Source organism: Anomaloglossus baeobatrachus, chromosome 3 (assembly GCF_048569485.1).
Source record: "Anomaloglossus baeobatrachus isolate aAnoBae1 chromosome 3, aAnoBae1.hap1, whole genome shotgun sequence".
Lineage (NCBI taxonomy): Eukaryota > Metazoa > Chordata > Amphibia > Anura > Aromobatidae > Anomaloglossus > Anomaloglossus baeobatrachus.
In genome coordinates this window covers 514656293-514728381 of record NC_134355.1, presented here as the reverse complement: position 1 = coordinate 514728381, position 72089 = coordinate 514656293, and positions in this window count along the sequence as shown.

Sequence of the window (72089 nt, the reverse complement as noted above, 5' to 3'; positions counted from 1 at the left end):
GAACACTCGTCTCCGCAGCATAAATTGACATGCTGAGGCTCGGGAAGCCACGCTACCGGTCAGTTTATGCTGCGGAGAAAAGAAGCACAGTGGGCATGGGATCTCCAAAAATCCTTCCACTGTGCTTCTACTGCACAACGCAGCGTTATGGACGCAGGGAAAACACTCAGCGCCCATAACGCTGCAAACCCTGATTGTGGACACACAGCCTAAAAAGCGTCAATGGATGAAGGGATGTCAAATATATAGAACGTCCTACCCCCGCCAGCATATTCTAAGCTGGCACCTTTAGTACCTTTCATGTGGCACTAAAGGGTGCCTAGCTTAGTATTTATCCAATAAAAAAAAAAAAAAAAAAAATGAAAAAAATGGCGTGGGGTCCCCCCTATTTTTGATAGCCAGTCAGGGTAAAGCAGACAGCTGTAGCCTGCAAACCACAGCTGGCAGCTTCATCTTGGCTGGTGATCAATTTGGAGGGCTCCCCATGTTTTTTTTTTTATTTATAAATAAAGAATAAAAAAAAAAATAACATGGGGTCCCCCCAAATTAGATCACCAGCCAAGGTGAAGCTGACAGCTGGGGTCTGGTATTCTCAGGGTGGGAAGAGCCATGGTTATTGGACTCTTCCCAGCCTAAAAATAGCAGGCCGCAGCCGCCCCAGAAGTGGCGCATCCATTAGATGCGCCAATCCTGGCGCTTCGCCCCAACTCATCCCGCGCCCTGGTGCGTTGGCTAACGGGGTAATAAATGGGGTTGATACCAGATGTGTAATGTCACCTGGCATCAAGCCCAGCAATTAGTGATGTCACGGCGTCTATCAGACACCCGACATAACTAATTGACAGTAAACAAAAGCAAAAAAAGACAACAAAAAATGTTTTATTAGAAAAAACACTCCCCAAATCATTCCCTTGTTCTCCAATTTAATAAAAAAAAATGGGTCCGCAGAAATCCATATGGATGTCCCACGTCGCCTCTGGACCTTCTAGAATATGGGGGCACGTTCAGGAAACGTATCCCCCATTTTCTAGGAGGGCAGACCCTCCATTTGAGGAGAGTGGGTGCAAAGAATCTGCACCCACCCTCCCTGGGTCACAGCTGCAGAGTGCGAGCAGCCAGCACAGCTCACACTGAACACTGTGCTGGATGTCAGCTGCTCTGCTCATGTGACCGCACTGACCGGCGTCTGCTGTGAAGGAGGAGGGAGCCGCGGGGGATCAGCGCTGCGACCGGACAGGTATGTATGACACCGGGGGGGAATAGGGGGTGAACGGGCAGGGCCTGGGGAACAGTTTTCTGTCGCATGTGTTATTGCACATGCGACAGAAATCATAGGAGCAGGGCGGCCGGTGCGCTACTGTGCGCGCGGCCATGTTGGATTTTCGGGAGGGGGGTCGGGGGTCGGGGCGGGCACTTTGGCGACACCGGGGGCTTTGCCAGGAAGTGAGGTCAACAGGAAGCCTCTTGACCTCACTTCCAGGTAAATGCCTGCGTTCTGGCGTGCCGACAAAGGCCGCGGACCGCAACAAAAAAGCAGGTCCATGCGTTGTGGCTGCGTTCTGACCCCACATCATTGATTTCAATGGGGGAGAGAACGCAGCCACAACGCACAAAAGAAGTGACATGCTGCTTTTCTTTCCGCACCGATTTTTGGCATCCAAAACGCTGCGGAAAGAAACGCAGCATGTGCACTGATTTTTCAGCTTTCCCATACACTTTGCTGGGAAAGCTGAACGCATGCAATTTGCCACTGAAACGCTGCGGTTCAAAACGCAGCGTTTCCGCGGTAAAAAACGCATCGTGTGCACACAGCCTTAAGCTTTGATGATCTTCTTGTGACTGTCACCTTTCTTCTGTAAATAAATTATTTTCTTTCTCTTGTGATATTTCTCTTCCATATGGGGCCATTTCTGACACATGAAATGGGAAGGATCTTTCTTTGTTAAGTGACACCCTTTTATAGTCAACTGTCTGCAGGACACGTGTTTAATGAATAATTAGACTTCTGTGGTTCAATTCTTGATCATTAGAATTTTGCAGTCTAAGCTATAGCTTTACTAAGATTTTAATTGGGGTGTACTTATTTCTTGCAACATGGTCTTGAATAAATTTGTTGGGAAGAATAACTTTTTTGCTTGAGCAAAATATCAAATCTTCTTTGCAGTCAATGGCCAACAGTTGTGAGAGTATTTTGTAGTATGGTATCTCATGTAAAATGTTGGTTCTGAAAGGAAACTAAAGGTTTTTTGAAAAATCTGTTAGAGTGTACTCATTTATTCTCAGCACTCTATATCAGTATGTATCTAATCCTTGTAAAGTTTCATGATTGTGAAATAACTTCAAGCTATTTGCACCCAACCTGTACCAAGTTACCAACTATCTTGAGGGCATCTTGTCATGCATGACCTATTTGAGAGATTTTTCATAGTCTTATTTATACAGTGCTTCACATAAAATCTGTAGTGGTATCCTTTTTGAAGCATATCATTTGGATCATTGAACCTTGACAGTTTCCCTTAGTTCTTCATACCCAACAAGCAATAAACCATTTGTGACAAACATGAAGACACAATGGCTCACACAGTAGAAATACAGTACAATTTAACTGGTTAGTACTGATATTAGTTCTACTACTGTCACATAGATGTTTATGAAGAAAACAGTGCATATTAAATGAAGTATTTCCAGCTTAAAGGAAACCTGTCACCAGGTTTATCACTTATGAGCTGCAGCCACCACCAGTAGGCTCTTCTATACAATATTCTAAAATGCTGTATATATGAGCTTAGGCTGCTCTGTATAATGTAAAAAACACCTTTATTCTAATCACCTAGGGTCAGTCTGGTCCGATGGGTGTTGCTGCTCGAGAGTCCAAATGTCATGCCTGCCAAGTGTGACAAGCTTGGCACGTGCGTTCAGACCTATGGGCATCTGATGCAGAACAAAAAACACCACAAAGGGGACACCAGGGGCACGATAACAATGGAGGGCCCTGAAGCTAGTGAGAGGGGTAGATGGGACACCTCCTATCCTCCCCTGCACCTGTCCCTACTGTCCTTGCCAGTCCCTATACAGTTTCTGCAACTGTGGCCAAGCAGGAACATGAGTAAGGGTTTAGGAATTGCAGCTCTTTAACCTATTGCTGCCTCTTTTTAAAGGGACCAAAATAAATTGGACAAGTACCTAAAAAGCTCTTTAATGGGCTACGTAGGATATTCCCTCCATAATTAATTAAGCTGTTAAAAGGTCTGGAGCTGATTCCGAATGTGGCATTTGCATTTGAATGCAGTTGTTGTAAACCCACATGTAGTCAAAGGAGTTCTTAATGGAGGTGAAACAGAACATCATTGGGCTGAAAAAAAGAAGAAATCCATCACAGAGAGAGCAGAAATGTTAGGGGTGAAAAAAATCAACAATTTGGTATATTCTGAAAAAAATTAGCACAGTGGATTGCATGGGAGCTCAAAGAGGCCTGGATGTCCAGAGAAGACAATAGTGGTGGATGAGGACAGAATCCTTTCATTATTAAAGGAAAGCCCCTTCACAACATCCACCCAAGTGAAGAAACACTCTCCAGGCAGTAGGTGTTTCAGTATCTAAGTCTACCAAAAAGAGGAGACTTATTGAGTGCAAATACAGAGGGTTCATCACAAGGTGCCAGCCATTAATCAGCCTTAAAAATAGAAAGGCCAGATTAGGCTTTGTCAAAAAGCATCTAAAGAAACCAGCCCATATCTGGAAAAGCATTGTATGGGCAGATGAAACTAAGATCAACCTGTACAAGAATGATGGGAAGCAGGAAGTATGGAGAAGGCTTAGAATAGCTCATGATCCAAAGCACACCACATCCTCAGTAAAACATGATGGAGGCAGTGTGATGCCTGATGATCGGGCATGCATGGCTTCCAATTCACTGGGTCACTAGCGTTTATTGATGATGTGACTGAAGACAGAAGCACGCAGATGAATTCTGAAGTGTACAGGGCGATACTTTGTGCTCAGATTCAACCAAATGCAGCAAGATTGATTGGATGGCACATCACAGTATAGCTAGACAGTGACCCAAAATATACTGTGAAAGCAACTTAGGAGTTTTTTAATGCAAAGAAGTAGAATATTCTTCAATTGCCGAGTGAATTACCAGCTCTCAACCCCATCGAGCATGCATTTCATATACTTAACACAAAACTTAAGGCAGAAAGACCCACAAACAACAACTGAAGTTAGCTGCAGTGAAGGCCCGGCAAAGCATCATAAAGGAGGAAACTCAGCGTTTGGGGACACCAATTGCTTCCTGACTTCAGGCATTTATTGCCTGCAAAGGATTCTCTGTGAAGAATTAAAAATGAGCATTTTATTTATGGTAAAGTAAATTTGTCTAATTACTTCTGAGTCTCTGAAATGAGGAGGCTTCGTAGAAAAATGGTTGCAATTCCTAAATGTTTCATAGGATATTTTTGTTCAACAGCTTTAATTGTTCAACAGCTCTAATTAAATTTGAAAGTCTGCACTCCAATTGCATCTCAGTTATTACATTTTAAACCAAAAATAATGGCATACAGAGGTAAAATCACGAAAATTCAGTCACTGTTCAAATATTTCTGCACCTAACTGTATTTCCAGGTTGCGTCGCCCTTGCCTTATACCAGCACATGTCCCATAACATCACCAGTGTCCTGACTAACTCAGTTACTGTAGGTTGCAGCAGCAGTATATGTATGAAAGAACTGTAAAGCAATAAACCCTGCGTATATGCTTCTAATCCAAAGCTATCCTTCCTCCAGCAGCAATCCCTACACTGAATGCAACTAACAGCGGTATTAATAAGAAATAGAATAGATGCAGTATTACGGGTGTGTCATGGGTCCTGTGGTGTCCGGCTATAGAAGGTCACAGTGTTTAGCTTAATAAAACTGCTTCCTAACCTTCTCTTATATCTGCTTGGTGTATTTAGTATCCTATGTATCTCGTCTGCTTGGTTTTCTTCCCTTTTGCAACAATTTGGGTGTGGATCAGTGTTTAAATAACTTGTCGGCTGGATCAGTACCAGTTTTGTCTCTTTTACACCATCTAGTTTTGAGGTGCCTGGATATAATGTTTGGTTTTGTGCCACTTATGTGCCTGTTGTACTGAATTTGAGAGCTGATTCATTGTCTCGCTTCCAGTGTGATAGGTTTCAGGACGTGGCGCCGGATGCGGAGCAGTAGGAAATGAAAGGCCCATTGGTTGTGGGATCTGGTTTCCATTCAGCCCTGAGGTTGGTGAAGAGTTCTGTCTATTCGTGACCTTGGGATAGGTATGTTTCAGCATGGTGTATGTGGCAGGAATTTGAAAATTCGGTTGGGAGGCAAATAGTGGAGGCTGACCTCCCGAAATTGTTGTTGTACATGATTGGTAGAGAATTTTAGAATGATTTATCGTTTGAAGTGGTATCAGGTAAGATAGCAGGTTTGGCATTTTACTTTATATTTTTGGGATGGAAGGATGTCATGAAGGATTTTCTTGTTGACCAAGCATTAAAAGCATTAAAAACATTTGGGAAGAATTATACCGTAAGGGATAGGCAGCACTCAATATCTTTCAAGATTTTGGGTCAGCTACTAAGCTGTGTTGGGTTGGTGTGTAAGCCTGAGTATGAATATCGTTATTTTGGAATGGCTTTTATTATTCCTTTTTTTGGGGGCTCCCTTTGGGTGGGCAAGCTTGTCAGCAAGTATGTTAAGTGTCATAGGGGTTTGTCATTAAATGATGTTGTGCACTGCTATTTGACACATTCAAAGACTGATTCAGCTGGTAAAGGTTGTATGGTGGAATTTGGTGGAGTAAAGGGCATGTTTGAATGTCTTCTGAATTTGGTTTTTGAGTTGAGGGGTTCCACTTTTGGTTCTGCTTCATCGATTTATCAATTAATTGACATTTTTAGGCATTGTTTGGCATGGTGCGGCTTGAGTGGTGCAAATTTTGGATTTCATTCATTTCAGATCTGCACCACAAGGTCGCACTCTAAGGTTTAGGGTTCAAGCCAGTACACAATATTGTTTGGTGGGAGTCTGCCAGATATCATCCTACATTAGGATAAACTTTTTATAAGTGTACTGTTTTTGTTGATTGTTCTCTGTATGATGGGATATATTGTATACCATCTTTTTCTTGTGTTCCAGGAGCCCCTCTTTTGGTTTGGGTAGTAGGTCATTATTGGGTATCAGAAAATTGCTCTGGAACATGCTCATGCCAGAATTGAGCTTTCATATTTTATTGGAAAGGCCCCTGGACATTTTGGTGTTACACAGGGGTTAAAATTAATTCGGTATCAGAGTTTCAAGGGAGCTAATCTGTGATATCAAGTATGATTGCTTTAGGCTCTTGGCTTCCCATGTTGTTTGGTAATTATTTGGTTGGAAATTGTTGCACGCCTCTCATGGAAACATGAGAGGTTGCTCAACTGGATTAATAAAGCATGCAGCAAAGTCAAAAGGGAGGTGTCCTGTTTAATTACACGCAACGAGGGATCTCCTGGTTTGTCACCGTGATTTGGATTTTCCGTTCCGGGAATTTATTAGGTTTGATGGAGTACATTTGAATATGATCAATATTGATACTGTATGTGGGCTTTGTTGCTAATGGAAGGAGTTGATAAAGCTTTGTGTTTTGTGGTAGGACTCACATACATAAGGGGATAACCCTGCTCACTGTGACAGATATGGTGGGAGTTTTTTGAAGAGGTTTGATTGCGCTGAAGGATGACAAAAGCCTAATGCAGAGATGGGTGACTCCCATTTGTTGCAAGGTTGTTTCAAAAGTGTAAGCAAGTCCCTACTGGGCTATGTCTCAGCGGGACATTTTAGTATGGGCAGCATTCAGCTAGTCCCTCCGAGCGAGTATAGTGTGGCTGAGTGTGGGGTGGAGGAGTGGTTTTGCTGCAGTTAAGAAAATGGTTGAAACCTTCAATCCTATCTTCCTTTCTGGTGATCATATTGATAGGTAGTTAATGATGTTTAATATTTTATATGATATTTATTCAATAAATGAGGCTGTTGTGGCCATTATATCCAACATCATGCAGTGTTGAGTTTATATTTATTAGATAAGGGGTTGGGGACAGAATCGGTTGGAGTTTGCATTATAACGGGGCCTTATAGTCACACATTCCAAAGCCATGTCACTGAAACATTAAAGTGCACTAAAATAGCAGCTCGCTGAGTATTACATTTAACCATGCTCTAAATTGATCTCTAATTCTCTAAGCCATGCAATGCAGTATACCTAATGTACTGGCCTTATGACGACAGTCAGTAATTGCATGCTGGAATTATTACTTATTTGTGTAATCTTTTCCATCTCTCTTGTATTGCCATGGTTTTCTGAGATTATTTTTATCTAGTTTCATGACTCAGTATTTGCCAGTAACAGTTGGAATGTATTTATAGCACATTTACTTCCCTATAAATTGAGTAGACTGTGAAAAGATCAAGCTGTGTTTTAGTTTTCGGATGCATGTGTTTGCAATATTTGTACGCACAATTTATTTCCACAGGATGACACATTACAAGAGCAGGCACCCCCATATTCACGCAGTTGTCAGAAGTTTTTGACTTTGCAGTAGCTGAACTTTATCTTCTCAGCTGAACTCTGCTACATTGTGCCTTGTTTAGTTGCAACAAAACAGTAATATTAAATAGAATAAAATTGTATCTAGTACATTACACTAGCAATCAAACAATGGTAAAGTGATTCTTCATGCCCCCTCCCTTTTGTATTCCCATTTGCCTGCTCTCTTTCTAATGTATGTCACTGTTCTTGCCACAATAATGTTACATAGTTACTTAGGTTGAAAAAAGACCTAGGTCCATCTACTTCAACCTTCCTCCACCAATTATATATTATGTCATTAAGTAATTTATAACCAACAATGTTGTGTGTACCGAGGAAATCATCCAGCCCTTTTTTGAAAGCTGTTATAGTAACTGTCATTACTACCTCTTGTGGTAGGGCATTCCACAGTCTGACTGCTCTAACTGTAAAGAACCCTTTCCTATTTAGTTGCCGGAATCGCTTTTCTTCCACTTGCAGTGTATGCCCCCTGGTCCTTAGTATTGTCTTTGGAAGAAATAAGTCATGTGCCAGTCCTTTATATTGACCAGACATGTATTTATACATATAAATGAGATCTCCTCTGAGACGTCTTTTCTAAGCTATACAAATTTAATCTTTTTCACCTCTCATCATGTGGGAAGCCTTCCATTCCTTGTAGTAGTCTAATTACCCAGTTTTGAACTGACTGGTATCTGCAGTCACCGCCGCGCTCCTCTGCAGAGTGTGCATGCCGGGCACACTGGCTGCAGCAGGATTAGGAGGCAGCGCTGTGCTGTGCCGACCCTGTTATGTGCTGCTGAGCCGACCCAGCATGCACACACATCTGAGGAGCGCGGCGGTGCCGGTGCCGGTGACCGCAGATTCCTCCTTCGTGTTGAAATGTTCATTTGAACAGCGCGTCGGGACTGGGCCCCGACGTGCAGCAACGTGATGAGATCAGCACCTTGCTGACGTCATTACAGTGCTGCGGGCGTCGGCACACAGGAGACATCAGGAAGCGGTAAGCGCTCCACGGAGGAGCTGAAGAGACAGATTTAATTAATGGGGATAAGTGGGGAGGGGATGAGTGGGGAGGGGATGAGTAGGGAGATACTGAGAACACATAACGGGGAACATTGCTGTGACAGGCAAAGATGGTTATTGTATTCCAAGGGAGGGGGGAAGACAGGAGTGTGTAGTGATGGGATAGTGTAATTTGTGTGTGTAAGGGGTGATGGGGGGTGCATTTTATTATGTCTGGGGAGGGGGTAATGGAGGGTGTATTGTATTGTGTGTGGGCCGGGGGGAGGAGTAATGGGGGGGTGCATTTTATTGTGTGAGTGTGTGTGTGTGTGTGTAATGGGGATGTATTGTATGTATGTGTGTTTGTGTGTGTGTGTGGGGAGGGGTAATGGAGGTGCATTGTAGTGTGTGTGTGTGTGTGTGTAATGGGGATGCATTGTATTGTATGTGTGTATGTGTGTGTGTAATGGGGATGCATTGTATTGTATGTGTGTGTGTGTGTGTGTGGGGAGGGGTAATGGGGGTGCATTATAGTGTGTGTGTAATGGGGATGCATTGTATTGTATGTGTGTATGTGTGTGTGTAATGGGGATGCATTGTATTGTGTGTATTTGTGTGTGTGTGTATGTGTGTGTGTTTGTGGGGGGAGGGGTAATGGGGGTGCATTGTAGTGTGTGTGTGTGTGGGGGGAGGGGTAATGGGGGTGCATTGTAGTGTGTGTGTGTGTGTGTGTGAGAGAGGCTAATGGGGGTGCATTGTATTTTGTGTGTGTGTGTGGGGGGGGAGGGCTAACGGGGGTGCATTATATTGTGTGTGTGTGTGTAATGGGGGTGCATTGTATGTGTATGTGTGGGGGGAGGGGTAATAGGGTGCATTGTATTCTATGTGTGTGTGAGGGTAATGGGGGTGCATTGTATGTGTGTGTTTGGGGAGGGGTAATGGGGGTGCATTGTATTGTGTGTGTGTGTGTGTGTGTAATTGGGGTGCATTGTATGTGTGTGTGGGAGGGGTAATGGTGGTGCATTGTATTGTGTGTGTGGGTAGGTAATGGGGGTGCATTGTATGTGTGTGTGGGGAGGGGTAATGGGGGTGCATTGTATTGTGTGTGTGAGTAGGTAATGGGGGTGCATTGTATTGTGTGTGTGTGTGTGTGTGTGGGAGGTAATGGGGGTGCATTGTATTGTGTGTGTGTGTGTGTGTGTGGAGAGGGGTAATGGGGGTGCATTGTATTGTGTGTGTGATGGGAGGGGCGCAGAGTCATTAATAATTAGTGTGATATCAGTGATATTAGTCCTAGACCTGTCCGCACAGGTACAGTCCCCTGTAGTGACTGCAGCGCTTGTAGAGTGATTAGGGCACAGGTATGTGGCAGAACAATCCACAAATCAGGGAAGCAAAGAGCAGAAAATACATCAAGGTCTGCTACACACTGCAAAAATGTGTCACATAGTGCCATACAGTACTCAGATAATGCCATACAGTACTCACATAATGCCATACAGTATCACATAGGGCCATACAGTGTCACATAGTGCCATACGGTGTCACATAATGCCATACAGTTCCACATAGCGCCATACAGTGTGACAGAGTGAAACAGTGTCACATAGTGCCATAAAGTGTTACATAGTGCCATATAGTGTGATATAGAGTGATACAGTGTCACATAGTGCCATATAGTGTCAAATAGTGCCATACAGTGTCACATAGTGCCATACAGTGTTACATGATGCCATACAGTGTCACATAGTGCCATACAGTGTCACATAGTGCCATACAGTGCTCACATAATGCCATACAGTACTCACATATACAAGTGCAGAAATATATTACAAATTCACCACGCGAAAAGTGGGCCTGTGTACCCCCAAATACCAGGGCTGAATTTTAGTCCCAGTCCGGCCCTGTATAGAGGGGTAACAATACGTTGGGATCACGGGATATAATCTTTCTTTATATATACCCTAATATCCTGTTTGCTTTCACAGCTGCTGCCTGACATTGAATACTGCTGCTCAGCCTATTTGTAACCAGAATACTCAAGTCCTTCTCCTGTTCTGTAGTCCCAAGTTTACTTCCATTTAATGTATATGCAGCTATAGGATTACTCCGTCCATGTCCATGTTAATGTCACCATAACTTGTGTTTATAAGCAGCAGCCAATCTGAAGAGGTAGAGGAAGAGCAGCAGCTCGAACAAGAGGGTGTATCTCAGACTACTTCAAACTCTTTATAAAAATAGTACCTTATCTATAGTGTGACGCCCTGGGCAAGCCAGGGGTCACAGGTCATGACACCACCACACCCTACACCCCGGATAGGTACACCAAAGCTACACAAAAATCCTTGTTGCCTTCCTCCAGGGGCTGATGTCCACACCAGGGGATGGGCCAGGCTGTTGGCTCCACCCACCGAGGAGTTCACAGCCCTGGAGGCGGGAAAACCAGGCAGATCAGTTTAGGGAGAGGGAGAGTTAAGAGTGAAGTGGTAGAGGAGCAAGAGAGAGGAGAAAAGGTGGAAGAGAAAGTGACCGTTGAGGAAGCCTGAAGTTGATCCGGGTGTGTGCCCCGGACTGAGACAGCAAGGTCGGCAGACGGCGGTGACCGTCTGCAGGAGAGGCTGATTGGAGGTTGCCGAAAGGACCGTGGACGGGTGGTGGCCCGGCGGTACCGGAGCGTTATACGAAGAGAAGCCAGCACCATTGGCAGGGGCCTTTCGGATCCCGGCAAGGCTAGGAGTCGCCGTGAATTTGCCAAATCCGTCAGTGAAGGGGACCTCTGGGTCTCCCAGCAACCAAGTCCCGATTGAAAGCAACAGTCCAACCGTTAGAGAGAGACACCGCCACCGCTAAGGCACCAGTTTCTCAGGGCCAGCGCCTGCGGGCAAAGAGGGGCTCCTCCAGCACATATCCAAGCCGGGGAGCGGGTTACCGGTGGGAACCCATCGCTACCAACATAGACTTAGATGCAGGAAAAGGGACCGTCACCGTCAACTACTGGGGAAAAGCAACAGCAGCCGTCCGTGGGAACCGTCTTTCCAGCCGTGTGTTTTACCGAGAACTGTGTCCCTGTCTCAGGCTGAGTGAGTACCACAGTGCCGTGAGGCACAGCGCTGCCCCCGCGTCCCTGCACCCCACCAAGCCCTGCACCGGCCCCGCCATCCCTCATCCCCCAACTCATCACTGGGCCCCGGGACGACCACCCCCTACCCACGGAGGGGAGAACCACCAACTTTGCTGCTCCCTGTCACCGCTCCCGGGATCCCCATACAGAGCAGCGGTGGTGTCCATACAATCACCACAACCGTGGGTGGCGTCACGGACAATAAACAATCCCAAAAACCAATCCCCTTTCACTCACGGGCGAGGAGCGCCGCTCGAGTCCCCGGGATCCGGCACATCGCTCGAGCCACCGAGCAGAAGCAGGCTGCAGCAGCGGCAGCCGGACCCGAGCAGTGGGAGAGCGCAGCATCCCCTCCTCCGCCCGCGACAATAGTCTCTAGTACTGAGCAAGCGTGCTCGACACTGCTAGTACTTGTGGAGTATCAGGGTTCTTATCACGCTTGGTCCTAGATCGACTATTCTGGTGCTCGAGTGCCATGCTCGAGTCCCTGCCCCATATGTTTTGCAGCTGTTTATCAGCCACTAAACAAGCAGGGTTTGCCTACCGATCACGGTTATGCCGTAACGATGTTGGCTACTAGCATTACTGTGATAGACCAGCCACATAGTGTCATCAGGTCTATATAAAGTCTGGCAACACCATGCTCGGTACACTATACCTTGGAAATAGTGTAGGGAAAGCTGCTCTAGAAGGGTTAGTGCACTACAGTGTTTATTGCCTTACATACCTTGCTGCTGCTATGTTAACCCAAAAGTCCTTTTCAGGGCTAATTCAAATATATTATTTTCATTTAGTGTAGGCAGAGTTTCTAGAGACGGGATAGTGTATTAGAGGCATCCAGGAAGGGCTTATTGCGTTACCTTCCTTGCTGATGCTATGTTAACACAAAAGACCTTTTCAGTGCTAGTTCATATATAGTCTATTCCCTAATAATACCGCTCTTAGTTGCAATTAGTGTAAGTCTATCTGCTGGAAAAGGGATAGGCATCTAGGCAGTGGTTATTGCCTTACAGTCTTTGCTGGAGCTACGCTAGCCAAAAAGTTATTTTCAGGGCTAATTCAAATTTTTTCTATTCTCTAATAATACACCTTTCAGCTGCAATTAGTGTAGGGAGAGCTGCTGGAGGAGGAATAGTTTTGGATTAGAGGTATATAGGCAGGGTTTATTGCTCTACAGTCTTCCTATAGAAGAGGTCTCCAACCTTTCAGACCCTGAAAGCCACAATCTGCTATGAAAGAGTCAAGAGCCATGTTCAGCTGTGAAAGGGGGTTGAGTCTTATCTATATTTTGCCCCACTCACAGTAGTGACACCCTGAGCCCCCATTACCCATATTATGACCGCCAAAGCTTTTCCACTGAAATCACACTAAGGCAGTATGCTAAGCTACAGGATTTTTTATATCTTCATTTCTATGCAGGGCTACACACAAAAGTCACCATCTATAGAGATCTGCTCTTAATAGCTGTACATCTGGTGTAAATATATCAAACTGACAGACAGCCACAAGACATACATCACAGGCCTGCAAGCTATATGTGGCCCTTGAGCTACAGTTTGGGGACCCCTGCTCTAAAGATTTTAAGCAATGACTGCCTGTTTACCCTCTAAATGCTTTGTTCAAGTTCTGACTGATGACCCTCTAAATATTTGCAGTGAGGGAAGCATGGTGACTCTGTTGATATGGCAGTGATGGAGGAGGAGGACAAGAAAAAGAAGAAACTATGAACCATATACCATTTTGTGGCCTGAGAACTTGTCACATGTGGTTGTTTTTGGGAACAGTTGCTTGACTTCTCCCTCTGGCCACCCCACTGCCTCTTCCTGTTTGTTGCAGAGCTGTGGATCCCTCCACCTCTGTGCTGCTGTCTTCGCTCAGCATGGTACCTTTCTAGGTTGAGTGAGTGCCATTACCATCTTAAACCTCTGCACTCTGGTCTTCCGGACTTGTTGTCTTAACAATATAACTTGCTGGCAACTGTGTCTCATCATCATCTACCTCTTGAGACAATAATTTATGTTTTTCTTCTGTCCTTAGCTGCTCAAATATTTGGGCACCACTACACATGATCTCCTTATACCCCTCTTGAAATGTGCAGAGTGGGAGGCCAGAATCAATAAATGGAAATAGTAATAGCTCCCCAGAATGTCACTTGACTCCTGGGACTTGCCTTGGTGGGAGGAAGGAAGATCATCGTCGGGATTGTGTGGTGCAGACTCTTGTCTAGTGAAACTGGACCATGTGGAAGACAGGCTGGTGCTGGGAAACATACTGGAAACATTATCTGCCATCCAACCAACCACCTGTTTGAACTATTCTGGCTTCAAGAGTGGTGTCATGGGCCCCCCTGCAAACTGGGACAGGAAGCTAGGTCTTGTGGATGAGCGTGTTGGTTGTGCTCTCACAGCAGGCCAGTTTCACTTGGTCCAAGGCCTCGGGATCTAGATGCACCATCAGCAACACGTCCACTTCCCCTTCCCTTACCGCACGATTTGCATTTTTAGATTACTTTTATAATATATGCCTCCAAACTTTCCAGCATTAATAGGGAAAATAACATATGTATGCATGAAAAGGAATTTTAAGCGAAGGTGGCCTAGTGGCTATCCAAATTTTATGAGTGAGGGCCGCCTGATAACCCTCTAAAATTTATGTGAGGGCCGCCTGAGGCATCTGAGAAAAGAGATATATTTGGGCTTTCCATTCACTTGATAAGTGCATTCTTATTTGCCAAATCGGAGACTCACAGGCCACAACCTCTGCTCCCCATCTTTTTAACTAGATTACATGGCTAACGTGGGCTCAGATGCCCACACATTGTTGTGCCTGGCTATTTGCCTTTTCAAACATTTCCTTCATCATAATGATGCTCCGGTTACTCCCCTTCTTCTCCGACGTCTTCTCTCAAAATGGCTCCGTCCCATTCACGCTTCTGATGCAAGTTGCACAGTTCTGCCTTAAACAGTATTGGGTTTCTTACAGCCTGTTGTTTCTTCCAGTTCTCCTCCCATTTCTGTCACCTTGCAATTGGTGACTTTCTAACTCCTCTTTGCTCTATGGGGTGGACAACACTTTGAAACATGGGTTGGCATTTCCTGATGTGGTACTCCCTCCTGTAGGCGTTATCTCTCAAGGACTGGACAGATCTCCACACCTTTTTGCTCCATTACCACCCATGATGGATGGGGTCTTCTTTTAGAGATGCAAATTCATCCGCCATTTTAGATTCCATGTTCAGCACCATTTCTGGCAACACAACAGTTGTTATCTTCAGTGTAGCCTGTGCCTTCCCCACATCACTCGGATATTCCAACAGTTAGGCTTGATCCTGCCAACTCCACGGCAGTGATCATGCATTCATCGCTCAAAGTTTTTATAAGAAATAAAAAGCAAATAAAGTGCCAAAAAACAGGGATCACCATAGAAATGTAAACTTTATTGAACAAATACCAACTGAACAAGCACACAAATGTATTAAAAGCATTTAAAATCTAAAATGGAAAGTGATACCACCAAATATCCTCAGTAATAGTAATAGAAATACTACCAAAAGGACAATTGTAATGACAATACTTAGAACAATGCACGAAATAATGCAACAGAATAAAGTGCATAAACAGAATGGAATACAGTAGTTGCACTCAAAACATAGCCAAATGCAATTGTGATACAGCCTTGCACAAACTGCAGTAAGGCAAGGTTATAATAAGGTAATACTGAACAAGTAGCAAACACCATGTATAATGTCTGTACATACCAGATATAAGCAGCCAGGTTGTATGTTGAAGATATTGGTCAAATATAATAAAGTAGTAAACAGCCTACCCCAAAGAAATAATGACACAAAAACCCATAAAGTGAAGCTATTCAGATGAAATAGACAAAATGCGGCTATAGAAAAAACAAAAAGCCAGCACCAAATGTGCACTGCGGCACTAAACATTCCAAACTGTACTTATTTTAAAAATTTTGAGATTTTTGGCAAAAAATTGCAATTTCTTGAGCTGCTTCGCCACGTCACGGCAAATCTCATTTGAAGCAGTCCTACACTAAAATATTTTTATAAAATGTGCCATACGGCCTCACATATGAATAGTAGAACTGCTCTTAGCAGCACTCACCTGGTCTATTTCAATCCCGTACCCATGACTGAGTCATGGCTGTGGGCGGGACAGGTCCAAGCAAATGCTGCATGAAGTAAATAGCCTGTGGACAAAGCCTGATGACTTAATGTGAACAGTCACCAACCGCCAAAATCCAGACAGATGGAATACATCCCAAATTGGGGTGCATAGCAAGGTGGAGGTCAACCACCGACCAATTCAATGAAGAAAAAACAAAAAGCCAGCACCAAATATGCACTGCGGCACTAAACATTCCAAACTGTACTTATTTTAAAAATTTTGAGATTTTTGGCAAAAAATTGCAATTTCTTGAGCTGCTTCGCCACGTCACGGCAAATCTCATTTGAAGCAGTCCTACACTAAAATATTTTTATAAAATGTGCCATACGGCCTCACATATGAATAGTAGAACTGCTCTTAGCAGCACTCACCTGGTCTATTTCAATCCCGTACCCATGACTGAGTCATGGCTGTGGGCGGGACAGGTCCAAGCAAATGCTGCATGAAGTAAATAGCCTGTGGACAAAGCCTGATGACTTAATGTGAACAGTCACCAACCGCCAAAATCCAGACAGATGGAATACATCCCAAATTGGGGTGCATAGCAAGGTGGAGGTCAACCACCGACCAATTCAATGAAGAAAAAACAAAAAGCCAGCACCAAATGTGCACTGCGGCACTAAACATTCCAAACTGTACTTATTTTAAAAATTTTGAGATTTTTGGCAAAAAATTGCAATTTCTTGAGCTGCTTCGCCACGTCACGGCAAATCTCATTTGAAGCAGTCCTACACTAAAATATTTTTATAAAATGTGCCATACGGCCTCACATATGAATAGTAGAACTGCTCTTAGCAGCACTCACCTGGTCTATTTCAATCCCGTACCCATGACTGAGTCATGGCTGTGGGCGGGACAGGTCCAAGCAAATGCTGCATGAAGTAAATAGCCTGTGGACAAAGCCTGATGACTTAATGTGAACAGTCACCAACCGCCAAAATCCAGACAGATGGAATACATCCCAAATTGGGGTGCATAGCAAGGTGGAGGTCAACCACCGACCAATTCAATGAAGAAAAAACAAAAAGCCAGCACCAAATGTGCACTGCGGCACTAAACATTCCAAACTGTACTTATTTTAAAAATTTTGAGATTTTTGGCAAAAAATTGCAATTTCTTGAGCTGCTTCGCCACGTCACGGCAAATCTCATTTGAAGCAGTCCTACACTAAAATATTTTTATAAAATGTGCCATACGGCCTCACATATGAATAGTAGAACTGCTCTTAGCAGCACTCACCTGGTCTATTTCAATCCCGTACCCATGACTGAGTCATGGCTGTGGGCGGGACAGGTCCAAGCAAATGCTGCATGAAGTAAATAGCCTGTGGACAAAGCCTGATGACTTAATGTGAACAGTCACCAACCGCCAAAATCCAGACAGATGGAATACATCCCAAATTGGGGTGCATAGCAAGGTGGAGGTCAACCACCGACCAATTCAATGAAGAAAAAACAAAAAGCCAGCACCAAATGTGCACTGCGGCACTAAACATTCCAAACTGTACTTATTTTAAAAATTTTGAGATTTTTGGCAAAAAATTGCAATTTCTTGAGCTGCTTTGCCACGTCACGGCAAATCTCATTTGAAGCAGTCCTACACTAAAATATTTTTATAAAATGTGCCATACGGCCTCACATATGAATAGTAGAACTGCTCTTAGCAGCACTCACCTGGTCTATTTCAATCCCGTACCCATGACTGAGTCATGGCTGTGGGCGGGACAGGTCCAAGCAAATGCTGCATGAAGTAAATAGCCTGTGGACAAAGCCTGATGACTTAATGTGAACAGTCACCAACCGCCAAAATCCAGACAGATGGAATACATCCCAAATTGGGGTGCATAGCAAGGTGGAGGTCAACCACCGACCAATTCAATGAAGAAAAAACAAAAAGCCAGCACCAAATGTGCACTGCGGCACTAAACATTCCAAACTGTACTTATTTTAAAAATTTTGAGATTTTTGGCAAAAAATTGCAATTTCTTGAGCTGCTTCGCCACGTCACGGCAAATCTCATTTGAAGCAGTCCTACACTAAAATATTTTTATAAAATGTGCCATACGGCCTCACATATGAATAGTAGAACTGCTCTTAGCAGCACTCACCTGGTCTATTTCAATCCCGTACCCATGACTGAGTCATGGCTGTGGGCGGGACAGGTCCAAGCAAATGCTGCATGAAGTAAATAGCCTGTGGACAAAGCCTGATGACTTAATGTGAACAGTCACCAACCGCCAAAATCCAGACAGATGGAATACATCCCAAATTGGGGTGCATAGCAAGGTGGAGGTCAACCACCGACCAATTCAATGAAGAAAAAACAAAAAGCCAGCACCAAATGTGCACTGCGGCACTAAACATTCCAAACTGTACTTATTTTAAAAATTTTGAGATTTTTGGCAAAAAATTGCAATTTCTTGAGCTGCTTCGCCACGTCACGGCAAATCTCATTTGAAGCAGTCCTACACTAAAATATTTTTATAAGATGTGCCATACGGCCTCACATATGAATAGTAGAACTGCTCTTAGCAGCACTCACCTGGTCTATTTCAATCCCGTACCCATGACTGAGTCATGGCTGTGGGCGGGACAGGTCCAAGCAAATGCTGCATGAAGTAAATAGCCTGTGGACAAAGCCTGATGACTTAATGTGAACAGTCACCAACCGCCAAAATCCAGACAGATGGAATACATCCCAAATTGGGGTGCATAGCAAGGTGGAGGTCAACCACCGACCAATTCAATGAAGAAAAAACAAAAAGCCAGCACCAAATGTGCACTGCGGCACTAAACATTCCAAACTGTACTTATTTTAAAAATTTTGAGATTTTTGGCAAAAAATTGCAATTTCTTGAGCTGCTTCGCCACGTCACGGCAAATCTCATTTGAAGCAGTCCTACACTAAAATATTTTTATAAAATGTGCCATACGGCCTCACATATGAATAGTAGAACTGCTCTTAGCAGCACTCACCTGGTCTATTTCAATCCCGTACCCATGACTGAGTCATGGCTGTGGGCGGGACAGGTCCAAGCAAATGCTGCATGAAGTAAATAGCCTGTGGACAAAGCCTGATGACTTAATGTGAACAGTCACCAACCGCCAAAATCCAGACAGATGGAATACATCCCAAATTGGGGTGCATAGCAAGGTGGAGGTCAACCACCGACCAATTCAATGAAGAAAAAACAAAAAGCCAGCACCAAATGTGCACTGCGGCACTAAACATTCCAAACTGTACTTATTTTAAAAATTTTGAGATTTTTGGCAAAAAATTGCAATTTCTTGAGCTGCTTCGCCACGTCACGGCAAATCTCATTTGAAGCAGTCCTACACTAAAATATTTTTATAAAATGTGCCATACGGCCTCACATATGAATAGTAGAACTGCTCTTAGCAGCACTCACCTGGTCTATTTCAATCCCGTACCCATGACTGAGTCATGGCTGTGGGCGGGACAGGTCCAAGCAAATGCTGCATGAAGTAAATAGCCTGTGGACAAAGCCTGATGACTTAATGTGAACAGTCACCAACCGCCAAAATCCAGACAGATGGAATACATCCCAAATTGGGGTGCATAGCAAGGTGGAGGTCAACCACCGACCAATTCAATGAAGAAAAAACAAAAAGCCAGCACCAAATGTGCACTGCGGCACTAAACATTCCAAACTGTACTTATTTTAAAAATTTTGAGATTTTTGGCAAAAAATTGCAATTTCTTGAGCTGCTTCGCCACGTCACGGCAAATCTCATTTGAAGCAGTCCTACACTAAAATATTTTTATAAAATGTGCCATACGGCCTCACATATGAATAGTAGAACTGCTCTTAGCAGCACTCACCTGGTCTATTTCAATCCCGTACCCATGACTGAGTCATGGCTGTGGGCGGGACAGGTCCAAGCAAATGCTGCATGAAGTAAATAGCCTGTGGACAAAGCCTGATGACTTAATGTGAACAGTCACCAACCGCCAAAATCCAGACAGATGGAATACATCCCAAATTGGGGTGCATAGCAAGGTGGAGGTCAACCACCGACCAATTCAATGAAGAAAAAACAAAAAGCCAGCACCAAATGTGCACTGCGGCACTAAACATTCCAAACTGTACTTATTTTAAAAATTTTGAGATTTTTGGCAAAAAATTGCAATTTCTTGAGCTGCTTCGCCACGTCACGGCAAATCTCATTTGAAGCAGTCCTACACTAAAATATTTTTATAAGATGTGCCATACGGCCTCACATATGAATAGTAGAACTGCTCTTAGCAGCACTCACCTGGTCTATTTCAATCCCGTACCCATGACTGAGTCATGGCTGTGGGCGGGACAGGTCCAAGCAAATGCTGCATGAAGTAAATAGCCTGTGGACAAAGCCTGATGACTTAATGTGAACAGTCACCAACCGCCAAAATCCAGACAGATGGAATACATCCCAAATTGGGGTGCATAGCAAGGTGGAGGTCAACCACCGACCAATTCAATGAAGAAAAAACAAAAAGCCAGCACCAAATGTGCACTGCGGCACTAAACATTCCAAACTGTACTTATTTTAAAAATTTTGAGATTTTTGGCAAAAAATTGCAATTTCTTGAGCTGCTTCGCCACGTCACGGCAAATCTCATTTGAAGCAGTCCTACACTAAAATATTTTTATAAAATGTGCCATACGGCCTCACATATGAATAGTAGAACTGCTCTTAGCAGCACTCACCTGGTCTATTTCAATCCCGTACCCATGACTGAGTCATGGCTGTGGGCGGGACAGGTCCAAGCAAATGCTGCATGAAGTAAATAGCCTGTGGACAAAGCCTGATGACTTAATGTGAACAGTCACCAACCGCCAAAATCCAGACAGATGGAATACATCCCAAATTGGGGTGCATAGCAAGGTGGAGGTCAACCACCGACCAATTCAATGAAGAAAAAACAAAAAGCCAGCACCAAATGTGCACTGCGGCACTAAACATTCCAAACTGTACTTATTTTAAAAATTTTGAGATTTTTGGCAAAAAATTGCAATTTCTTGAGCTGCTTCGCCACGTCACGGCAAATCTCATTTGAAGCAGTCCTACACTAAAATATTTTTATAAGATGTGCCATACGGCCTCACATATGAATAGTAGAACTGCTCTTAGCAGCACTCACCTGGTCTATTTCAATCCCGTACCCATGACTGAGTCATGGCTGTGGGCGGGACAGGTCCAAGCAAATGCTGCATGAAGTAAATAGCCTGTGGACAAAGCCTGATGACTTAATGTGAACAGTCACCAACCGCCAAAATCCAGACAGATGGAATACATCCCAAATTGGGGTGCATAGCAAGGTGGAGGTCAACCACCGACCAATTCAATGAAGAAAAAACAAAAAGCCAGCACCAAATGTGCACTGCGGCACTAAACATTCCAAACTGTACTTATTTTAAAAATTTTGAGATTTTTGGCAAAAAATTGCAATTTCTTGAGCTGCTTCGCCACGTCACGGCAAATCTCATTTGAAGCAGTCCTACACTAAAATATTTTTATAAAATGTGCCATACGGCCTCACATATGAATAGTAGAACTGCTCTTAGCAGCACTCACCTGGTCTATTTCAATCCCGTACCCATGACTGAGTCATGGCTGTGGGCGGGACAGGTCCAAGCAAATGCTGCATGAAGTAAATAGCCTGTGGACAAAGCCTGATGACTTAATGTGAACAGTCACCAACCGCCAAAATCCAGACAGATGGAATACATCCCAAATTGGGGTGCATAGCAAGGTGGAGGTCAACCACCGACCAATTCAATGAAGAAAAAACAAAAAGCCAGCACCAAATGTGCACTGCGGCACTAAACATTCCAAACTGTACTTATTTTAAAAATTTTGAGATTTTTGGCAAAAAATTGCAATTTCTTGAGCTGCTTCGCCACGTCACGGCAAATCTCATTTGAAGCAGTCCTACACTAAAATATTTTTATAAGATGTGCCATACGGCCTCACATATGAATAGTAGAACTGCTCTTAGCAGCACTCACCTGGTCTATTTCAATCCCGTACCCATGACTGAGTCATGGCTGTGGGCGGGACAGGTCCAAGCAAATGCTGCATGAAGTAAATAGCCTGTGGACAAAGCCTGATGACTTAATGTGAACAGTCACCAACCGCCAAAATCCAGACAGATGGAATACATCCCAAATTGGGGTGCATAGCAAGGTGGAGGTCAACCACCGACCAATTCAATGAAGAAAAAACAAAAAGCCAGCACCAAATGTGCACTGCGGCACTAAACATTCCAAACTGTACTTATTTTAAAAATTTTGAGATTTTTGGCAAAAAATTGCAATTTCTTGAGCTGCTTCGCCACGTCACGGCAAATCTCATTTGAAGCAGTCCTACACTAAAATATTTTTATAAAATGTGCCATACGGCCTCACATATGAATAGTAGAACTGCTCTTAGCAGCACTCACCTGGTCTATTTCAATCCCGTACCCATGACTGAGTCATGGCTGTGGGCGGGACAGGTCCAAGCAAATGCTGCATGAAGTAAATAGCCTGTGGACAAAGCCTGATGACTTAATGTGAACAGTCACCAACCGCCAAAATCCAGACAGATGGAATACATCCCAAATTGGGGTGCATAGCAAGGTGGAGGTCAACCACCGACCAATTCAATGAAGAAAAAACAAAAAGCCAGCACCAAATGTGCACTGCGGCACTAAACATTCCAAACTGTACTTATTTTAAAAATTTTGAGATTTTTGGCAAAAAATTGCAATTTCTTGAGCTGCTTCGCCACGTCACGGCAAATCTCATTTGAAGCAGTCCTACACTAAAATATTTTTATAAGATGTGCCATACGGCCTCACATATGAATAGTAGAACTGCTCTTAGCAGCACTCACCTGGTCTATTTCAATCCCGTACCCATGACTGAGTCATGGCTGTGGGCGGGACAGGTCCAAGCAAATGCTGCATGAAGTAAATAGCCTGTGGACAAAGCCTGATGACTTAATGTGAACAGTCACCAACCGCCAAAATCCAGACAGATGGAATACATCCCAAATTGGGGTGCATAGCAAGGTGGAGGTCAACCACCGACCAATTCAATGAAGAAAAAACAAAAAGCCAGCACCAAATGTGCACTGCGGCACTAAACATTCCAAACTGTACTTATTTTAAAAATTTTGAGATTTTTGGCAAAAAATTGCAATTTCTTGAGCTGCTTCGCCACGTCACGGCAAATCTCATTTGAAGCAGTCCTACACTAAAATATTTTTATAAAATGTGCCATACGGCCTCACATATGAATAGTAGAACTGCTCTTAGCAGCACTCACCTGGTCTATTTCAATCCCGTACCCATGACTGAGTCATGGCTGTGGGCGGGACAGGTCCAAGCAAATGCTGCATGAAGTAAATAGCCTGTGGACAAAGCCTGATGACTTAATGTGAACAGTCACCAACCGCCAAAATCCAGACAGATGGAATACATCCCAAATTGGGGTGCATAGCAAGGTGGAGGTCAACCACCGACCAATTCAATGAAGAAAAAACAAAAAGCCAGCACCAAATGTGCACTGCGGCACTAAACATTCCAAACTGTACTTATTTTAAAAATTTTGAGATTTTTGGCAAAAAATTGCAATTTCTTGAGCTGCTTCGCCACGTCACGGCAAATCTCATTTGAAGCAGTCCTACACTAAAATATTTTTATAAGATGTGCCATACGGCCTCACATATGAATAGTAGAACTGCTCTTAGCAGCACTCACCTGGTCTATTTCAATCCCGTACCCATGACTGAGTCATGGCTGTGGGCGGGACAGGTCCAAGCAAATGCTGCATGAAGTAAATAGCCTGTGGACAAAGCCTGATGACTTAATGTGAACAGTCACCAACCGCCAAAATCCAGACAGATGGAATACATCCCAAATTGGGGTGCATAGCAAGGTGGAGGTCAACCACCGACCAATTCAATGAAGAAAAAACAAAAAGCCAGCACCAAATGTGCACTGCGGCACTAAACATTCCAAACTGTACTTATTTTAAAAATTTTGAGATTTTTGGCAAAAAATTGCAATTTCTTGAGCTGCTTCGCCACGTCACGGCAAATCTCATTTGAAGCAGTCCTACACTAAAATATTTTTATAAAATGTGCCATACGGCCTCACATATGAATAGTAGAACTGCTCTTAGCAGCACTCACCTGGTCTATTTCAATCCCGTACCCATGACTGAGTCATGGCTGTGGGCGGGACAGGTCCAAGCAAATGCTGCATGAAGTAAATAGCCTGTGGACAAAGCCTGATGACTTAATGTGAACAGTCACCAACCGCCAAAATCCAGACAGATGGAATACATCCCAAATTGGGGTGCATAGCAAGGTGGAGGTCAACCACCGACCAATTCAATGAAGAAAAAACAAAAAGCCAGCACCAAATGTGCACTGCGGCACTAAACATTCCAAACTGTACTTATTTTAAAAATTTTGAGATTTTTGGCAAAAAATTGCAATTTCTTGAGCTGCTTCGCCACGTCACGGCAAATCTCATTTGAAGCAGTCCTACACTAAAATATTTTTATAAAATGTGCCATACGGCCTCACATATGAATAGTAGAACTGCTCTTAGCAGCACTCACCTGGTCTATTTCAATCCCGTACCCATGACTGAGTCATGGCTGTGGGCGGGACAGGTCCAAGCAAATGCTGCATGAAGTAAATAGCCTGTGGACAAAGCCTGATGACTTAATGTGAACAGTCACCAACCGCCAAAATCCAGACAGATGGAATACATCCCAAATTGGGGTGCATAGCAAGGTGGAGGTCAACCACCGACCAATTCAATGAAGAAAAAACAAAAAGCCAGCACCAAATGTGCACTGCGGCACTAAACATTCCAAACTGTACTTATTTTAAAAATTTTGAGATTTTTGGCAAAAAATTGCAATTTCTTGAGCTGCTTCGCCACGTCACGGCAAATCTCATTTGAAGCAGTCCTACACTAAAATATTTTTATAAAATGTGCCATACGGCCTCACATATGAATAGTAGAACTGCTCTTAGCAGCACTCACCTGGTCTATTTCAATCCCGTACCCATGACTGAGTCATGGCTGTGGGCGGGACAGGTCCAAGCAAATGCTGCATGAAGTAAATAGCCTGTGGACAAAGCCTGATGACTTAATGTGAACAGTCACCAACCGCCAAAATCCAGACAGATGGAATACATCCCAAATTGGGGTGCATAGCAAGGTGGAGGTCAACCACCGACCAATTCAATGAAGAAAAAACAAAAAGCCAGCACCAAATGTGCACTGCGGCACTAAACATTCCAAACTGTACTTATTTTAAAAATTTTGAGATTTTTGGCAAAAAATTGCAATTTCTTGAGCTGCTTCGCCACGTCACGGCAAATCTCATTTGAAGCAGTCCTACACTAAAATATTTTTATAAAATGTGCCATACGGCCTCACATATGAATAGTAGAACTGCTCTTAGCAGCACTCACCTGGTCTATTTCAATCCCGTACCCATGACTGAGTCATGGCTGTGGGCGGGACAGGTCCAAGCAAATGCTGCATGAAGTAAATAGCCTGTGGACAAAGCCTGATGACTTAATGTGAACAGTCACCAACCGCCAAAATCCAGACAGATGGAATACATCCCAAATTGGGGTGCATAGCAAGGTGGAGGTCAACCACCGACCAATTCAATGAAGAAAAAACAAAAAGCCAGCACCAAATGTGCACTGCGGCACTAAACATTCCAAACTGTACTTATTTTAAAAATTTTGAGATTTTTGGCAAAAAATTGCAATTTCTTGAGCTGCTTCGCCACGTCACGGCAAATCTCATTTGAAGCAGTCCTACACTAAAATATTTTTATAAAATGTGCCATACGGCCTCACATATGAATAGTAGAACTGCTCTTAGCAGCACTCACCTGGTCTATTTCAATCCCGTACCCATGACTGAGTCATGGCTGTGGGCGGGACAGGTCCAAGCAAATGCTGCATGAAGTAAATAGCCTGTGGACAAAGCCCGATGACTTAATGTGAACAGTCACCAACCGCCAAAATCCAGACAGATGGAATACATCCCAAATTGGGGTGCATAGCAAGGTGGAGGTCAACCACCGACCAATTCAATGAAGAAAAAACAAAAAGCCAGCACCAAATGTGCACTGCGGCACTAAACATTCCAAACTGTACTTATTTTAAAAATTTTGAGATTTTTGGCAAAAAATTGCAATTTCTTGAGCTGCTTCGCCACGTCACGGCAAATCTCATTTGAAGCAGTCCTACACTAAAATATTTTTATAAAATGTGCCATACGGCCTCACATATGAATAGTAGAACTGCTCTTAGCAGCACTCACCTGGTCTATTTCAATCCCGTACCCATGACTGAGTCATGGCTGTGGGCGGGACAGGTCCAAGTAAATGCTGCATGAAGTAAATAGCCTGTGGACAAAGCCTGATGACTTAATGTGAACAGTCACCAACCGCCAAAATCCAGACAGATGGAATACATCCCAAATTGGGGTGCATAGCAAGGTGGAGGTCAACCACCGACCAATTCAATGAAGAAAAAACAAAAAGCCAGCACCAAATGTGCACTGCGGCACTAAACATTCCAAACTGTACTTATTTTAAAAATTTTGAGATTTTTGGCAAAAAATTGCAATTTCTTGAGCTGCTTCGCCACGTCACGGCAAATCTCATTTGAAGCAGTCCTACACTAAAATATTTTTATAAAATGTGCCATACGGCCTCACATATGAATAGTAGAACTGCTCTTAGCAGCACTCACCTGGTCTATTTCAATCCCGTACCCATGACTGAGTCATGGCTGTGGGCGGGACAGGTCCAAGCAAATGCTGCATGAAGTAAATAGCCTGTGGACAAAGCCTGATGACTTAATGTGAACAGTCACCAACCGCCAAAATCCAGACAGATGGAATACATCCCAAATTGGGGTGCATAGCAAGGTGGAGGTCAACCACCGACCAATTCAATGAAGAAAAAACAAAAAGCCAGCACCAAATGTGCACTGCGGCACTAAACATTCCAAACTGTACTTATTTTAAAAATTTTGAGATTTTTGGCAAAAAATTGCAATTTCTTGAGCTGCTTCGCCACGTCACGGCAAATCTCATTTGAAGCAGTCCTACACTAAAATATTTTTATAAAATGTGCCATACGGCCTCACATATGAATAGTAGAACTGCTTTTAGCAGCACTCACCTGGTCTATTTCAATCCCGTACCCATGACTGAGTCATGGCTGTGGGCGGGACAGGTCCAAGCAAATGCTGCATGAAGTAAATAGCCTGTGGACAAAGCCTGATGACTTAATGTGAACAGTCACCAACCGCCAAAATCCAGACAGATGGAATACATCCCAAATTGGGGTGCATAGCAAGGTGGAGGTCAACCACCGACCAATTCAATGAAGAAAAAACAAAAAGCCAGCACCAAATGTGCACTGCGGCACTAAACATTCCAAACTGTACTTATTTTAAAAATTTTGAGATTTTTGGCAAAAAATTGCAATTTCTTGAGCTGCTTCGCCACGTCACGGCAAATCTCATTTGAAGCAGTCCTACACTAAAATATTTTTATAAAATGTGCCATACGGCCTCACATATGAATAGTAGAACTGCTCTTAGCAGCACTCACCTGGTCTATTTCAATCCCGTACCCATGACTGAGTCATGGCTGTGGGCGGGACAGGTCCAAGCAAATGCTGCATGAAGTAAATAGCCTGTGGACAAACCCTGATGACTTAATGTGAACAGTCACCAACCGCCAAAATCCAGACAGATGGAATACATCCCAAATTGGGGTGCATAGCAAGGTGGAGGTCAACCACCGACCAATTCAATGAAGAAAAAACAAAAAGCCAGCACCAAATGTGCACTGCGGCACTAAACATTCCAAACTGTACTTATTTTAAAAATTTTGAGATTTTTGGCAAAAAATTGCAATTTCTTGAGCTGCTTCGCCACGTCACGGCAAATCTCATTTGAAGCAGTCCTACACTAAAATATTTTTATAAAATGTGCCATACGGCCTCACATATGAATAGTAGAACTGCTCTTAGCAGCACTCACCTGGTCTATTTCAATCCCGTACCCATGACTGAGTCATGGCTGTGGGCGGGACAGGTCCAAGCAAATGCTGCATGAAGTAAATAGCCTGTGGACAAAGCCTGATGACTTAATGTGAACAGTCACCAACCGCCAAAATCCAGACAGATGGAATACATCCCAAATTGGGGTGCATAGCAAGGTGGAGGTCAACCACCGACCAATTCAATGAAGAAAAAACAAAAAGCCAGCACCAAATGTGCACTGCGGCACTAAACATTCCAAACTGTACTTATTTTAAAAATTTTGAGATTTTTGGCAAAAAATTGCAATTTCTTGAGCTGCTTCGCCACGTCACGGCAAATCTCATTTGAAGCAGTCCTACACTAAAATATTTTTATAAAATGTGCCATACGGCCTCACATATGAATAGTAGAACTGCTCTTAGCAGCACTCACCTGGTCTATTTCAATCCCGTACCCATGACTGAGTCATGGCTGTGGGCGGGACAGGTCCAAGCAAATGCTGCATGAAGTAAATAGCCTGTGGACAAAGCCTGATGACTTAATGTGAACAGTCACCAACCGCCAAAATCCAGACAGATGGAATACATCCCAAATTGGGGTGCATAGCAAGGTGGAGGTCAACCACCGACCAATTCAATGAAGAAAAAACAAAAAGCCAGCACCAAATGTGCACTGCGGCACTAAACATTCCAAACTGTACTTATTTTAAAAATTTTGAGATTTTTGGCAAAAAATTGCAATTTCTTGAGCTGCTTCGCCACGTCACGGCAAATCTCATTTGAAGCAGTCCTACACTAAAATATTTTTATAAAATGTGCCATACGGCCTCACATATGAATAGTAGAACTGCTCTTAGCAGCACTCACCTGGTCTATTTCAATCCCGTACCCATGACTGAGTCATGGCTGTGGGCGGGACAGGTCCAAGCAAATGCTGCATGAAGTAAATAGCCTGTGGACAAACCCTGATGACTTAATGTGAACAGTCACCAACCGCCAAAATCCAGACAGATGGAATACATCCCAAATTGGGGTGCATAGCAAGGTGGAGGTCAACCACCGACCAATTCAATGAAGAAAAAACAAAAAGCCAGCACCAAATGTGCACTGCGGCACTAAACATTCCAAACTGTACTTATTTTAAAAATTTTGAGATTTTTGGCAAAAAATTGCAATTTCTTGAGCTGCTTCGCCACGTCACGGCAAATCTCATTTGAAGCAGTCCTACACTAAAATATTTTTATAAAATGTGCCATACGGCCTCACATATGAATAGTAGAACTGCTCTTAGCAGCACTCACCTGGTCTATTTCAATCCCGTACCCATGACTGAGTCATGGCTGTGGGCGGGACAGGTCCAAGCAAATGCTGCATGAAGTAAATAGCCTGTGGACAAAGCCTGATGACTTAATGTGAACAGTCACCAACCGCCAAAATCCAGACAGATGGAATACATCCCAAATTGGGGTGCATAGCAAGGTGGAGGTCAACCACCGACCAATTCAATGAAGAAAAAACAAAAAGCCAGCACCAAATGTGCACTGCGGCACTAAACATTCCAAACTGTACTTATTTTAAAAATTTTGAGATTTTTGGCAAAAAATTGCAATTTCTTGAGCTGCTTCGCCACGTCACGGCAAATCTCATTTGAAGCAGTCCTACACTAAAATATTTTTATAAAATGTGCCATACGGCCTCACATATGAATAGTAGAACTGCTCTTAGCAGCACTCACCTGGTCTATTTCAATCCCGTACCCATGACTGAGTCATGGCTGTGGGCGGGACAGGTCCAAGCAAATGCTGCATGAAGTAAATAGCCTGTGGACAAAGCCTGATGACTTAATGTGAACAGTCACCAACCGCCAAAATCCAGACAGATGGAATACATCCCAAATTGGGGTGCATAGCAAGGTGGAGGTCAACCACCGACCAATTCAATGAAGAAAAAACAAAAAGCCAGCACCAAATGTGCACTGCGGCACTAAACATTCCAAACTGTACTTATTTTAAAAATTTTGAGATTTTTGGCAAAAAATTGCAATTTCTTGAGCTGCTTCGCCACGTCACGGCAAATCTCATTTGAAGCAGTCCTACACTAAAATATTTTTATAAAATGTGCCATACGGCCTCACATATGGATAGTAGAACTGCTCTTAGCAGCACTCACCTGGTCTATTTCAATCCCGTACCCATGACTGAGTCATGGCTGTGGGCGGGACAGGTCCAAGCAAATGCTGCATGAAGTAAATAGCCTGTGGACAAAGCCTGATGACTTAATGTGAACAGTCACCAACCGCCAAAATCCAGACAGATGGAATACATCCCAAATTGGGGTGCATAGCAAGGTGGAGGTCAACCACCGACCAATTCAATGAAGAAAAAACAAAAAGCCAGCACCAAATGTGCACTGCGGCACTAAACATTCCAAACTGTACTTATTTTAAAAATTTTGAGATTTTTGGCAAAAAATTGCAATTTCTTGAGCTGCTTCGCCACGTCACGGCAAATCTCATTTGAAGCAGTCCTACACTAAAATATTTTTATAAAATGTGCCATACGGCCTCACATATGAATAGTAGAACTGCTCTTAGCAGCACTCACCTGGTCTATTTCAATCCCGTACCCATGACTGAGTCATGGCTGTGGGCGGGACAGGTCCAAGCAAATGCTGCATGAAGTAAATAGCCTGTGGACAAAGCCTGATGACTTAATGTGAACAGTCACCAACCGCCAAAATCCAGACAGATGGAATACATCCCAAATTGGGGTGCATAGCAAGGTGGAGGTCAACCACCGACCAATTCAATGAAGAAAAAACAAAAAGCCAGCACCAAATGTGCACTGCGGCACTAAACATTCCAAACTGTACTTATTTTAAAAATTTTGAGATTTTTGGCAAAAAATTGCAATTTCTTGAGCTGCTTCGCCACGTCACGGCAAATCTCATTTGAAGCAGTCCTACACTAAAATATTTTTATAAAATGTGCCATACGGCCTCACATATGAATAGTAGAACTGCTCTTAGCAGCACTCACCTGGTCTATTTCAATCCCGTACCCATGACTGAGTCATGGCTGTGGGCGGGACAGGTCCAAGCAAATGCTGCATGAAGTAAATAGCCTGTGGACAAAGCCTGATGACTTAATGTGAACAGTCACCAACCGCCAAAATCCAGACAGATGGAATACATCCCAAATTGGGGTGCATAGCAAGGTGGAGGTCAACCACCGACCAATTCAATGAAGAAAAAACAAAAAGCCAGCACCAAATGTGCACTGCGGCACTAAACATTCCAAACTGTACTTATTTTAAAAATTTTGAGATTTTTGGCAAAAAATTGCAATTTCTTGAGCTGCTTCGCCACGTCACGGCAAATCTCATTTGAAGCAGTCCTACACTAAAATATTTTTATAAAATGTGCCATACGGCCTCACATATGAATAGTAGAACTGCTCTTAGCAGCACTCACCTGGTCTATTTCAATCCCGTACCCATGACTGAGTCATGGCTGTGGGCGGGACAGGTCCAAGCAAATGCTGCATGAAGTAAATAGCCTGTGGACAAAGCCTGATGACTTAATGTGAACAGTCACCAACCGCCAAAATCCAGACAGATGGAATACATCCCAAATTGGGGTGCATAGCAAGGTGGAGGTCAACCACCGACCAATTCAATGAAGAAAAAACAAAAAGCCAGCACCAAATGTGCACTGCGGCACTAAACATTCCAAACTGTACTTATTTTAAAAATTTTGAGATTTTTGGCAAAAAATTGCAATTTCTTGAGCTGCTTCGCCACGTCACGGCAAATCTCATTTGAAGCAGTCCTACACTAAAATATTTTTATAAAATGTGCCATACGGCCTCACATATGAATAGTAGAACTGCTCTTAGCAGCACTCACCTGGTCTATTTCAATCCCGTACCCATGACTGAGTCATGGCTGTGGGCGGGACAGGTCCAAGCAAATGCTGCATGAAGTAAATAGCCTGTGGACAAAGCCTGATGACTTAATGTGAACAGTCACCAACCGCCAAAATCCAGACAGATGGAATACATCCCAAATTGGGGTGCATAGCAAGGTGGAGGTCAACCACCGACCAATTCAATGAAGAAAAAACAAAAAGCCAGCACCAAATGTGCACTGCGGCACTAAACATTCCAAACTGTACTTATTTTAAAAATTTTGAGATTTTTGGCAAAAAATTGCAATTTCTTGAGCTGCTTCGCCACGTCACGGCAAATCTCATTTGAAGCAGTCCTACACTAAAATATTTTTATAAAATGTGCCATACGGCCTCACATATGAATAGTAGAACTGCTCTTAGCAGCACTCACCTGGTCTATTTCAATCCCGTACCCATGACTGAGTCATGGCTGTGGGCGGGACAGGTCCAAGCAAATGCTGCATGAAGTAAATAGCCTGTGGACAAAGCCTGATGACTTAATGTGAACAGTCACCAACCGCCAAAATCCAGACAGATGGAATACATCCCAAATTGGGGTGCATAGCAAGGTGGAGGTCAACCACCGACCAATTCAATGAAGAAAAAACAAAAAGCCAGCACCAAATGTGCACTGCGGCACTAAACATTCCAAACTGTACTTATTTTAAAAATTTTGAGATTTTTGGCAAAAAATTGCAATTTCTTGAGCTGCTTCGCCACGTCACGGCAAATCTCATTTGAAGCAGTCCTACACTAAAATATTTTTATAAAATGTGCCATACGGCCTCACATATGAATAGTAGAACTGCTCTTAGCAGCACTCACCTGGTCTATTTCAATCCCGTACCCATGACTGAGTCATGGCTGTGGGCGGGACAGGTCCAAGCAAATGCTGCATGAAGTAAATAGCCTGTGGACAAAGCCTGATGACTTAATGTGAACAGTCACCAACCGCCAAAATCCAGACAGATGGAATACATCCCAAATTGGGGTGCATAGCAAGGTGGAGGTCAACCACCGACCAATTCAATGAAGAAAAAACAAAAAGCCAGCACCAAATGTGCACTGCGGCACTAAACATTCCAAACCGTACTTATTTTAAAAATTTTGAGATTTTTGGCAAAAAATTGCAATTTCTTGAGCTGCTTCGCCACGTCACGGCAAATCTCATTTGAAGCAGTCCTACACTAAAATATTTTTATAAAATGTGCCATACGGCCTCACATATGAATAGTAGAACTGCTCTTAGCAGCACTCACCTGGTCTATTTCAATCCCGTACCCATGACTAAGTCATGGCTGTGGGCGGGACAGGTCCAAGCAAATGCTGCATGAAGTAAATAGCCTGTGGACAAAGCCTGATGACTTAATGTGAACAGTCACCAACCGCCAAAATCCAGACAGATGGAATACATCCCAAATTGGGGTGCATAGCAAGGTGGAGGTCAACCACCGACCAATTCAATGAAGAAAAAACAAAAAGCCAGCACCAAATGTGCACTGCGGCACTAAACATTCCAAACTGTACTTATTTTAAAAATTTTGAGATTTTTGGCAAAAAATTGCAATTTCTTGAGCTGCTTCGCCACGTCACGGCAAATCTCATTTGAAGCAGTCCTACACTAAAATTTTTTATAAAATGTGCCATACGGCCTCACATATGAATAGTAGAACTGCTCTTAGCAGCACTCACCTGGTCTATTTCAATCCCGTACCCATGACTGAGTCATGGCTGTGGGCGGGACAGGTCCAAGCAAATGCTGCATGAAGTAAATAGCCTGTGGACAAAGCCTGATGACTTAATGTGAACAGTCACCAACCGCCAAAATCCAGACAGATGGAATACATCCCAAATTGGGGTGCATAGCAAGGTGGAGGTCAACCACCGACCAATTCAATGAAGAAAAAAGTGCACATTTGGTGCTGGCTTTTTGTTTTTTCTGTCTAGATTTTGGCGGTTGGTGACTGTTCACATTAAGTCATCAGGCTTTGTCCACAGGCTATTTACTTCATGCAGCATTTGCTTGGACCTGTCCCGCCCACAGCCATGACTCAGTCATGGGTACGGGATTGAAATAGACCAGGTGAGTGCTGCCGAGAGCAGTTCTACTATTCATATGTGAGGCCGTATGGCACATTTTATAAAAATATTTTAGTGTAGGACTGCCTCTAATGAGATTTGCCGTGACGTGGCGAGGCAGCTCAAGAAATTGCAATTTTTTGCCAAAAATCTCAAAATTTTTATAATAAGTACAGTTTGGAATGTTTAGTGCTGAAGTGCACATTTGGTGCTGGCTTTTTGTTTTTTCTTCATTGAATTGGTCGGTGGTTGACCTCCACCTTGCTATGCACCCCAATTTGGGATGTATTCCATCTGTCTAGATTTTGGCGGTTGGTGACTGTTCACATTGAGTCATCAGGCTTTGTCCACAGGCTATTTACTTCATGCAGCATTTGCTTGGACCTGTCCCGCCCACAGCCATGACTCAGTCATGGGTACGGGATTGAAATAGACCAGGTGAGTGCTGCCGAGAGCAGTTCTACTATTCATATGTGAGGCCGTATGGCACATTTTATAAAAATATTTTAGTGTAGGACTGCCTCTAATGAGATTTGCCGTGACGTGGCGAGGCAGCTCAAGAAATTGCAATTTTTTGCCAAAAATCTCAAAATTTTTATAATAAGTACAGTTTGGAATGTTTAGTGCTGAAGTGCACATTTGGTGCTGGCTTTTTGTTTTTTCTTCATTGAATTGGTCGGTGGTTGACCTCCACCTTGCTATGCACCCCAATTTGGGATGTATTCCATCTGTCTAGATTTTGGCGGTTGGTGACTGTTCACATTGAGTCATCAGGCTTTGTCCACAGGCTATTTACTTCATGCAGCATTTGCTTGGACCTGTCCCGCCCACAGCCATGACTCAGTCATGGGTACGGGATTGAAATAGACCAGGTGAGTGCTGCCGAGAGCAGTTCTACTATTCATATGTGAGGCCGTATGGCACATTTTATAAAAATATTTTAGTGTAGGACTGCCTCTAATGAGATTTGCCGTGACGTGGCGAGGCAGCTCAAGAAATTGCAATTTTTTGCCAAAAATCTCAAAATTTTTATAATAAGTACAGTTTGGAATGTTTAGTGCTGAAGTGCACATTTGGTGCTGGCTTTTTGTTTTTTCTTCATTGAATTGGTCGGTGGTTGACCTCCACCTTGCTATGCACCCCAATTTGGGATGTATTCCATCTGTCTAGATTTTGGCGGTTGGTGACTGTTCACATTGAGTCATCAGGCTTTGTCCACAGGCTATTTACTTCATGCAGCATTTGCTTGGACCTGTCCCGCCCACAGCCATGACTCAGTCATGGGTACGGGATTGAAATAGACCAGGTGAGTGCTGCCGAGAGCAGTTCTACTATTCATATGTGAGGCCGTATGGCACATTTTATAAAAATATTTTAGTGTAGGACTGCCTCTAATGAGATTTGCCGTGACGTGGCGAGGCAGCTCAAGAAATTGCAATTTTTTGCCAAAAATCTCAAAATTTTTATAATAAGTACAGTTTGGAATGTTTAGTGCTGAAGTGCACATTTGGTGCTGGCTTTTTGTTTTTTCTTCATTGAATTGGTCGGTGGTTGACCTCCACCTTGCTATGCACCCCAATTTGGGATGTATTCCATCTGTCTAGATTTTGGCGGTTGGTGACTGTTCACATTGAGTCATCAGGCTTTGTCCACAGGCTATTTACTTCATGCAGCATTTGCTTGGACCTGTCCCGCCCACAGCCATGACTCAGTCATGGGTACGGGATTGAAATAGACCAGGTGAGTGCTGCCGAGAGCAGTTCTACTATTCATATGTGAGGCCGTATGGCACATTTTATAAAAATATTTTAGTGTAGGACTGCCTCTAATGAGATTTGCCGTGACGTGGCGAGGCAGCTCAAGAAATTGCAATTTTTTGCCAAAAATCTCAAAATTTTTATAATAAGTACAGTTTGGAATGTTTAGTGCTGAAGTGCACATTTGGTGCTGGCTTTTTGTTTTTTCTTCATTGAATTGGTCGGTGGTTGACCTCCACCTTGCTATGCACCCCAATTTGGGATGTATTCCATCTGTCTAGATTTTGGCGGTTGGTGACTGTTCACATTGAGTCATCAGGCTTTGTCCACAGGCTATTTACTTCATGCAGCATTTGCTTGGACCTGTCCCGCCCACAGCCATGACTCAGTCATGGGTACGGGATTGAAATAGACCAGGTGAGTGCTGCCGAGAGCAGTTCTACTATTCATATGTGAGGCCGTATGGCACATTTTATAAAAATATTTTAGTGTAGGACTGCCTCTAATGAGATTTGCCGTGACGTGGCGAGGCAGCTCAAGAAATTGCAATTTTTTGCCAAAAATCTCAAAATTTTTATAATAAGTACAGTTTGGAATGTTTAGTGCTGAAGTGCACATTTGGTGCTGGCTTTTTGTTTTTTCTTCATTGAATTGGTCGGTGGTTGACCTCCACCTTGCTATGCACCCCAATTGGGGATGTATTCCATCTGTCTAGATTTTGGCGGTTGGTGACTGTTCACATTGAGTCATCAGGCTTTGTCCACAGGCTATTTACTTCATGCAGCATTTGCTTGGACCTGTCCCGCCCACAGCCATGACTCAGTCATGGGTACGGGATTGAAATAGACCAGGTGAGTGCTGCCGAGAGCAGTTCTACTATTCATATGTGAGGCCGTATGGCACATTTTATAAAAATATTTTAGTGTAGGACTGCCTCTAATGAGATTTGCCGTGACGTGGCGAGGCAGCTCAAGAAATTGCAATTTTTTGCCAAAAATCTCAAAATTTTTATAATAAGTACAGTTTGGAATGTTTAGTGCTGAAGTGCACATTTGGTGCTGGCTTTTTGTTTTTTCTTCATTGAATTGGTCGGTGGTTGACCTCCACCTTGCTATGCACCCCAATTTGGGATGTATTCCATCTGTCTAGATTTTGGCGGTTGGTGACTGTTCACATTGAGTCATCAGGCTTTGTCCACAGGCTATTTACTTCATGCAGCATTTGCTTGGACCTGTCCCGCCCACAGCCATGACTCAGTCATGGGTACGGGATTGAAATAGACCAGGTGAGTGCTGCCGAGAGCAGTTCTACTATTCATATGTGAGGCCGTATGGCACATTTTATAAAAATATTTTAGTGTAGGACTGCCTCTAATGAGATTTGCCGTGACGTGGCGAGGCAGCTCAAGAAATTGCAATTTTTTGCCAAAAATCTCAAAATTTTTATAATAAGTACAGTTTGGAATGTTTAGTGCTGAAGTGCACATTTGGTGCTGGCTTTTTGTTTTTTCTTCATTGAATTGGTCGGTGGTTGACCTCCACCTTGCTATGCACCCCAATTTGGGATGTATTCCATCTGTCTAGATTTTGGCGGTTGGTGACTGTTCACATTGAGTCATCAGGCTTTGTCCACAGGCTATTTACTTCATGCAGCATTTGCTTGGACCTGTCCCGCCCACAGCCATGACTCAGTCATGGGTACGGGATTGAAATAGACCAGGTGAGTGCTGCCGAGAGCAGTTCTACTATTCATATGTGAGGCCGTATGGCACATTTTATAAAAATATTTTAGTGTAGGACTGCCTCTAATGAGATTTGCCGTGACGTGGCGAGGCAGCTCAAGAAATTGCAATTTTTTGCCAAAAATCTCAAAATTTTTATAATAAGTACAGTTTGGAATGTTTAGTGCTGAAGTGCACATTTGGTGCTGGCTTTTTGTTTTTTCTTCATTGAATTGGTCGGTGGTTGACCTCCACCTTGCTATGCACCCCAATTGGGGATGTATTCCATCTGTCTAGATTTTGGCGGTTGGTGACTGTTCACATTGAGTCATCAGGCTTTGTCCACAGGCTATTTACTTCATGCAGCATTTGCTTGGACCTGTCCCGCCCACAGCCATGACTCAGTCATGGGTACGGGATTGAAATAGACCAGGTGAGTGCTGCCGAGAGCAGTTCTACTATTCATATGTGAGGCCGTATGGCACATTTTATAAAAATATTTTAGTGTAGGACTGCCTCTAATGAGATTTGCCGTGACGTGGCGAGGCAGCTCAAGAAATTGCAATTTTTTGCCAAAAATCTCAAAATTTTTATAATAAGTACAGTTTGGAATGTTTAGTGCTGAAGTGCACATTTGGTGCTGGCTTTTTGTTTTTTCTTCATTGAATTGGTCGGTGGTTGACCTCCACCTTGCTATGCACCCCAATTTGGGATGTATTCCATCTGTCTAGATTTTGGCGGTTGGTGACTGTTCACATTGAGTCATCAGGCTTTGTCCACAGGCTATTTACTTCATGCAGCATTTGCTTGGACCTGTCCCGCCCACAGCCATGACTCAGTCATGGGTACGGGATTGAAATAGACCAGGTGAGTGCTGCCGAGAGCAGTTCTACTATTCATATGTGAGGCCGTATGGCACATTTTATAAAAATATTTTAGTGTAGGACTGCCTCTAATGAGATTTGCCGTGACGTGGCGAGGCAGCTCAAGAAATTGCAATTTTTTGCCAAAAATCTCAAAATTTTTATAATAAGTACAGTTTGGAATGTTTAGTGCTGAAGTGCACATTTGGTGCTGGCTTTTTGTTTTTTCTTCATTGAATTGGTCGGTGGTTGACCTCCACCTTGCTATGCACCCCAATTTGGGATGTATTCCATCTGTCTAGATTTTGGCGGTTGGTGACTGTTCACATTGAGTCATCAGGCTTTGTCCACAGGCTATTTACTTCATGCAGCATTTGCTTGGACCTGTCCCGCCCACAGCCATGACTCAGTCATGGGTACGGGATTGAAATAGACCAGGTGAGTGCTGCCGAGAGCAGTTCTACTATTCATATGTGAGGCCGTATGGCACATTTTATAAAAATATTTTAGTGTAGGACTGCCTCTAATGAGATTTGCCGTGACGTGGCGAGGCAGTGTGAAGCCCCACAGGTGTTGTGTCGGTGCATTACCTTCAGGGACTCCACTCGGCTGGATCTTGTCACCGGTAGGAGATCTTCTATTTGTCGTGACGCCACTCTCAGTATTGCGGTCAGTGGGGACCGCCACTGCAGGTTGAGGGACGCCTGGGGCTGATGGTGAGTGCAGTTAGTTGGAATAGCCTCCTGAGAGTGAGGCAAGCCCCAGGGCCCTGTGTAGGTGCGTAGTACCACAAGGCGCAGAATAACTCCACACACGCAGAATGTCTTTCAGGGGTTTTACTCACTTCAGATGGCAGGGTGAGTAACCCGGGCGTAGCTGGGATGAACCAGGCTGGAACCAGGTATCCTTCAGGCTGACTTCTGATGGTGACTACCAACTCGCCTTCCTTAGCCCTTGGTGGTTTGGGGTAACCCCGACTTTTAGTCCCTATGGGGGTCACCCAGGGAAGTTGCTGAAGCCTCTCTCCCCTTCGTTTGCCGTGTGCTTGTTGCCTGGGCCAGATCACTCCAGCTTCTTGCCTCCTGTGAACTGTGGGCCCTAACTGTGGCTACGTGGCTGCGGCTTTTAGGTGTTGTGGTGTGGGCTTTGAGGGCCCCACACCGGCAGGTTTAGCAGGGAAAGGTGGATCTATCCCCGCTCCGGGATCTGCCGCCCGTTTGGGCCTGGTTCTCCCTAGCAGTCTCCTTACTTCCCACTCTGTGCTCTCTCTCTAGCTGGAGATGGGTTTCGGGTAGCCCTCCTAGGTGACCGTTCTCCCCCGTCGGTAGCCACTGCGCGGACGCTGTCAGACTACAGCAGCCCAGGACTCTGCTCTGAACCGGCTCACATCTGGGACCTTCACTGCTGCTCCTGTCAGAGCTTCACTTTCCTGCTCCTCACTCCTCCACACTCTGCTGCAGACTGTTTACTCCTCCTTCTCTTTTCCCTTTTGTGCCTGCCTACGCCACCTAGCAACCAGACTCTCTTACCACACCCCTTGAGAGGAGATGGAGGCTTTTGGCCCCCTCCACTATTCCAGTGGAGGTGAAGGCTTTTCCCCCCTCCTGGGATCCCCAGGGGTCCTCTCAAAGGTACATGTGTGAGACCTGATCACTATGCGCCTGTGTAGTCACACCTCGGTCAGCCTTCTGGATTACCTGTATTGTACTGTCCCCAGCATGGGTGCAGTACTCAGTGGTGCCTGACCAGGTCAGGGGCGCCACAGCAGCTCAAGAAATTGCAATTTTTTGCCAAAAATCTCAAAATTTTTATAATAAGTACAGTTTGGAATGTTTAGTGCTGAAGTGCACATTTGGTGCTGGCTTTTTGTTTTTTCTTCATTGAATTGGTCGGTGGTTGACCTCCACCTTGCTATGCACCCCAATTTGGGATGTATTCCATCTGTCTAGATTTTGGCGGTTGGTGACTGTTCACATTGAGTCATCAGGCTTTGTCCACAGGCTATTTACTTCATGCAGCATTTGCTTGGACCTGTCCCGCCCACAGCCATGACTCAGTCATGGGTACGGGATTGAAATAGACCAGGTGAGTGCTGCCGAGAGCAGTTCTACTATTCATATGTGAGGCCGTATGGCACATTTTATAAAAATATTTTAGTGTAGGACTGCCTCTAATGAGATTTGCCGTGACGTGGCGAGGCAGCTCAAGAAATTGCAATTTTTTGCCAAAAATCTCAAAATTTTTATAATAAGTACAGTTTGGAATGTTTAGTGCTGAAGTGCACATTTGGTGCTGGCTTTTTGTTTTTTCTTCATTGAATTGGTCGGTGGTTGACCTCCACCTTGCTATGCACCCCAATTTGGGATGTATTCCATCTGTCTAGATTTTGGCGGTTGGTGACTGTTCACATTGAGTCATCAGGCTTTGTCCACAGGCTATTTACTTCATGCAGCATTTGCTTGGACCTGTCCCGCCCACAGCCATGACTCAGTCATGGGTACGGGATTGAAATAGACCAGGTGAGTGCTGCCGAGAGCAGTTCTACTATTCATATGTGAGGCCGTATGGCACATTTTATAAAAATATTTTAGTGTAGGACTGCCTCTAATGAGATTTGCCGTGACGTGGCGAGGCAGCTCAAGAAATTGCAATTTTTTGCCAAAAATCTCAAAATTTTTATAATAAGTACAGTTTGGAATGTTTAGTGCTGAAGTGCACATTTGGTGCTGGCTTTTTGTTTTTTCTTCATTGAATTGGTCGGTGGTTGACCTCCACCTTGCTATGCACCCCAATTGGGGATGTATTCCATCTGTCTAGATTTTGGCGGTTGGTGACTGTTCACATTGAGTCATCAGGCTTTGTCCACAGGCTATTTACTTCATGCAGCATTTGCTTGGACCTGTCCCGCCCACAGCCATGACTCAGTCATGGGTACGGGATTGAAATAGACCAGGTGAGTGCTGCCGAGAGCAGTTCTACTATTCATATGTGAGGCCGTATGGCACATTTTATAAAAATATTTTAGTGTAGGACTGCCTCTAATGAGATTTGCCGTGACGTGGCGAGGCAGCTCAAGAAATTGCAATTTTTTGCCAAAAATCTCAAAATTTTTATAATAAGTACAGTTTGGAATGTTTAGTGCTGAAGTGCACATTTGGTGCTGGCTTTTTGTTTTTTCTTCATTGAATTGGTCGGTGGTTGACCTCCACCTTGCTATGCACCCCAATTTGGGATGTATTCCATCTGTCTAGATTTTGGCGGTTGGTGACTGTTCACATTGAGTCATCAGGCTTTGTCCACAGGCTATTTACTTCATGCAGCATTTGCTTGGACCTGTCCCGCCCACAGCCATGACTCAGTCATGGGTACGGGATTGAAATAGACCAGGTGAGTGCTGCCGAGAGCAGTTCTACTATTCATATGTGAGGCCGTATGGCACATTTTATAAAAATATTTTAGTGTAGGACTGCCTCTAATGAGATTTGCCGTGACGTGGCGAGGCAGCTCAAGAAATTGCAATTTTTTGCCAAAAATCTCAAAATTTTTATAATAAGTACAGTTTGGAATGTTTAGTGCTGAAGTGCACATTTGGTGCTGGCTTTTTGTTTTTTCTTCATTGAATTGGTCGGTGGTTGACCTCCACCTTGCTATGCACCCCAATTTGGGATGTATTCCATCTGTCTAGATTTTGGCGGTTGGTGACTGTTCACATTGAGTCATCAGGCTTTGTCCACAGGCTATTTACTTCATGCAGCATTTGCTTGGACCTGTCCCGCCCACAGCCATGACTCAGTCATGGGTACGGGATTGAAATAGACCAGGTGAGTGCTGCCGAGAGCAGTTCTACTATTCATATGTGAGGCCGTATGGCACATTTTATAAAAATATTTTAGTGTAGGACTGCCTCTAATGAGATTTGCCGTGACGTGGCGAGGCAGTGTGAAGCCCCACAGGTGTTGTGTCGGTGCATTACCTTCAGGGACTCCACTCGGCTGGATCTTGTCACCGGTAGGAGATCTTCTATTTGTCGTGACGCCACTCTCAGTATTGCGGTCAGTGGGGACCGCCACTGCAGGTTGAGGGACGCCTGGGGCTGATGGTGAGTGCAGTTAGTTGGAATAGCCTCCTGAGAGTGAGGCAAGCCCCAGGGCCCTGTGTAGGTGCGTAGTACCACAAGGCGCAGAATAACTCCACACACGCAGAATGTCTTTCAGGGGTTTTACTCACTTCAGATGGCAGGGTGAGTAACCCGGGCGTAGCTGGGATGAACCAGGCTGGAACCAGGTATCCTTCAGGCTGACTTCTGATGGTGACTACCAACTCGCCTTCCTTAGCCCTTGGTGGTTTGGGGTAACCCCGACTTTTAGTCCCTATGGGGGTCACCCAGGGAAGTTGCTGAAGCCTCTCTCCCCTTCGTTTGCCGTGTGCTTGTTGCCTGGGCCAGATCACTCCAGCTTCTTGCCTCCTGTGAACTGTGGGCCCTAACTGTGGCTACGTGGCTGCGGCTTTTAGGTGTTGTGGTGTGGGCTTTGAGGGCCCCACACCGGCAGGTTTAGCAGGGAAAGGTGGATCTATCCCCGCTCCGGGATCTGCCGCCCGTTTGGGCCTGGTTCTCCCTAGCAGTCTCCTTACTTCCCACTCTGTGCTCTCTCTCTAGCTGGAGATGGGTTTCGGGTAGCCCTCCTAGGTGACCGTTCTCCCCCGTCGGTAGCCACTGCGCGGACGCTGTCAGACTACAGCAGCCCAGGACTCTGCTCTGAACCGGCTCACATCTGGGACCTTCACTGCTGCTCCTGTCAGAGCTTCACTTTCCTGCTCCTCACTCCTCCACACTCTGCTGCAGACTGTTTACTCCTCCTTCTCTTTTCCCTTTTGTGCCTGCCTACGCCACCTAGCAACCAGACTCTCTTACCACACCCCTTGAGAGGAGATGGAGGCTTTTGGCCCCCTCCACTATTCCAGTGGAGGTGAAGGCTTTTCCCCCCTCCTGGGATCCCCAGGGGTCCTCTCAAAGGTACATGTGTGAGACCTGATCACTATGCGCCTGTGTAGTCACACCTCGGTCAGCCTTCTGGATTACCTGTATTGTACTGTCCCCAGCATGGGTGCAGTACTCAGTGGTGCCTGACCAGGTCAGGGGCGCCACAGCAGCTCAAGAAATTGCAATTTTTTGCCAAAAATCTCAAAATTTTTATAATAAGTACAGTTTGGAATGTTTAGTGCTGAAGTGCACATTTGGTGCTGGCTTTTTGTTTTTTCTTCATTGAATTGGTCGGTGGTTGACCTCCACCTTGCTATGCACCCCAATTTGGGATGTATTCCATCTGTCTAGATTTTGGCGGTTGGTGACTGTTCACATTGAGTCATCAGGCTTTGTCCACAGGCTATTTACTTCATGCAGCATTTGCTTGGACCTGTCCCGCCCACAGCCATGACTCAGTCATGGGTACGGGATTGAAATAGACCAGGTGAGTGCTGCCGAGAGCAGTTCTACTATTCATATGTGAGGCCGTATGGCACATTTTATAAAAATATTTTAGTGTAGGACTGCCTCTAATGAGATTTGCCGTGACGTGGCGAGGCAGCTCAAGAAATTGCAATTTTTTGCCAAAAATCTCAAAATTTTTATAATAAGTACAGTTTGGAATGTTTAGTGCTGAAGTGCACATTTGGTGCTGGCTTTTTGTTTTTTCTTCATTGAATTGGTCGGTGGTTGACCTCCACCTTGCTATGCACCCCAATTTGGGATGTATTCCATCTGTCTAGATTTTGGCGGTTGGTGACTGTTCACATTGAGTCATCAGGCTTTGTCCACAGGCTATTTACTTCATGCAGCATTTGCTTGGACCTGTCCCGCCCACAGCCATGACTCAGTCATGGGTACGGGATTGAAATAGACCAGGTGAGTGCTGCCGAGAGCAGTTCTACTATTCATATGTGAGGCCGTATGGCACATTTTATAAAAATATTTTAGTGTAGGACTGCCTCTAATGAGATTTGCCGTGACGTGGCGAGGCAGCTCAAGAAATTGCAATTTTTTGCCAACAATCTCAAAATTTTTATAATAAGTACAGTTTGGAATGTTTAGTGCTGAAGTGCACATTTGGTGCTGGCTTTTTGTTTTTTCTTCATTGAATTGGTCGGTGGTTGACCTCCACCTTGCTATGCACCCCAATTTGGGATGTATTCCATCTGTCTAGATTTTGGCGGTTGGTGACTGTTCACATTGAGTCATCAGGCTTTGTCCACAGGCTATTTACTTCATGCAGCATTTGCTTGGACCTGTCCCGCCCACAGCCATGACTCAGTCATGGGTACGGGATTGAAATAGACCAGGTGAGTGCTGCCGAGAGCAGTTCTACTATTCATATGTGAGGCCGTATGGCACATTTTATAAAAATATTTTAGTGTAGGACTGCCTCTAATGAGATTTGCCGTGACGTGGCGAGGCAGCTCAAGAAATTGCAATTTGTTTGCCAAAAATCTCAAAATTTTTATAAGTACAGTTTGGAATGTTTAGTGCTGAAGTGCACATTTGGTGCTGGCTTTTTGTTTTTTCTAAAATGCGGCTATAGAAGCATGCAAGGATCAAAACCAGGGGAGGAACAGGCAAAAATGGTAGGTGGTGAAAATGGGGCGCAGCTGCGTATCGCCACAAGAGTAGCTTTCTCAAGGGCAAAGGTGTGTGATCAAAGTTCAGTGTATGTACCTAAAATTAAAATGAAACTTCACTCACCATCTGTGTGTCAGCATGGCTGACATGTGAGCTTGTAAAATTGGAACTAAGATGCACTTTGATGAACGTCGGCGCAAGCGTCCAATAGCACTGCAAAGTCACCGGCACATGCATTGTAGGTAGTTATTACGCAAGCACCCAATAACATCACGACACTTGCAAAACTTGATGACACACAGTTAGGGTCACAGAGCTAGGGACCCCAATATAGAGATATACCTTGACGAGCCTTTGGGGCTCAGTTACATTGATCAATGCGATTGCTAAATATCTCCTTTTTCCTAATATTCATGGCAGGTATGCAATTCATTATTCACATGTTCAAGTTAGCAAGTAGCATTTTTCATTGTATTTTCCAATATTTTTCCATATGCTTGAGGCATTATACCATTATCTAAGTTTGATGTGCAGCCTTATCCTTATATATTATGTATTTTTTGGCTTGCACTCATAATATATATAATAGTGCTCACTTCAGTTATCCTATTCAGAGAAAAATATAATGACAGGAGACTTCTAGTGAATCTTACAGAATCCTGTGAACAAGAGCTCCTCATTGAGACCATGACTAGCTACACTCCGCAACTCATGTATCCATTTTGACTCATGGCAAAGAAAGATTTTGCTCACATCAACCCCCTGATGCTGGGGTTAATGAAGTCGACAACAATGACATGTAAACTAAGAGGACGACCTGAATGGAAGTCCAAAAAATGGGCTGCAACACAACTGAGATTTTTACCCTTGGTTTTGTCTGGCTGTGGATATATTTTGACAGGTGCTGCTGCACCCTCCTACGCAGCTCTTGTGTGGTGTGCCCAATGTAAATTTTAGGACAACCACACACGAGAGCATCTATTAAATTATGGGACCAACAATTGTAATAGTGATTACTCCTAATTCGATTTGGGAATATGGTGATAAAAATCTGCTCAGAGGCAACCATAATCGGACAGGTAAAGCGGAAACCACAAAGGTATGTACCTTTTAAGGTGTAACCAGTCTCAGTCCGTCTCATAGGTCTCTTGAAATTACTCATAGTCAAGATGTTTCTCAGATTTGTGTCTCTCCTTGACATTATTTTGGGAATTGCGTGGATGAATGGCTGCAACCATGCATTACTAATAAGGTTCCCCCAATTCTGTTTCAGAATACTGTGCACATCGCTCCACTGGTTGTCAACACCTGTCAGAACCTGACGAAGTGCCTAGGTGAGCAAAACGGTCACCGTTATCTTGGCGTGCCTTCCATCTTAGACGTATTCCGCATCCCCCCTCCTGTATGTGTTTTAATTTTTTGCGGAAATAAAAAAAGATTTCTACTAAGGCTATGTGCGCACACTGCGTCTTTTTGACGCTGCGTTTTTGTGCGTTTTTGGCCGCTAAAAACGCACAAAAACGCACCTGCGTCGAAAAAACACGGCAAAAAACGCACACGTTTTGCCGCGATTTGGTGCGTTTTTTTGCTGCGTTTTGCTGCGTTTTTGCTCACTGCGTCTTTATGCGTTTTTTATCAGTAAACAAAAAAATAAGGTCTGATGTCATTTCCTTCTTCAATGTGTTCTTCATTCTCCACTAGTGTATGCAGAAGAGCAGACAGCTGCAGAACTACAAGGCTCAGCATACTCCATCCAATAGTGTATGCAGGAGAGCAGACAGCAGCTGTCGAACTACAAGGCTCAGCATCCTCCTTCCAGGACTGTATGCAAGATTTCTTTGCCCCCCCCAACCAAAAAAATGACGTGGGCTTCGCCATATTTTTGTATGCTAGCCGGGTACAGCAGGCCGGTACGGGCTGCCCCCAACCCCCAGCTGCCTATTTGTACCCGGCTGGGAACCAAAAATATAGGGAAGCCCTTTTTTTTAAATTATTTCATGAATTTCATGAAATAATTTTAAAAAAAAATGACGTGAGCTTCGCCCAATTTTTGAGTCCAGCCGGGTACAACTAGGCAGCTGGGGATTGGAATCCACAGTGCAGGGTGCCCATGCTTTCTGGGCACCCCCGCTGTGAATTGCAGTCCCGCAGCCACCCCAGAAAATGGCGCTTTCATAAAAGCGCCATCTTCTGGCGCTGTATCCAACTCTTCCAGCTGCCCTGAAGCCGGGTGGCTAGCTAGGTAATAATGGAGTTAGGGCTAGCTGTATATTATCAACTGGCCCTAAGCCCGAAATTCATGGTGTCACGCCAATATTAGACATGGCCACCATGAATTTCTAGTAAAGATAAAAAAAAACCACAACACACAGAAAAATATTTTTATTAGAAATAAAACACAACACAATTAGTGACTCCATCTTTATTGAAATAAAGAACCCCCCCTCCGCAGTAATCCTGGGTCAGGGTCCCGCGCCGTCCAATCCGGATCCAATATCATCTGATCGGTTTGCTGGAAGGCAAAGCGATCAGATGATGTGTCAGGATCAAGTGCCTGAATCCCATCACACATCAGCTGATTGTATAAAAGCCGATTATACAATCAGCTGATGCATCGGTGCAAAAAAAAATAAAAAAAATAATACTCACTTATGTGCTGATTACCGGCAGCTCCTGGAGCGATGGGGCGGGAGTCTGATCCTGTCTGATCGCTGCAGCAGCTGCTGGTAATCAGGGATGAAGTCTCCTGACGCATCCGCTGATACCGGCCGGGCACCGCGTCACCGCGATACTTACGATCACCTGATGTGTCAGGTGACTGCATCAGGTGATCCAGCGCCAGGTCCTGCATCCATCGGAGCTTTCCCGGCCGTCTGCACACAGCCGGAGCGGGGGTGGCGATACCGTGAGAGGAGCTGGGAGCGGGCATGGCACCGGGAATCTGCAGACAGGTGAGTATAACTTTTTTTTTTTTTTCTACTGTTAACTTTTGTTTTCGCAGCCGCTTCCACCTCCCGCCCAGACATGGCGCCGCACGGCAGCATACATGCCCAGGACGGGAGGTGGAAGCGGCGGTGACGGTACCGGGAGGATTCACGCTTCTGTATATACTGACAGAAGGAATCCTCTTCCTGTACACGTCACTTTACTACCCACCTCCTGCGTTTATAGCTGCGTTTTTGGTCTTAGAAACGCACCAAAACGCACCAAAACGCAGCTATTTGTGTTTCTCATTGCGTCTTTCAACATCCCATTGAACTCAATGGATGAAAAGCGCAGTGAAAAACGCGGGAATAATTGACATGCTGCGTTTTTGTGGCACCACAAAAACGCAGCTGAAAAAAAACAGATGTGTGGGGACAGCAAAAATTAAAACTCATAGACTTTGCTGGGGAAGCAAAGTCCTGCAGTTTTGAGGCCAAAAACGCACCCTAAAAACGCGCAAAAACGCCGCGAAAAACGCACTGTGTGCACATAGCCTAAGGGTGAGTGCCACCATTTCTTTTCTCCCTTTGTGGCTCATGCCAGGTATCAGATTGGCCAGGGAAATAATGTAAACAAAAAAAGGAAGCAAAATGATTAAAGCAGGACATACTTACCAGTCTCTGTGGTGCAGCTGTATGCTTCTGGGTCCGCTCATTCTCCCTCATGCATATTTACTATTTCCTCGGTGCACCATCTGTGACAGCGTCTGTGTATCAAAATACGAGGGACCTCATGTGGCTTTTTTAAATTATTTAAATAAATCCTTTTAGAAACTAGCATGCAGTCCCTCCAATTTTGATTCCCAGCCAAGATAAAGCTGACACCTGGGGGCTGGTATTCTCAGGCTGTGAAGGTCCATGGTTATTAGTACCCCCTCCCCCAGTCTAAATATATTGTAGGTTTAATATAAAAGGTTAATGACAGCTCACAACTATGAGACCCCACATTACTAATCCTGTAAGTTAAAAGAAATAAACACAACCAAATTTATTTGAAATAAAATCCAAAAAACAACCTTTCTCCAATTTATTAACCCCACAAACATCCTGGCCCGTCGTAATCTACACAAGGTCCCACGACAATCCCGACTCTGCTATATCCTGAAGTCACAACACATGGGCACAAAACATGAATGCCCACTGTGGCTGCAGGCAGGGACTGACTGAGCCGCAGCTGTGAGCGATGACGTCACTGAGTTTATGTGCAGTCACAGCTGGAGGTTCGCACGGTGCCCCACCTGTGACTGCAGGTTAACTCACCTCAGGAGAACTGATTGAACTCAGTAACCTGACCTCAGGTGAACTAAGTTCAATGAGACCTGCATCACTTGGCAGAAAACTATGGGGGTTTTTTTGCCAATGGATACAGATTTGGTGCTGAAATTTATACACAATATTTTGGCACCAAATCTGCATCTTCTGGCAAAAAATTGCAGAACGCAATGCGGTCTTGATGAGGTATTGATGTGATTTTTTTTTTTGCCAGGAGATGCAGATTTCGTGCAGGAATTTGTTGTATAAATTCTAGCACCAAACTGCATCTCTTGGTAAAAAAAAACGCACAAAAATTATTTTGACGCAGTCTCGGTGCGGTTTTCTGCCAGGAGATACAAATTTGGTGCTGAAATGTCTGCACCAGATTTCTGCACCACATTGTATGGTGTTCGGTGTTCAGGGTTAAGTTCGGTATCACGTTCACTCGCCGATCCCGATTTTTTTTTTTCCAGTGCTGGTTTGGCGGACCAAAATATCCACATATTTGGTCATCACTATTCATGTGTCATTTTAGGAATAGATGTATTAAATACTTTTGGAAAGTTTCAGTTAGTCACTTAGAGTAACCTGAACTGTAAACTTGTCTCCAATGAAATTAGGAGTTTATGCTCTGAAATAAATGGAGTGAGCAAGTTTATAGCATCCAAAAGTCCAACGTTCTATTCCAAAATGTAGAACGCACTTGTTATTGGGAACACTGCAGATTTATGAGCATATTAATGCCAGTTTTGGTGGTTTTACATAAGACATTTGTACAGAATACCACATTTATTCACCCTTTGTTGAATTTACACACAGTAAAATTTCTTTTGTAAAAAACTTTGTACACGTTTTTGCGATAAACCAGGCAATCATATTTTAGAAAATTGCTATGTGCATAAAAATTGTCATTTTTTTCTTTGTTCTCCACAGATTCCAAAAGTAAAAAAGGGGCCTAATCATTACACCATGCAGGATACCTAAAAGTATTGTATATTAATTAGTGATGCATGTGAACGGCACTGCACGATATTCGATCAAGCATCGGTGTTGTTAGGCACGGACGATCAAGTATCACAGGTGCTCGAGCGCCATGCTTGAGTCCCTGCCTTGCATGTTTCGCAGCTTTTTCACAGCCAATCTACATGCGGAAATTGCCAGCCATATATGGTAATGCCATAGCCATGTAGGCTACTGGCATTACGGTGATAGGCCGGGAGGCACACTTCAGTTCAGGGAGAGTTGATCTAGGAGAGAGAGTTTAGGGTAGAGCAGGCATATAGACAGGGTTTACTGCAAAAGAGTCCTATACTTATATTGCTAATGAAACTTAAAATAAAGGCTAAATACTGTCCTTTCTTGTAGTAAAACTGCTGTTAATTGCATTCACTGTAGAGATAGCTGCTGGAGGAGGGATAGTCTGGGATTAGAGCAGACATAGACAGGAATTATTGCAACAGTCTTTCTATACTTATACTACTGCTGCAAGCTTAAACCAAAAGTCCTTTTCAGTGCTAAATACTCTCTTTTCTTGTAGTAAAACTGCTGTTACCTGCATTTGTGACGCCCTGGACCAGCCAGGTAGTCACAGATAGAGCCCCGCACTACACCAGTCCTTTAACAAGGTGTCATCAGCCAACCATTAAAACCTAGTCACCCCCCTCAGGGCTTGATGGACACACCAGGGGGCGGAGCCAGGTGGTTGGCCACACCCACCGAGGAGTTCAGAGAGCCTGAGGCGGGAAACGTAGTCAGTTCAGTTTGAGAGTTCAGTGGAGGAGGTCAGGCCTGTGTGACAGGCCTGCGGCAGACTGACAGGTGCCAGGGTTGGAGCCCAGGCACCTTTGGCTAGGAGGCATACGGAGGCCTCTGCCTGCAGGAGCCAGTCAGATGGCTTGGTGGAACCGTGGTGGACTGGGACAGGGTAGTGGCCCTCTGCTACCGACCCGGGGAACTGGCTGGAAACCGGAGCACAAAGGGGGGTACTCAGACCCTGAAGCTAGGTCCAGAAGCTACTGGGGGCTAGCTAATTCACTGATTGCGACCAGGACTATAGGTTCTGTCCCACCCAAAGTCCCGACTGAAGACAACAGCCCAACGAGGGGAATAGAAAGCCACCGCCACGGCAGAGAGAGCCCACGGGCCAGCGTCTGCGGGCTAAGGGCTATTCCGACATCTACAAGCTGGGGAGCGGACTCCTGACGCTGCAGGTGCAGGTAGTCCACCATCACACAAACAGGTGCAGGAGAAAGGCAGAGACCACCAACCGGGTAGGGGACCAGACTGCAGCCGGCTGCGGGCACCGACCACCATCACCTTGGTTTACCAGAGACTTGTGTGTGTTTCTAATCGTGAGTATACCAGTGCCCTCCAGCTGCCCATTTCCCTGCACCGCCAAACACCCCCAACGCGCCAAACACCCCCAACGGGTCCCGGGGCCACCATCCCTGCCCATGGAGGGGTTAACAACTTGCTGCATAACATCTCCGCTGGGTGCCCCATGACTGCAGCGGTGGTGTCCACCTTCACCACATCCCGTGGGTGGCGTCACGAACTTAACCACGGCTCCGGCCGTACACCTACGTCCCCTAAACCGCAAGCCCCTTTCAGATCGGAGTGACCACAGGACCCCTGGGTCTGGAGACGCTCGAGCCACCCACCAGCGAGCCCGGATCCGAGCAGCTCAGCTGCAGCTGAGCACAGGGCAGTACACATTCACTGTAGTGAGAGCTGCTGGAGAAGGAATAGTTTGGGATTAGAACAAGCATATAGGCAGGGTTTATTGCAAAATAGTCCTTCTATACTTATACTGCTGCTGCAACCTAAAGCCAAAAGTCATTTTCAGGGCTACATATTTTATTTTCCCTATTAATACTTAAAGTTTCCATGCATATATAGTATCTACCTAATTTAAAATGTGCAAGGCGCGTGGCAAGTGACTTGGAAGTGGATGTGCTGCTAATGGTGCACATAGAGGCCACGTCTGTGGGCCAGCTGATACTGTGTCTGCTGTGGGAGCACAACCAACATGATTATCCACAAGACTTATCTTCCTTTCCCACTTTGGAGGACGGCGTGGGACACCACTCTTGAAGCCAAAACAGTGCAAACAGGATATAGGTTGATGGCAAATAATAATTGTAGTATGTTTAAAGGTCCAGTCAGACTAAGCAACTTACCAGCGATCCCAACAACGATAGGGATCGCTGGTAAGTTGCTAGGAGGTTGCTGGTGTGATGTCACACTGCGACGCTCCAGCGATCCAACCAGCAACATGACCTGGCAGGGATCGCTGGAGCGTGGCTACACGAGTTGCTGGTGAGCTCACCAGCAACCAGTGACCAGCCCCCAGCGCTGCGTGGAAGATGCTGCGCTTGGTAACTAAGGTAAATATCGGGTAACCAACCCGATATTTACCTTGGTTACCAGCGCACGCAGCTACACGTGCAGAGAGCAGGGAGCAGCGCACACTGAGCGCTGGCTCCCTGCTCTTCTAGTTACAGCACACATCAGGTTAATTACCCGATGTGTGCTGCAGCTACATGTGCACAGAGCAGGGAGCAGCGCACACTGAGCGCTGGCTCCTTGCTCTCCTAGTTACAGCACACATCGGGTTAATTACCCGATGTGTGCTGCAGCTAAATGTGCACAGAGCAGGGAGCAGCGCACACTGCTTAGCGCTGGCTCCTTGCTCTCCTAGCTACAGCACACATCGGGTTAATTAACCCGATGTGTCCTGCAGCTACATGTGCACAGAGCAGGAGCCGGCACTGACAGTGAGAGCGACGGAGGCTGGTAACAAAGGTAAATATCGGGTAACCAAGAACAGGGCTTCTTGGTTACCCGATGTTTACTTTGGTTACCAGCCTCCGCAGAAGCCGGCTCCTGCTGCCTGCACATTTAGTTGTTGCTGTCTCGCTGTCACACACAGCGATCTGTGCTTCACAGCGGGACAGCAACAACTAAAAAATGGCTCAGGACATTCAGCAACAACCAACGACCTCACAGCAGGGGCCAGGTTGTTGCTGGATGTCACACACAGCAACATCGCTAGCAACGTCACAAAAGTTGTTCGTTAGCAGCGATGTTGCTAGCGATGTTGCTTAGTGTGACGGGGCCTTAACAGAACCACACTTTTTTCCACACAGTCCACTCTCACTAGCCAAGAGTCTTGACTCCATACATAATCCTCACCTTAATCCTCCTTTCTCTTACTATAGTGAATTCCAGGAGACAAGTGATTACACACTCGGACACATCCGCAGAGCACTTTGCATTTCCGCTTCTTGATTCTGGCCTCTTGCTCTGCACATTTCAAGAGCAATATGAGGAGATTGTGTGTAGTTATGATGAAATATTTGAGCAGCCTTAGTAAGAAGGCATCATTGGGGAATGGCAATTAGTAGATTAGTAGAATTAGATGATTAAACACAGTTGCCAACAAGTGATGTTGTTAATTCAAAAAGTCAGGAGGACCAGATTGCCGAAGTGGAAGACAAAGTGGTGGACGATGAATTTACTGACCCAACCTGGGAAGGTGTCAGACATAGAAAGGACAGCAGTGCAGGAGGGAGCAACATCACTACAACAAGCAAAAAGAGGAAGTAAGATGGCCAGAGGGAGAAGGCCGTTTACTGTAAATACACTACCCCCCTGACCCCCACAACCATGCTCAAGCAAAAGTCATCAAAACACCCAACTAAATGGGCTGAATGCCTGGGTCCACAATCAGTGACTGTGGGTGACAGCACTGCCTCTTTCCCTGTGTTATGTGCTTGCCAGTCCCTGACCAGGATACAGGCATGGATGTCTCCTGCCCTGCACCTGGCATTGTCATTTGCAAGCACCATCAGCAACCAGGTACTATTCTTTTTTCCAGTGCAGCATTCAGCTGTCCCTACGCCAGGCCCTGGAATGCAAAAGGAAATAACCAGCCATCCATCCACAGGCCCAAATACTAAACAAGCACATTTCCAGACTACTTGCCCTGGAAAATTTTCACATATAGGATTCTAGACACTGAGGCTTTCTTCAACTACATGGCTGCAGCTGTCCCTCAGTACTTGGTCCCCCACTACTATTTTTCCTTGTGTGTCATCCATGCCATACACCAGCATATGTGCCGTAACATCACCCATGCACTGAACAATACAGTTACTGGGAAGGTCCACTTAACGACCAACACATGGAAGTGCTTGTGGCCAAAGATGCTACATTATCCTGATGGCACATTGGGTAAACCTTGTGGAGGCCAGGACCAAATCAGACCCTGGGACGGCACACATGCTACCATTGCTAAGGATTGCAGGCCCTAGTACCATCAGGGTTGGCTCAACAAGTTTTTGCACCTTGTTTTCTTCCTCATCCCCATCTCTGAATTTTCATCTCTGAACACGTTTACCATATCACTTGCGCTGGAACACTGCAGCACTGTCTTGTGAAGTGGCAACAGACTCTGCGGAACTAATTTATTTAGGTGACAAACAGCACACTGCAGTTGTGGAAAGCTATAACTGATCAGACAGATCTGTGGCTCTCGCCGCTGAACCTCCAACCAGGCATGGTCATGTGTGATAATGGCCAAAACCTAGTCACGGCTGTAAAGTTTGGCAAGTTCACACATGTACCAACTTAGTAGTTCAGCAGTTTCTGAAAACCTACCCAGTTTTGTCTGAGCTACTTGTGAAGGTACACCGTGTGTGCACCTATTTCCGCAACTCAGCTACAGATGCTGCCAATCTGGCAGTGCTGCAAGAGCGCTTGCAAGTGCCAGCTCCCAAACTATTGTGCATTGAGCTCATATGCTGGAACTACACATTACAAATCTTGATAAGGCTTTATGAGCAGTAAAGGGCAGTAGTTGAATACCACCTTCAACATGCCATTCAGTGTAACAGTCAGCCTCTGCATATAAGAAACGAAGAGTGGCCATGGATTTCTGACATGTATGAGCTTCTACAAAACTTTGAGGAACCAACTAAGATAGTGAGCTATAATTAGCGTAACCTTCCTGCTTTTGTGTCTACTCAAATACTCACTGCTAACAATTAAAAGGGAAGCTTTTTATGTGGACAAAGTGGAGATGAAGGAAGAAAGTTCACAGGGTGATATTACCATGCTGAGCCTCATCTCAACTTCTCAGATTGGATTTGGTGGTAATGGCAAAGAGGAGGCTAATTAGGAACAGGAGATAGTTGACTGTGCTACAGAGGGTACTAGCCACACCAGCTTCACCCAGTCTGTTCAGGATGGATGGAATGAAGTGGAGGAGGAGAGAGAAAGGGAGAGGAAGGAAATGGAGAGTTGTCCTCCTGGTGGTGACATGGAAGTCTTGCCTGTTGGGTGTTTGGCACACATGGCTGACTTTATGTCCCACTGCCTTTCCCAAGACCCTTTTGTTATATGCATTTTGGCAAACAATGTTTACTGGTTGTTCACCCCTCTCAACCAAAGCTACAAAGAGAATTTTTCAACTGTCCTTCCTGCAGCAGAGAGGGCTAGTAAAATAGTGCAATACCAGAAGGCCCTAGTAGAACAATTACTACAAAATTTCTATCTTACATGCTTGCACAAGAGGTCATAGTTAATTGGGCAACAAAGCAGGAGAGATGATGGAGACACACAACAGGTCCAAAAGAGGCAGGGGAACACTATCAAAGGTCTGGAACAGTTTAGTTAGATCCTCTCAGTGCACAGGTCATAATGCACAGTCTTGGAAGATGGTAAAATAGAACCTAGATAACTGTTCCAGCATCCTTGATAATTTGTGCCGTGCAAATATTGGGTATCCAAACTGGATACATGGTATGAATTGTCCCCTATGACTTGAAGGAGTTGGCCTGCCTTGCTGCTAGATCTTTTACAGAATGGGTTTTAGTGCCACCAAGGGCATAATAAGAGATCGGTGCATCTGCCTGTCACCTGAAAATGTTGACTCGTATTAAATTGAATAAGGCCTGGATTGGCCCAGACTTCTCAACCCACCGGATGACTGCAACAGAACTTAAAGCCAATTCAAATGTTTCTTTTTTTCTGTTGCATTCCCAAGTACTCTTTTCCTCTCAAAAAAGGATATAAGGTTCATGGTTTCTGCTTTTTCTTTTACTACTCCTCCACCATATCAATAGGGTCATCATGCGGCTCTCATTCTTAATTTTTACAGTGTGTGTATGAGTGTAGGATTCCCTCCTTCATAATGTTTTCAGGATGTGCATGATGACTACCTGTACAATTTGCTTACATACAGTGTGTCCACCAATATCCTGTCCAGCGCCATTAACTTGAGAACTGCGGCAGCTATAGGAATAGAAGTGGTGTCTAGGTATTGTAAAGTATCCATGCACTATGCAATGAAACCACCTAGCGCGCCACCTGGTAGAAAACAATGGAGTTAGCATTTCTATCTTGAAAATAGAACGAGATTGAGAAAAAAACTGAATTACAAAGTTATAGAGCATCATCAATTCAATACGAATCGACACCTTGCATACAGAAATGCTATGATTCGAACGTGTAAAACTCACAAGGCTGCGGACGTGAAGTGATACATCATGGAGACCTTCCTACAAGTCATTGGGTATGGTGGCTGCGTGGAGTGGCTTCCACGCTCACCTGACCTTACCCCATTGGATTTCTTTCTGTGAGGTCACATCAAACAGCAGGTGTATGCGACCCCTCCACCAACAATGCAGGACCTACGACGACGTATTACAGATGCTTGTGCAAACGTGTCACCTACCATATTGCAAACCGTGCAGCAAGATACAGTATGCTGTCCAGAGTCCAGATGTGCATTGCAGCTCACGGTGGCCACTTTGAGCATCAAAGTTAAATGAGCACCATATGCATGACCAATATTCAATGTTTTGGGGGGTTCATAGGTTTCATAACATAGCATTTCTGTATGCAAGGTGTCGATTCGTATTGAATTGATGATGCCCTACAATTTTTTAATTCCCTCTTTTTCACTATCTCATTCCGTTTTCGAGATAAAAATCCTAACTCCGTTCTTTTCCACCAGGTGGTGCTAAAGGTGGTTTCATTGCATAGCGCTTGGATACTTTACTGTACCTAGACACCACTTCTATGTCTATAGCTGCCGCCGTTCTCAAGTTAATGACAGTGGACAGGATATGGGTGGACACACTGTATATAGATGTATACCTTCTAGGGATAATTATTTTTCAACTCTTGCACTTAATGCTTAGGCTATCCCAGTCTAGGCATCACACTCCTTCAAAATGGGGAAAAAAGTTTGCTGAGACTCTCTTCTACATATCTTCCAGGGTCTATTGTACTCATTCCTTGTAATTTTTGACACCCCTTGCTTTTATTGCATGGGTTTTCAAAGTCTAAAAAAATGAAAAAAATGAAAAAAATGTTTTCTGATGCCCTCCTCTACGTGACTTGCAGGGTGTATTGCAGGCCCTCCTTTTAATTTTTAACAGCCATGTCACTTATTACATATGTTTTTCCTATCTAGGTCATGCACACCTTTAAAATGGGAAAAAAATGTTTTCTGAAGCTCTCCTCTACATGTTTTCCAGGCACTGTTTGGATGCATGGCTCGCATGACGTCACAACCCCACATGAACCCCGCACTGCAATCTGTGACACTTCTGGAAGAGCGCTGGTACGGGAGGGGAGTATAGTCTTTATTATTTAACTTGGGGAAACATGTAGAATAGGAATGGGTTGTTTGTCCTAATAGTGGACAACCCCTTTAATAAATCTAACCTCAAGTGTATTTTTTTATAGCTCCAGGTGTGTGGGGATCTGTCACCAGAATTTATAAACTGCATAATATTTTAAATAGATTTCTAAGACCTGATGTGGCTGGTTTACTTGCTGTGAAGATCCATGACTGAATGTACAATCCTTTCTGAATGTTATCTCTTAATATTAAAGTAAACATCTTGGGAATCCAGATCTGGACTTCTAAAGTGCTTATTTAATAGAAGGATTGTACAGCCATGTAGACATTAATTTATACCGTAAGAAATCACTGGGTTGAAGTACTCCCATGAATATTTTTTTTCCTTAAATATGTGTTCATGTTAAGGTAGTGTAGTATGAGTGTATCAATATACTCACCTACTGCTACTTTCTTCAGGATACAGGGCTGTTCTGCTCCTCTCATCAGTGACATGGAGAATCTGCAGAGAGGTGATGTCACTGAGAAAAGGAGCAGAACAGTGCTGGATCCTGGAGAGAGCAGCGGTACATGAGTATATTAATACACTACACACCATACACATATACATAAACTTAATGTATATTCAAGGGAGTTCTTTAATAATGGATGCAGCTTGTATTGTGATATTTGGTGAAAATTTCTTTTAAAGGTACCTTTGTTTTCATCGATATGCCAAATGAATTGATGCTTTTTCGAAGGCTACAGACAAGTAGTCTGACTGTTGTTGTTTGGACACTTTGTGCTCTCTGATCCATCACTTACGATTCATTGAAGTATTGATACTAAACTGAGCTGACTCATTCTGGTAAAGGAAATATGTTCAAGCTAAAACGTACAACATCCAGATTTTTTTAGGAAAACATTTTTTGTGTTTGCTAAATTGCTTTTTGATTTGGATGTCTGGCTTTCGGAAAGTGTATGACGTGACTTCCACTTGTTTATTCTGGAAGGTGGCTCACATCCAAGATATGGAAATCTAGCTGACTAGTAGAAAAACCAGAGGTAACAGACTTCTCTCACCAAAGACTGATGACAATGTTACGTTATAATAAGTTTATTAAGGTCACACTTACATTTAATCAACTTTTCCAAACTTGGGCTCTTTCCAGTTTGCAATTTCATTTTTCAAATTCTCAGTAATAACTTTATGGAAATATAGCTGTAAGGATGCAAGGCTTTTATAAAATAAATAATACAACCTTACCTCTAAAATGTAGTCAAATCTACAGGAATATTTTCAGAATGCTATTAGAACTTGTTCACCTTAACCAAGTTCACCTTTTAATGAGAAAAATTTTAAAAGCCTGTTAATGTGATTATCATCCAGTTTGTATTGTCTAATGCTAGTTTTGGCAAAAAACCTTACAAATCACTGATATGACACATGGAATGTCACAAAAGATATGTTTTATAATATTTCTTTTTAAATGTACCAAACAAACCACTCTAGTAGGACTTCTGTTAGAAGCCTTGATACAACACTGGTAAGGACTATATAAACTTATTGATCCCCTATACCAAACACCTAACCCTTATGCAGCTGTCCTTCCAAGGGTAAATGTCCATGATGAGTTTTACTTACATTTTTGACTCTGCGTATTTTCGCTGCATCAAAAATACAGCAATTTACAGTATGATCATGGGATTAATAGAAATCTCATATCCACTGGGCTTCGTTTTTACTGTGTGTAACATGCCCTGCCCTGCCGTGGATTTTTCCAATCTGCAGCATGCCCATTTCTCTTGAGGGTACGCTGAGTCTTCTGTGCGGAAGTTCCCCATAGACTTACATTAGGTGTGGAAATTCCACAGGCAAAAAACGCACATGTTTGGTGCGTTTATGCACCTCAAACTTCAAAAACAATCAGCTTTATTTAAAGGATAACATACAAGTGACAAAATGTACAGCATCAAATGGGGTAAAAACGCAAATGAAAACGCAAGAATGCAAAAACTAAGGTGCAGAGATGGACAAAAACTCAATGGATACTGAAAATCGGAACGAACAGGTTGCATTTTCTACAAATAAATTGAGTTATTATGAGCTCTGTCAAGCAAGTTGCTAAGATTTTAGTACATCCATGCATCTTAGATAGCTGAGCATTCATTCGACAGCTCATGAAGTAGAAAACCATGGCATACACCATCAAAGATCCAAACAGGACCCGTAGAAGCACCCAAGGTGTGAAACAGCCGTCGTCCTTGGGGGGCCTGCACCCGGCTCTCTCCTTCCCGTAATTTTACCTGAACATTATATGGAATAAAAGCACTTTTTGGATCTTGGATGGTGTATGCAGTGGTTTTCTACTTCACGGACTCTTGTTCTGGATATCTCTTCTCCTCGTCCACGTGCAGCCATTACCATTTCTTCTAAAAAGAAGACTGAGGCTGTTACAAGGTATTCGGTGTAAGGTATTGCACGATTCAGTGCGGAACCGCTTCTGCTTATTATATTCATCCGACAGCTATTTGATTTTTTCTGACTCCTCTATATCTATGAAAAAAATCTATATGGGTATAATGGCCTTGAATGGTTAATTAGTACTAACTTAAAGGGAACCTTTTATGTCCCTAATGTGCTCCAACTCACCATCATTTGTATATTTATTACTAAATACAAAGCCTAGCAAACCTTTAGGCTATGTGCGCACTTTGCGTTTTTGTGACCACAAAGATGCAGCATTTTTGGCCCCAAAAAGATGCACAAAAACGCACCCGCGGCAAAAAAGTATAAAAAACATGCGTTTTTTGCTGGGTTTTGCAGCATTTTTTGCTGCATTTTTCTCCATTCAAATCAATGGGTGCAAAACGCAGGGAAAAATGCAAAAAGAATTGACATGCTGCATCTTTGTGGTCACCACAAAAAAGCAGCTAAAAAAAATGTGCAATGTGCAAACAGAAAAAATGAAATCTCATAGACTTTGCTGGGGAAGGAGATTCTTGTAGTTTTTAGAGCAAAAACGCACCCGAAAAATGCACAAAAACGCGGCAAAAAATGCAGCGTGCGCATACAGCCTTAATTGTGCTTTTATACAATCTAAACACTTAAAAAGAAGTATTTATAAACTATGTTTTTAATATGCTAATTAGGCTAGTTGTTGGGGCCTTTATTTAGACTTGTCAGCCCACGCAGCATGATATCTTGTCCCTGTGGTCTTGATAACTTGATTTGCAAGAGTCGGCAATATTGACAACTAACCTGCCTGTAACAAGAGTGGCATTTACAATAGCATTTACGTTGCAAATATCACTCTTGTTCCCATTAGACTCTCAGTGCAATGATCATGGGATGCAAGTATGTTGCCATGACTTCCAGGGTTTGCTGACAGACTCGGCCTGCCATAAGGGTGCTCCTGTGAAACCTGGCCATGGGACTACATTTTAGGAACATTGCCAAAATAAACTCCTTATTCCACAGAAGACATTTTAACACTGGCACATGCCCTCATAGCCTCCCACCTGCACTACTGTAATGGCCTATAAATAGGCCTCTCAGACAAAGCAATAAATTGGCTTCAATTAATCAAAAACACTACACTTAGAGTAATAACCACTCAGTCCCAACATTCTCCAATAACACCAATAGTCTGCATACTGCACTGGCTGCTGGTATAAGGAAAATATCTTTTAAAATTTGACTTATAACATTTAAAGCCATTAACAACCCCCATTTACTTGAAAGATCTACTGAAGCTCTACAATCCTTGCCAACAACTCAGATCATCAGGCAAGAATAAACTGTCCGTACCCAGGATCCAGCTTACAATATTTGGAGGCAGAGCCTTTTGTTACTCAGCCACTACTCTTTGGAACTCATTAGCTGATCAGTTAAAGAGATATCATCAATACTCACATGTAACCCCTTACTGACATATGATGTATTGTTAGTTCATAAGCCGGTTCCCTGATTTTGATTCCCGGCAGATGATGGCTGTTTTATTCAGCCATTATTTGCCTTTCACAACAGCACAAGGGGAGGCTCTCTGCCTGTGGCTGATAATACTTCTGTCAGTCTCTAACAGCAGCATTTAAAGCCCGCCCGCAGGGCAGTATGTCATTCTTTGCACCCATTAGAACCCTGGAAATGCATCTTCTGAAGATCCCTGTGACTTTCACGATGGTACTCCTGTGAAAGCCAGCCTAAAACTGTTCAGAGGAGACCATAATTTTTACAATACACATCAGTGCTATAGATGATCGCTGGTTCAAATCTTCTATGGAAACTAACAAATTCAATAAAAAGTGAAAAAATGTTTTTAAAAAATATATATATATATATATAAATTAAAATAATCTTCCTTTTTACCATTGAAATACAAATAAAAAAAATGCATATTTGGTATAGCTATGTCTGTAAACGTTGAAGCTATCAAAATATAAAATAAAACATAATGATGGCAGAAAAATATATAAAGAGTCATATTGCTGAGTAATTTTACCATACACTATAAATGGAAAGATACAAGAAACATTGTGGAATTGTACTTCTTTTGCAATATCGCTTCACTTGGAATTTTGTTCCTGCTCCAGTGCATCAGATTATAAAATGAATGGTGTCATTCAAAAGCGCAACTCATCCTGCAAAAAAGCATGGAAAAATAAAAAAGCTATGGCTTTTGGAAGAAAAGGAGGAAAAACAAAAGCAAAAAAATAGAAAAACACCATGTCAGGAAGGAGATTAAATAATATCTCACTAATTATTATTAATATTATTATTATTATTATTAAAGCGCTATTTATTCCATGGCGCTTTACATGTGAAAAAGGGGCATATGACAAGTACAATAATTGTGAACATTTGAATGCACAGACTGGTACAGGAGCAGAGAGGACCCTGCCCACGAGGACTCACGGTCTACAGGGAAGGATAGGTATACAGTAGGTGAGGGTACACATTCATCTTGGCCTTTAAAGACAATTAACGGGCTTGCCCTCTACATTGGACATCAATACCAAACTGATTAATTTACTCCCCTGGCTTTGCTTTGAGTTCATTGTAAGAAAAGTGCAACAAATGTTCCTATTTGTTTTTCCGACAATTATATTTGTCCAAAAATTAATCTAAAGGTATCTCTAAACTTGAAAAAAAATTGGAGTTTTCAAGGTAATTTAGCAGGGGAAGTGATAGGAACACAGATTAATCTAAAGTCATTTCTAGGTTAAGCCTGACTTTTCTTTTTAAATGCTCTTTAACTTCTTGAAAACGTGACATGGATACATGTTTAATTATAGGTGTCAGGAACAAGCTTACATAAGTTACCCCATACCAGAGAGGTAACAGCATGCTAAAATGTATGTTAGTGGAACGTGCAAACTCACAGATTATTTTCAGCTTGGAAGCATAAAAATAGTAAAATAAGTAACAACCCATTGAAATCTCAAAGCAGAAAGCATTTATTGTGAGCAGCAGGGGTAGTGCTCCCAGTGATTTCATGATTGTGATTCTAAATGCATTTAACATGAACGGTCAATGTACTGACTTAATGGTAAGTGTGTGGGCGCAAAATTAAAGCTAAAATAAAATGTCTAAAATAGAAACTGTTCTGTACTGTGAGACTAAAAGGCCCAGAAACAGAAAAAGAGATAAAGCAATGTTGGCAGCAGTAAAGCTGATACTTTCTATGAATGAGTATGTGAGGGAAATGGAAATGCAGAGATGAGCTTTTTTAAAGGGAATGTCAGGATTTTTATTTTTCCATTAAAAAATAAATAAATCTTTATTTTTATATAGCGCTAACATATTCCGCAGCGCTTTACATACATCAGCAACACTGTCCCCAATGGGGCTCACAATCTAAATTCCCTATCTGTATGTCTTTGGAGTGTGGGAGGAAACCGGAGTACCCGGAGGAAACCCACGCAAACACAGGGAGAACATAGAAACTCCTTGCAGATGGTGTCCTTGGTGGGATTCGAACCTAGGACCCCAGCGCTGCAAGACTGCAGTGCTAACCACTGAGCCACCGTGCTGCCCATTAATATTTATTGATTATATAACCCATTATTTTAATACAACAATAAATGTAGGTTTAACATTTATTTCATTTGTTTCTGCAGCCATTGCGGACTGCCATTTTTATTTGCTGGTTTATATAAGCACAACACTTATATACTGCAAACAGCATCCCCAGGCCACAAGAGACTGCAGTTGTTGTCTGACCAAATCTCCTTTCTCCCCTGGGGCAGGGCATGCCCCTGGGGCTGTCTACTTCATACCTATAGGGGGAGCCAGATCTGTGTTCTGACCTACAATTTCCTCACGTCACCACTCACAAAATGTTGAGCAGTGACCGGTCACAGGATATCCAAGGCAGTTACGTTGAGAACAGGTCGGGCAAACCCATATTATAAAACTAAAGCTGTTCTCACCGCCGAAAGATGTCACTGCAACAGGGCTGCTGTCCATGATGGGAGCAGCGATGCGGCTCCTTCCAGAGGTGAGTAAAGCTCGGTTGGTCACTGCCGCTGTGTTTAGAGTACAGTAGTGTAATTATTACACTGGTGTCTTCTGAACACTGACTGATCCCTGCCCAGTCTAATGACCCATTCAGATGTATACAATGCAGAGAGGTCTGAATGAGGCTTTATTGCTGCAGCTAAAAAGCGTATCAGAAGTCTGATGTTCGTTTTAGACACAGCTATAAATTCTCATTCAGACCTCCCTGAATTACAGACCTCTGAATAAGGCTTTGTACTGATTGAGCAGAGCCTTGTATCTAATCCCACCATGTGGGATACAGTCTGCTGAGCAATGTATCAAAGCCAATTATGTGTCATACAGTTTGTTGGGCCATGTATCTAATTCCATAATGAGTCACACTTTGGAAACAACCTTGTCTCTAATTCTGTCATATGCGATAAAATCCTCTGAGCCATGTATCTAATCATAATAATAATAACCTTTATATACAGGGTGGTCCAAAAGTAGGTGGACAGTATGTGTAATAGGGTTATGAAGGGGGAGATTTATCAAACATGGTGTAAGTGAAATTGATTAAGTTGCCCTTAGCAACCAATCAGATTCCACTTTTCATTCTTCACAGACTCTGGAAAATGAAGGGTAGAATCTGATTGGTTGCTAAGGGTAACTGAGTCAGTTTCACAGATCTAGTTTTCTCAGATAAATCTCCCCCTTTTCTTTTCAGATAATTCAGATAACCAATAATGGTAAATAATTTAAATACAGATAAAAAAAAATGGATTTTAAAAGAATATTGGAAATCTCAAAATGCTGAAACCGTTAGAGCAAATTGGGTTGAAACATTTGGTACACAAGCCCCAAAAAGACAAACCATTTACCGCATTCATGACAAATTCGATGCCACTGGCTCAATCCTTAATGCTCCAAAAACTGGTCGACCCAAAACAGCCTGTACAGAAAATAATAAACAACTTGTTGTTGAAACATTTCTTTAGAGTCCAAAAAAGTCCACCAGAAGAGTCTCTTTAGAATTGATACAAGTAAAATATATCTTTGTACCGTGTTAGCCAGTAGAGATAAAAAAATTGTTTAAAAGAACAGAGAGTCCTCAGTGGTTGATACCTTTTAATGGCTAACTGAAAAGATGGTAATAATCGAAAGCTTGCAATTATTACCATCTTTTCAGTTAGCCATTAAAAGGTATCAACCACTGAGGACTCTCTGTTCTTTAGAATTGGGAATTTAACAAGCTTCTATTATGCGAATCCTGGAATCTATTGGATGGAAAGCTTATTGTCCACGTCTAATTCATGGTTTATTGGAGGATGATCCAGACAGGCGGCTGCAATTTCGTGAGATTATACTTAACGAAATTGAAGAAAATCCAGTAATTTTAGAGATTATTATGTGGGGTGATGAAGCTTCTTTCAAATTATCCGGCCATATTAACAGACATAATTGTATTTACTGATATAATCAGAACATGCATTTAACATTAGAGCAACAACTAAATGAGCCTGATGTCAATTTTTGGGGTGGTATTTCAAGTTTTAGTGTTTTAAGACCAATATTTGTTGATGGAACAGTCACAGGAGATAAGTATCTCGAAATTCTAATGAATCAAGTTGTTCCCCAGTTACAGCAACAGCCTAATTCAAATGACCTTTATTTCCAACAAGATGGGCCCCTCCACATTATTCAAGAGTAGTCCACGAGTATCTTGATGAAACATTTCCTAATAAATGGATTGGCCGAAGAGGCCCACTTGATTAACCGACACGTTCACAAGACTTTAAACCAATGGATTTTTTCTTTTGGGGAGTAGTCAAGGACAAAGTTTATAGTCAAACACCAAAAAGTGTCAGTGATTTGAAAAATTACATAAGAGATGCATTTCAAGAAATTAATACCCAAAGAGACTTGTGCAAAAATGTTTGTTGAAGCGCAAGAGGTAGACTTCAAAGCTGTGCAAATTGTAATGGAAACAGTTTGAGCACCTGCGTTGATACAATTTAAGGGCTTATGTATTGTTCAGAATAAAATTTAATTGTCAATGTTATGCTTGTGTTAGTAAATATAATTTTATATATAAATCAAAATAAATATTATTTTCTGTCCACCTACTTTTGGACCACCCTATATATAGCACCAACATATTCTGCAGTGCTTTACAGTTCAGAGGTTCATATACAAACAGTCATAAGTAACAGTTATAGAAAATACAATTATTAAAGCAAAACTAATGACAGCCCTGCTCGTAAGAGCTTACAATCTACATTGAGGTGAGGGTGACACAAAGTACAGGTGCTTATTTACAATCCCTTCATTTGCAATACACTTTGCTTAGCCATGTATTTCATCACGTGTTATACAATCCGCTGAGCCATGTATCAAATCCCATCATGTGCGATACAGTCCACTGAGCCATGCATCTAATTCTGTCATGTGCAATACAGTCTGCTTAGCCATGTATCTGTCACGCTCTCCGGGTCCCCTGCTCTGCTCCCCGGCTCACCTGCCACGCTCCCCGGCTTCCCTGCTTCGCTCCCCAGCTCCTCTGTCAGGCGTCCCCCGCTCCACGGTCTCCAGCCTCCATCACCTGCGGTCCCCAGGCGGCCCGGTCCCCGCTCCCGGCGCCCGTCGGCTACTCAGCCCCAGCCCGGCTCTCCTGCTTCCTGCTCACCGCTCCCTGCCCTGGCTTCTGGCACCCGGGCCTCGCGCATGCGCATTAGGGCGCGCGCGCGGTCATTGACCCTCTCTTAAAGGGCCAGCGTCCACTGACAGGAAATTGAACACACAGGTACAGGGTATAAAGGGGTTTAATGTCCAAGTGGGCGGGGCCTGTTCTTCGTGTTTCCTAAGCTAGGAGTCAGGTCTCCTTGTGTCTCTGCGATATACTTACCTATCTCTCTTCTAGAGCCGCTCCTGCCTCGCCATCCGGTCCTGCCGATTCCCGAACCCCGAACGCTGACTATCTGCCATCCCGTCAGTCCGTACCATCTCTGATCCCTGTGGTGATCCGTCCTCTCGCTCCATCAGTTCCGGACTCTGCCTGACAACATCTCGGCCTCCGAACCTGAGCTCCGTCACCCGGACTACCATCAGTGACTCCGTGGTCCCAGGGACTTCTCCATTCCACTCTTTTGCACGGACTGTCCTACTACCCGTAGTGCTCCGGCTACCGGACCCCTTGCCTTCATTAAGGTGTTCGGCCCAGTGGATCCACCTCCTGGGTCTGCCCGTCCACCTGGCCCTAACAGTAAGAACAGGCCATGGATCCCGCCCAAGCACTAGCGGCCTTGCAAGAGGAACTCACACGCCAGCGTGAGACCCAGACCCGCATGCTGAACTTCATGTCTTCTGTGGACGCCCGCCTGAACACGCTGCAAGCGCCGGTCACATCTTCGGCATCTCGAGCTTCCACTGTACAATCCACGGCCACTGCTCCCGTGGCAGCCTCCTCGGATGCTTCCAGACTTCGTTTGGCCTCACCACCCCGGTACGCTGGAGATCCCAAGACCTGCAGGGGTTTCATCAATCAATGCTCTCTCCATTTCAAGCAGCTGCCGCACTTTTTTGCCTCCGACCAAGCCAAGGTCGCGTTCATGATGTCCCATCTAGAGGGTGAGGCACTGGCCTGGATGAACCCCTTGTGGGAGAAGGAGGATCCGGTGACCACCAACATCCAGGAGTTCCTGCAGGCATTTCATGGCACCTTTGACGAGCCCGGACGCGCCTCCGCGTCTGCCTCATCTCTCCTCCGGCTACGACAGGGGACTCTGACGGTGGGCCAATATGCCATCCGTTTTCGCACCTTGGCTTCGGAACTCGGGTGGAACAATGAGGCTCTAACCGCCGCTTTCTGGGAAGGCCTCTCGGGTCGTATCAAAGATGAGCTGGCTGGTCGTGACATGCCGTCCACCCTGGATGCCCTGATTGCCCTAGCGACTCGAGTGGATCTTCGCTTTCAGGAACGATCCAAAGAGGTGTCCCGTGAGAGAGGTCCGATACGGCATTCCTCTCCTCCGCAGAAGCCCGCCGTACTTCAGTCAACGTCATCTGGTGTCTCCGTCCACGAACCCATGCAGATCGACCGTTTGCGGCAGTCTGAACAACGCCGAGCAGAACGGCTCGCCAAGGGCCTCTGCTTCTACTGCGGAGAGGGCACACACCTTCTACGCTCCTGTCCAGAGAGGCCGGGAAACTCCAAAGCCTAGGGTTGGTAGGAGAGGCCACCCTAGGTGCTGGGATTCTCTCAGACCCGGTTACGTGGACTGTTCATGTGACAACGGGAGAGACACGGTTCACGGCCGAGGCGTACCTCGATTCCGGGGCAGCAGGCAATTTCATCCAGCAGGCCACGGTGGACAAGTACCAGGTGCCTGTTACTCCACTCGACAAACCCCTCGTGATTGCCTCTGTGGATGGGAGACCCCTCTCTGACACCATCTCGTGGATCACCAAGCCGGTGGAACTGCGTATCGGTGCCCTGCACACCGAGAACATCGCTCTCTATGTCCTCCCACACATGTCTCATCAAATCCTGCTAGGACTCCCCTGGTTACGGACACACGAACCCTCAGTCAGCTGGGGTACTGGTGAAATCACCCGATGGGGCTCCTCTTGCCACGAGAACTGTCTGAAGACTATTCAACCCATCCGACGACCTCCGGTTCCAGAGTCCCTACCGGGACTGCCCTCGGCCTATTCGTCCTTCGCGGACGTCTTTGATAAAAAAGAGTCAGAGGTACTGCCGCCACATCGTCCTTACGATTGTGCCATCGACCTGCTCCCGGGAACTACACCACCTCGAGGACGGATATATCCGCTGTCTCCTGCCGAAACAAGGGCCATGTCTACCTACATCACAGAGAACCTGGCAAGGGGATTCATTCGGAGATCCTCCTCTCCTGCTGGAGCAGGCTTCTTCTTCGTTAAGAAGAAAGAGGGCGACCTACGCCCATGCATTGACTACTGGGGATTGAACCAAATCACCGTGAAAAATAAATACCCCCTGCCGCTCATCCCCGAATTGTTTGATCGGCTTAGAGGAGCTCGTGTGTTTACCAAGTTGGATCTTCGGGGTGCCTACAACCTGGTCCGCATCCGCTCTGGGGACGAATGGAAGACCGCGTTCAATACTCGCGATGGGCACTATGAATACTGTGTGATGCCCTTCGGCCTGTGTAACGCACCAGCAGTCTTTCAGGAATTGGTGAACGACGTGTTCCGGGACCTTCTCTACATCTGTGTGGTGGTGTATCTTGATGACATCCTGGTCTTTTCTCCGGACCTCCAGACCCACAGAGAGAACGTGCAGCTGGTACTACAAAGACTGAGGGAAAATCGTCTGTACGCCAAGTACGAGAAGTGTGTCTTCAAGCAGTCTTCTCTTCCCTTCCTGGGTTACGTAATCTCCGATACCGGCCTGCAGATGGATCCGGAGAATGTCTCTTCCATTCTCAACTGGCCCCCTTCTTCTGGACTGAAGGCAATCCAACGCTTTCTGGGATTCGCAAACTATTACCGTCAGTTCATCCCTCACTTCTCTGCTCTGACTGCACCTCTCTCCGCCTTGACCAAGAAGGGGGCTAATCCAAAGGACTGGTCACCTGCGGCCGACGCCGCGTTTTGCTCTCTGAAGCGGGCATTTGCTTCCTCCCCTGTGCTCCACCGTCCGGAGTTAAACCGACAGTTCACCTTGGAGGTGGATGCCTCCTCCTCGGGAGCCGGAGCAGTGCTCATGCAGAAGTCCTCCTCCGGGAAGATGGTTACTTGCGGTTTCTTCTCCAAGAGCTTCTCAGCGCCTGAACGCAACTACACCATCGGTGACCGAGAGCTATTGGCAGTCAAACTGGCTCTGGAGGAATGGCGCTACCTTCTGGAGGGAGCAGTGTACCCCGTGATCATTTACACGGACCACAAGAACCTGGAATACCTGCGGTCCGCTCAGCGACTGAACCCACGGCAAGCCAGGTGGTCCTTGTTCTTTGCCAGGTTCGATTTCCAGCTCCATTTCTGACCTGCGGACAAGAATGTACGCGCAGATGCCTTGTCCAGGTCATTCATGCCCATGGAGCAGGAGGAGGAGACATCCCAGCCCATCATCTGCCCTAGTAAAATCATTCCGGTGGCCCCTGTCACCCTGGCCCAGATACCGCCCGGGAAGACCTATGTCTCTGAGACTGACAGGCAAAAAGTGTTGCACTGGGGCCATGCCTCGAAAACAGCCGGCCATGCTGGTCAGAAGAGAACATGGAGTACGATTGTACGTCATTACTGGTGGCCATCCCTTCGCACGGACGTCGCTTCTTTTGTCTCAGCCTGATCCTCTTGTGCCAGGAACAAGACGCCCAAACATCTGCCATATGGCCGTCTTCTGCCTCTGCCTATACCCTCAGTTCCGTGGCAACACATTGCAATGGACTTCATTACGGACTTGCCCCTGTCCTCCGGACACACAGTCATATGGGTCGTGGTGGATCGGTTCTTCAAAATGGCTCATTTCGTCCCTATGGCTGGACTGCCCTCAGCCCAGGAACTGACGCCTATATACAGCACATCTTCCGGTTGCATGGCTTTCCATCACACATTGTGTCCGACAGAGGAACTCAGTTCAACTCCCACTTCTGGAGGGCTCTCTGCAAACATCTGGGAGTGACTCTGGACTTTTCTTCAGCCTACCATCCTCAGTCGAATGGCCAAGTGGAACGAGTCAATCAGATCTTGACCTCCTTCTTACGTCACTACGTCAACGCCCATCACGACGACTGGTCCACGCTTCTTCCTTGGGCTGAATTCTCCCATAACCACCACGTCAGTGAGTCCTCCTCCAGCTCTCCCTTCCATGTCGTTTATGGACTTCAGCCTTCCGTCCCATTACCTGTATCCTCTTCCTCGGATGTCCCTGCTGCTGATGCTATAGCCCGTGACTTTGCAACAATTTGGGACTCTGTCAAGGCGTCCCTTGGACGTGCTTCCCTGCGGATGAAGAGACATGCAGACAAGAGGCGTTTGGATCCTCCGTGTTTCTCTCCAGGAGATCTCGTCTGGCTTGCTTCCAAGTACGTCCGATTGAAGCTACCATCCTACAAGCTGGGTCCTCGCTACATCGGGCCGTTTAAAGTCCTCTGCAGAAAAAATGAGGTCTCCTACAAGCTGCAGCTCCCGGCCACGATGAGGATACCCAACTCCTTCCACGTCTCCCTGCTCAAGCCGGTTGTCCTTGGTCCCTTATCCGCTGCTGCCAGTTCGGCTCCTCCTATCGCTGATGATGACATCTATGCGGTAAGGGATATTGTGGCCATGAAAACTGTACGGGGCTGACAGTTCTTCCTGGTGGACTGGGCAGGGTATGGTCCTGAGGATAGGTCCTGGGAACCCCGGGAGAATGTGGGTACTCCCCTGATACGTGCCTTCCTGTCCCGGTTGCGGGGAAAGGTGTGGGGGGGGTACTGTCACGCTCTCCGGGTCCCCTGCTCTGCTCCCCGGCTCACCTGCCACGCTCCCCGGCTTCCCTGCTTCGCTCCCCGGCTCCTCTGTCAGGCGTCCCCCGCTCCACGGTCTCCAGCCTCCATCGCCTGCGGTCCCCAGGTGGCCCGGTCCCCGCTCCCGGCGCCCGTCGGCTACTCAGCCCCAGCCCGGCTCTCCTGCTTCCTGCTCACCGCTCCCTGCCCTGGCTTCTGGCACCTGGGCCTCGCGCATGCGCATTAGGGCGCGCGCGGTCATTGACCCTTTCTTAAAGGGCCAGCGTCCACTGACAGGA